Source organism: Paramormyrops kingsleyae, chromosome 20, assembly GCF_048594095.1.
Source record: "Paramormyrops kingsleyae isolate MSU_618 chromosome 20, PKINGS_0.4, whole genome shotgun sequence".
Lineage (NCBI taxonomy): Eukaryota > Metazoa > Chordata > Actinopteri > Osteoglossiformes > Mormyridae > Paramormyrops > Paramormyrops kingsleyae.
Window position 1 is genome coordinate 18,742,665 of NC_132816.1, and position 60,127 is coordinate 18,802,791.

At 45.2% G+C, this 60,127-nt stretch overlaps 2 protein-coding genes and 1 long non-coding RNA gene across 22 annotated transcripts in view; all 3 read left to right on the forward strand.

Annotated features, from left to right (window-relative positions):
* The first annotated feature begins 11,702 nt into the window (after positions 1–11,702).
* Positions 11,703–42,522, forward strand: jakmip3 (Janus kinase and microtubule interacting protein 3). 19 transcript variants are annotated; one of them, XM_072703915.1, is made up of 24 exons: positions 11,703–11,877; positions 16,813–17,298; positions 23,444–23,614; positions 23,676–23,705; positions 25,344–25,457; positions 27,958–28,104; positions 28,498–28,629; positions 29,417–29,476; positions 30,027–30,146; positions 30,603–30,731; positions 31,122–31,205; positions 33,930–33,992; positions 34,099–34,197; positions 34,414–34,512; positions 34,618–34,671; positions 34,847–34,912; positions 35,160–35,228; positions 35,323–35,400; positions 35,936–36,139; positions 36,856–36,921; positions 37,257–37,327; positions 37,703–38,679; positions 39,410–39,502; positions 41,602–42,522. In XM_072703915.1, the coding sequence occupies exons 1-21, from the start codon at positions 11,743–11,745 to the stop codon at positions 37,305–37,307; spliced, it is 2,457 nt and encodes an 818-aa protein (XP_072560016.1). In that variant the 5' UTR covers positions 11,703–11,742; the 3' UTR covers positions 37,308–37,327; positions 37,703–38,679; positions 39,410–39,502; positions 41,602–42,522. The 19 variants fall into 19 exon arrangements, with proteins under 19 accessions (XP_072560016.1, XP_023676086.1, XP_023676088.1 ...); XM_023820318.2 differs by lacking the exons at positions 23,444–23,614; positions 23,676–23,705 and adding an exon at positions 28,877–28,912 and having other exon boundaries at positions 25,338–25,457; positions 34,618–34,677; positions 37,288–37,331; positions 37,703–37,963; positions 38,583–38,679; XM_023820320.2 differs by lacking the exons at positions 23,444–23,614; positions 23,676–23,705 and adding an exon at positions 28,877–28,912 and having other exon boundaries at positions 25,338–25,457; positions 34,618–34,677; positions 37,288–37,331; ... (1 more) ...; positions 38,583–38,679; positions 39,413–39,502.
* Positions 42,523–43,606: 1,084 nt separating this feature from the next.
* dpysl4 (dihydropyrimidinase like 4) lies at positions 43,607–55,848 on the forward strand. 2 transcript variants are annotated; one of them, XM_023820210.2, is made up of 15 exons: positions 43,607–43,940; positions 46,600–46,625; positions 47,588–47,676; positions 48,364–48,548; positions 49,263–49,427; positions 50,122–50,183; positions 50,280–50,360; positions 51,522–51,590; positions 52,191–52,311; positions 52,611–52,767; positions 53,131–53,272; positions 53,385–53,555; positions 53,689–53,868; positions 54,190–54,361; positions 54,594–55,848. In XM_023820210.2, exons 1-15 carry the CDS (start codon positions 43,607–43,609, stop codon positions 54,683–54,685), a joined length of 2,046 nt encoding a protein of 681 aa, XP_023675978.2. In that variant the 3' UTR covers positions 54,686–55,848. The 2 variants fall into 2 exon arrangements, with proteins under 2 accessions (XP_023675978.2, XP_023675977.2); XM_023820209.2 differs by lacking the exons at positions 43,607–43,940; positions 46,600–46,625 and adding an exon at positions 44,850–45,012 and having other exon boundaries at positions 54,594–55,844.
* Positions 55,849–56,041: 193 nt separating this feature from the next.
* LOC111848530 (uncharacterized) overlaps positions 56,042–60,127 on the forward strand; it is a 9,895-nt gene continuing 5,809 nt past the window's right edge. The window contains exon 1 of the long non-coding RNA XR_002839332.2: positions 56,042–56,185. This is a non-coding gene — a long non-coding RNA (uncharacterized lncRNA). The remainder of the gene's footprint in view (positions 56,186–60,127) is intronic.

The window sequence follows — 60,127 nt, forward strand, 5'->3', positions numbered from 1 at the left end:
TTATGGGGAGTTTTGCCGAGCACCCGGATTACCGCGATACGTTTTTTTGACTTTGCATGTGATATACTTAGTTGGGTATTACGGGTTTAGTGTGATTACCCGGGTCATTTAATCTGTCACTTCAAGCCCGATTTTGTTCCATAATACCCAGCGCGCGTGCCTCAGTTTGGGATTAATTCAATAAAGCTGCATTTGAAGCTTGTGATTTGGAAACGTTCAGAAATCTTGATATTGAGACAAACACAATAATTAAAAATAATCTTTTCTGTATTAATGGAACACTGAATTCATTTTCATGGATTTTTTTTAAATAAGCTTTTATTATGGATTTTGTACATACAATGCGTTTTATTTCTGTTAGAAGAAACCTGGAAGGACAGCTTACCTTACAGTGACAGTATTTTGGTGTAAGAATGATTATTCATAATCAGTTTTTAGTTTATGGAACTATAACTCATGGTAGTATTGGATGGATGGATGGGTGCATTGATGGGTGGCTGCTGTTTTCAGTTTGTTTTCAAGTCCTCTTTATATAGGTAAGCAGTTTCATGTAGTACCACTATTGTTGCAATATATTTCCTCTTTGTGGCATTTATTTCAGTTCGCACACAAGTACGGATGAATTTAATAGCTGCTTCTCAGTGCGTTTCCTCTAAAAACTCACCTTAAGTTCGTCTTCATTACTTGGACGAAGTTGGGGGGGCGTTGCTAATTCTGCCCGTCTTGCTCCATAGTTTGGAGCCTAAAACGGCGAGTTCACATTTATAGACTAAAGGACCGTATTTGGGCAAAGCTGCATACCCTCTAACGCTATTGCGTTACACAGATAAGGGCTTTCGGTTCCGTAATTTAGAATCAGAACTAAAACTGGGAAGCATGAATGGTTAACCTTCTCTGCATTAAAGAGGTGGAGGCCAGCACTATTAGGCTATTCTTTTCAGGTGAATTCCTGTTTTTTCTTTGGAAAGCTGAATATGGGCAGAACCACAGTGATGCAAGAAGTTCCAGGCGTGAGAAACACTGTCACGTGTACAATCCATTTGTCTGTAAAAATGCCTATAGCACGTGATTGTGTGTCATGCAGGGTGTTCCCCTGCGTTTCAGTACGGGGTGGCATAGCCTATGGGAGGAAGATTCTGTGCTTCCTAGGATAGGCACTGCTACCCGGCACTGCAGGCTCATGGGAGTTTTTCTTACACAAAATGTTCTGAGGGCAAAATGAAAAATGGTTGGTTCAGAGGGATAACCAATCAGGGAGGTGGGTCCAAGCAACAAGAGGAAGCGGGACCAGTCAAACAGATGTCTTGGTCCTGCCTACTCTAGTTGCTTGGACCCACCTCCTCTGCAATCTGATTGGGTATCTCTCTGAACCAATAATTTTTTGTTCTGCCCTCAGAACATTTTTGTGTAAGCACAACTCCCAGGAACCCATTGAAGATATGTGTATGGAGACATTTACATTATTCACATGTTTTTTTTTCAGAATTTTTTGTTAATTTTATGCTAGGCATATTAACTCAAGTCAGCTTATGTTAACCAGTTCCAACTTCAGATATTTATAGTGTCTTATAGTCAGATGTTTTTTAAGTAATATTTAAGCATGTCGTGCATATTAAAAAAAAATAAAATAATGATCAGCGTATAAAATATCCCAATATAAAACAAATCATCTCTTTCGCACACACATGAATAACGTACTGTATAGCATTCTCGATTTTTCCTGCCTTTTGCTTTGCAAAATCATGGGGCCCCATAAATTGCATTATTGCTGAGTAATTTTATTGCCTGTGATTTTTGTGATATCCCAGTGCTCTGGAAAACACAGGAGAAGCTCTGCACTCTATTTTTCTGTTAGCAGAAAGGCGCTCTCTTTTAAAAGTACGGGGTCCGGACCGAAGGGAAGAGGGACCCGTGAATTTTTACAGTCTGACACATGGAAGGAAGTTAATGACCTAATTGGGCTTTGGCTGATGGTAAAATCTGGGGGCGTCTGCTCAGTTTTGGCCAAGCCTGTGTATAAATTACAGATGTCAAGCACACGCTGTAATGGAAGAAAGTACCGGCAATTATCATATTATATTGCAGTCCATTAACTGGCCAATTTGATTAGTCGTCTTTGATTTGTCAGTTCAGCAGCATGTGATTCCCGCCAATGGTATTATATCCAAAACATTTCTCGCCATTTTTAATCCATGTAATTTGCAAACTGCACAGTAAATGCTCAAAAACGAGAAGCGTTTGCTTCCCGCTATAGTTTGTCTTCCATTGATCCTCCCTGAGGAGACTGAGAGAGTCTGGTGTCAATCCCTCCTACATTAAAACCAACCATCAGCGTGCAAATATCATGTCAAATTGTGAATGTTAAGTGCGTAAGAAAACAAAAGAGGAAAGAGGAACACAGCAGTGTAGCAGACGCCGTTTCTGTTACCTTGCTGACATCCTTTCTTTGCACTTTCATTTCTTTAGAGACCCGTTAAAGTTTCCTGGAAAGGGCTTTGCCTGTAAAGATGGGCGGCGTGTCCGTGTACCAAACCACTGTCTGTACCTTAAATTTCATTTGGATGAAAGAGAAACCTGAAGTTTAAGTTATTTTTTCCACCTAGAAAATGATGATGGGCCTTTTTGGATCAGAGACATTGTTGCACTGCGACATAAGTTTATTGCTTTATGAGACATAAATAAAATTTGCAGCTTGAAGTGGGTTTTCAGTCTTCACACACTCAGAATCACATTTGCAGACATGGCATATTGTTCATACTGGCTTGCTTGTTTGGGCCACATTTCACCCATCTTTGCACGAGTGTCCTGTGTATGATTGCAAAATTCTGGGAATTTTCCCATTGATTCCCATACATTCCTGTTAATTCCCATTAACCCTCTTAATTCCCATAGAATGCTACCAATTTGGAATATTTCAAAAATTCCCCAGGTTAACTTCCTTTGTGATGTAAAGTTTCTGGATAGTTTCAGGGCATTTTCTGCCCTTTTGCAACCCTAATCAGTGGTATTTTGTATAAAATATATAAATTCTCACTTCAGTAGAATCATCAGTGCAGTACACCATGCAGTGCACTGTGCTTTTGCTTCAGTAGAACCATCACTACAGTAGACCATGCAGTATAGTGTGTTTTTCATTCAACTGAACCATCACTGCAGTATATTATGCAGTGCCGTGTGTTTGAGTCAGCAGAATCATCGCTGCAGTACACCATGCAGTGAGATGAGTTTTAGCTTCAGGAGACCCATCGCTAAAAAAATCACCATCATTTTTTTTTCAAATAAAACTGCATTGAACTGATAAAATATAAAAATTAGTTTTTGTGTCTCTTGTTCCAATTTTAACCCAAATCCTTTTAGCAAACTCTAAAAAGAACAAATATTAATCTTGTTTTATACACTGATTACATTTATCACTTCTTTGGTAGCTAAAAATGACTGAAATCAGCGCTGTGTTCCATTGTAGTGTAAGAGATTACAGTACAGTTAATTGTCTAGCTACATAATTTTATACAGGAATTTTTGCCTCTTTGAAACTTACGGTGTTTTATTCTTTTAAAACAGTCTGGATTTTTATTCGTGTCTGAAACTACCAGTGTTTTTCTTTCAAACTCCATCTACCCATCCAATATCCTCCTGAGACCCAAGGGAAACAAGTGTCCTTTTGTAGGTTATTTGTCTTTGGAGGAAATAAGACATCTTACAATTTAGATTTTTTCAAATTTATTCTTATTTTAATTTCACAGCGTGTCCTCTTTAGTGCACAACAAGAATAAATATGTTTCCCAACATCAGTGAAAAAATAAATGCAAAAATACAATGTCCACTACAATGGACATAAATGAATAGGTCGGGTCTCAGGAGGTTACAAAGGATAGGTATTTGCATATTCTAATCTGATTTCATGTTTGTGAGAACAATTGAGACTAATTACCGCTGTTATTCTCCCGAATAAAGTTTATTTTTCCTAGTTGTGTGGTGCCCAAAAGCTGCCTGTTTGTTTACAGACTCATTGTCCCACCACATCCCAGTGCAGCACTGGGAATATATTACAGGGAGGCATTGCCTCATAAAAGTGTCAGTCCTGGCACCCCCAGCGGATTAAACTGCCAAACACAGCTACTGGCCGTTAGCATGAAAAGTTAATTCTGCTCATTAACATTCCAGTTCCGTTCTTGCCTTTCTGTCAGTCAGTTTTTGTAAAGTGTCTGTAAACACTCTTTGACTTGGATGTTGGTGATAGAGCTGATGCATTAAACTTTAAGTGGAACATGATTTGTGTGAATTCTCCGAATACGCTGTCAGGTTTGAACAGAATCACTTTATGTTGGTGTATTTTTTTCCATGAAGGTTATTTAGTTGTATTGCTAGGTAAAACCGTACTTCCTAAAGTAAGGATTTGAACACCATGGCTACCTGGTTACCTGGGCTGACCCTGCCTGAAAGTAATGTGGTGGATCAGTCCGACCCCTCTTTTGGGATGGACTGTCCTGAAATACCATTCTGTCGCAGGGACCTGTAATGGTTAAACTGCAGCTGGACAAGAAAATGTTACCCAGAGGTTTTTAAGTGCTGTGTGGCTACAGAAAAGAATGATACAGAAGTATGAGAATGAAACTAAAGGTATAAAATAAGCTAGTCAAAGCGGAACGAAACATAACTGAACTAATAAAATGTCTGTATAATGTTTCAAATCAAAATTTCTCCTTTTCCACGTAATCCCAAAGGATTTGAATTGGCTTTCCGAAAAAGAAAAAAAAAATCTCTGTAACTTTTTATATGATTTGAGCTCAGCAGTTGTTTTTTTGTTATTTATTTGTTTGTAATGAAGTGTATCACCTAGATGGTGCATTTAGTTGTAATTTTATACCTGCTATTTGTGATGTCAGTATTTAAAAGGTCCCTCTGTCCTCTGAGTTCGGCACAAAAGCCTTGTGTGGGAATTGCATCATATGTTAACAACAATGTAACTATTCTTATTTGTTTGTTTTGTTCCATAACCCATTTTAAGCTATTCAGTATAAAATGTCTCCTGTTATATAATTTGCTGCTGTGTCTGTTTTTATTGAATGATTCCAGCATGCTCAGCTGTATATGTAACTACTTTAGATGGTCATTTTACTGAAATTGACACTAATTTAGTAAAAAGCAGTTTTTTAAACTCTTTTTCTCAACCAGCTGAACATTAACACTTGAATGTGAAAATGGTTGCTGACTTATAGCACTTGGATTCAGCAGGTGCTGCCAGAAACAGGGCTGACGAACTGTTAATCCCACAGACCTGGGGGTGGATACTGTCCACTGACAGTTTTAATTGTGTTGTTTCTGTATTCCCTGACCTTTACGGCAGTCTCTCCACATTGAGCCTTTCGGTGTTGCTTAGAATTTCTTGCTTGCTATCTGGAGATAATCTTGTTAGATGCTGGGGATGGACGGGGAAGCGTGAGTTTGACCGACGCCTCACCTTTTGGCCGCGGCCCAGAGAGTCTCATTCATAATTCAGCCACTGTCCGGCCGTGTTTGTATGACAGTGACACCACAGTACTGCTGTATAGGATTTCACTACACACGGAGCAAGCAAAACTCGCGATGGAAATCCCCTCGGAATTGAGGCCTGTTATGTGCGAAATGCCGTTTCTGTAATCTGCCGCCAAGGACAGCAAGGGGACAGTTTCCTCTGAATTTCTGTCCTTGTTCTGACAACCACAGCTGGCTCGTTATGTAGAATATATGATATCTACAGTACATATCCACTGACGCATACCAGTCAAGAAGACAATGTCATCTTTATTTTTCATTCTTTGTTATACTATGAAATATTTATTCTTAATTATAATAATGTTCCAAAAATGTACTAAACTTACTTCACATTTGCTGTATATGCACATAATATATCCTGGTATATTCTCAAAGGATTCAAAATGTTTACTTTTATTTGTACTAGTGCAAGAATGAAGGACAGTGAAATGCTTACTTGTGTGTTTCCTGCAGACAGACACCGGACATAGGACAACCGCTTAGTGACAGGAAACAGGACGAACGCTTTGTAACAGGAAACAGGACGAACGCTTAGTGACAGGAAACAGGACGAACGCTTAGTGACAGGAAACAGGACAAACGCTTAGTAACAGGAAACAGGACAAACGCTTAGTAACAAGAAACAGGACGAACGCTTTGTAACACGAAACAGGACGAACGCTTAGTGACAGGAAACAGTGACGAACGCTTAGTGACAGGAAACAGAACGAACGCTTTGTAACAGGAAACAGGACGAACGCTTAGTAACACGAAACAGGACGAACGCTTAGTGACAGGAAACAGTGACGAACGCTTAGTGACAGGAAACAGGACGAACGCTTAGTGACAGGAAACAGGACAAACGCTTAGTAATACGAAACAGGACGAACGCTTAGTGACAGGAAACAGGACGAACGCTTAGTGACACGAAACAGGACGAACGCTTAGTGACAGGAAACAGGACGAACACTTAGTGACAGGAAACAGGACGAACGCTTAGTGACAGGAAACAGGACGAACGCTTAGTGACAGGAAACAGGACGAACGCTTAGTGACAGGAAACAGGACAAACGCTTAGTGACAGGAAACAGGACGAACGCTTAGTGACAGGAAACAGGACGAACACTTAGTGACAGGAAACAGGACGAACGCTTAGTGACAGGAAACAGGACGAACGCTTAGTGACAGGAAACAGGACGAACGCTTAGTAACATGAAACAGGACGAACGCTTAGTGACAGGAAACAGGACGAACGCTTAGTGACAGGAAACAGGACGAACGCTTAGTGACAGGAAACAGGACGAACGCTTAGTAACAGGAAACAGGACGAACGCTTAGTGACAGGAAACAGGACGAACGCTTAGTGACACGAAACAGGACGAACGCTTAGTGACAGGAAACAGGACGAACGCTTAGTAACAGGAAACAGGACGAACGCTTAGTAACAGGAAACAGGACGAACGCTTAGTGACAGGAAACAGGACGAACGCTTAGTAACAGGAAACAGGACGAACGCTTAGTGACACGAAACAGGACAAACGCTTAGTGACAGGAAACAGGACGAACGCTTAGTAACAGGAAACAGGACGAACGCTTAGTAACAGGAAACAGGACGAACGCTTAGTGACAGGAAACAGGACGAACGCTTAGTGACAGGAAACAGGACGAACGCTTAGTAACAGGAAACAGGACGAACGCTTAGTAACAGGAAACAGGACGAACGCTTAGTGACACGAAACAGGACGAACGCTTAGTGACAGGAAACAGGACGAACGCTTAGTGACACGAAACAGGACGAACGCTTAGTGACAGGAAACAGGACGAACGCTTAGTGACAGGAAACAGGACGAACGCTTAGTGACAGGAAACAGGACGAACGCTTAGTGACACGAAACAGGACGAACGCTTAGTGACAGGAAACAGGACGAACGCTTAGTAACAGGAAACAGGACGAACGCTTAGTAACAGGAAACAGGACGAACGCTTAGTAACAAGAAACAGGACGAACGCTTAGTAACAGGAAACAGGACGAACGCTTAGTAACAGGAAACAGGACGAACGCTTAGTGACACGAAACAGGACGAACGCTTAGTGACAGGAAACAGGACGAACGCTTAGTGACACGAAACAGGACGAACGCTTAGTGACAGGAAACAGGACGAACACTTAGTGACAGGAAACAGGACGAACGCTTAGTGACAGGAAACAGGACGAACGCTTAGTGACAGGAAACAGGACGAACGCTTAGTGACAGGAAACAGGACGAACGCTTAGTGACACGAAACAGGACGAACGCTTAGTGACAGGAAACAGGACGAACGCTTAGTGACAGGAAACAGGACGAACGCTTAGTAACAGGAAACAGGACGAACGCTTAGTGACACGAAACAGGACAAACGCTTAGTGACAGGAAACAGGACGAACGCTTAGTAACAGGAAACAGGACGAACGCTTAGTGACAGGAAACAGGACGAACGCTTAGTGACAGGAAACAGGACGAACGCTTAGTAACAGGAAACAGGACGAACGCTTAGTAACAGGAAACAGGACGAACGCTTAGTGACACGAAACAGGACGAACGCTTAGTGACAGGAAACAGGACGAACGCTTAGTGACACGAAACAGGACGAACGCTTAGTGACAGGAAACAGGACGAACACTTAGTGACAGGAAACAGGACGAACGCTTAGTGACAGGAAACAGGACGAACGCTTAGTGACAGGAAACAGGACGAACGCTTAGTGACAGGAAACAGGACGAACGCTTAGTGACAGGAAACAGGACGAACGCTTAGTGACACGAAACAGGACGAACGCTTAGTAACACGAAACAGGACGAACGCTTAGTGACAGGAAACAGGACGAACGCTTAGTAACACGAAACAGGACGAACGCTTAGAAAGAGGACGAACGCTTAGTGACAGGAAACAGGACGAACGCTTAGTGACACGAAACAGGACGAACGCTTAGTGACAGGAAACAGGACGAACGCTTAGTGACAGGAAACAGGACGAACGCTTAGTGACAGGAAACAGGACGAACGCTTAGTGACAGGAAACAGGACGAACGCTTAGTAACAGGAAACAGGACGAACGCTTAGTGACACGAAACAGGACGAACGCTTAGTGACAGGAAACAGGACGAACGCTTAGTGACACGAAACAGGACGAACGCTTAGTGACAGGAAACAGGACGAACGCTTAGTGACAGGAAACAGGACGAACGCTTAGTGACAGGAAACAGGACGAACGCTTAGTGACAGGAAACAGGACGAACGCTTAGTGACAGGAAACAGGACGAACGCTTAGTGACACGAAACAGGACGAACGCTTAGTGACAGGAAACAGGACGAACGCTTAGTAACACGAAACAGGACGAACGCTTAGTGACAGGAAACAGGACGAACGCTTAGTAACACGAAACAGGACGAACGCTTAGAAAGAGGACGAACGCTTAGTGACAGGAAACAGGACGAACGCTTAGTGACAGGAAACAGGACGAACGCTTAGTGACACGAAACAGGACGAACGCTTAGTGACAGGAAACAGGACGAACGCTTAGTGACAGGAAACAGGACGAACGCTTAGTGACAGGAAACAGGACGAACGCTTAGTGACAGGAAACAGGACGAACGCTTAGTGACAGGAAACAGGACGAACGCTTAGTGACAGGAAACAGGACGAACGCTTAGTGACAGGAAACAGGACAAACGCTTAGTGACAGGAAACAGGACAAACGCTTAGAAAGAGGACGAACGCTTAGTGACAGGAAACAGGACGAACGCTTAGTGACAGGAAACAGGACGAACGCTTAGTGACAGGAAACAGGACGAACGCTTAGTGACAGGAAACAGGACGAACGCTTAGTGACAGGAAACAGGACGAACGCTTAGTGACAGGAAACAGGACGAACGCTTAGTGACACGAAACAGGACGAACGCTTAGTGACAGGAAACAGGACGAACGCTTAGTGACAGGAAACAGGACGAACGCTTAGTGACAGGAAACAGGACGAACGCTTAGTGACAGGAAACAGGACGAACGCTTAGTGACAGGAAACAGGACGAACGCTTAGTGACAGGAAACAGGACGAACGCTTAGTGACAGGAAACAGGACGAACGCTTAGTGACAGGAAACAGGACGAACGCTTAGTGACAGGAAACAGGACGAACGCTTAGTGACAGGAAACAGGACGAACGCTTAGTGACAGGAAACAGGACGAACGCTTAGTGACAGGAAACAGGACGAACGCTTAGTGACAGGAAACAGGACGAACGCTTAGTGACAGGAAACAGGACGAACGCTTAGTGACACGAAACAGGACGAACGCTTAGTGACAGGAAACAGGACGAACGCTTAGTAACACGAAACAGGACGAACGCTTAGAAAGAGGACGAACGCTTAGTGACAGGAAACAGGACGAACGCTTAGTGACACGAAACAGGACGAACGCTTAGTGACAGGAAACAGGACGAACGCTTAGTGACAGGAAACAGGACGAACGCTTAGTGACAGGAAACAGGACGAACGCTTAGTGACAGGAAACAGGACGAACGCTTAGTAACAGGAAACAGGACGAACGCTTAGTGACACGAAACAGGACGAACGCTTAGTGACAGGAAACAGGACGAACGCTTAGTGACACGAAACAGGACGAACGCTTAGTGACAGGAAACAGGACGAACGCTTAGTGACAGGAAACAGGACGAACGCTTAGTGACAGGAAACAGGACGAACGCTTAGTGACAGGAAACAGGACGAACGCTTAGTGACAGGAAACAGGACGAACGCTTAGTGACACGAAACAGGACGAACGCTTAGTGACAGGAAACAGGACGAACGCTTAGTAACACGAAACAGGACGAACGCTTAGTGACAGGAAACAGGACGAACGCTTAGTAACACGAAACAGGACGAACGCTTAGAAAGAGGACGAACGCTTAGTGACAGGAAACAGGACGAACGCTTAGTGACAGGAAACAGGACGAACGCTTAGTGACACGAAACAGGACGAACGCTTAGTGACAGGAAACAGGACGAACGCTTAGTGACAGGAAACAGGACGAACGCTTAGTGACAGGAAACAGGACGAACGCTTAGTGACAGGAAACAGGACGAACGCTTAGTGACAGGAAACAGGACGAACGCTTAGTGACAGGAAACAGGACGAACGCTTAGTGACAGGAAACAGGACAAACGCTTAGTGACAGGAAACAGGACAAACGCTTAGAAAGAGGACGAACGCTTAGTGACAGGAAACAGGACGAACGCTTAGTGACAGGAAACAGGACGAACGCTTAGTGACAGGAAACAGGACGAACGCTTAGTGACAGGAAACAGGACGAACGCTTAGTGACAGGAAACAGGACGAACGCTTAGTGACACGAAACAGGACGAACGCTTAGTGACAGGAAACAGGACGAACGCTTAGTGACAGGAAACAGGACGAACGCTTAGTGACAGGAAACAGGACGAACGCTTAGTGACAGGAAACAGGACGAACGCTTAGTGACAGGAAACAGGACGAACGCTTAGTGACAGGAAACAGGACGAACGCTTAGTGACAGGAAACAGGACGAACGCTTAGTGACAGGAAACAGGACGAACGCTTAGTGACAGGAAACAGGACGAACGCTTAGTGACAGGAAACAGGACGAACGCTTAGAAAGAGGACGAACGCTTAGGAACAGGAAACAGGATGAATGCTTTAGTAACAGGACAAAGGCCAAACGCTTATATGTAAATGTAGATATGGGGCCTGTTTCAGTAAGCAAGATTTTTTGCTTGGCCACATAACTTGTCAGATTTAAGGAAGAATAACTATGGTATACTGTATCTACAGTATACTGTACATGCATGACAACAAAAAACAGTACTAAATAGCACAAAGCCAAAAATACTAGGGGTCATACACTGCATTCTATAGTGTGTATGTGTCAGGTTATTTATTGAGAGCTGGCTCATCCTAACTGAGCAAATCAGTCATAGTTATAATCTACTTTTATTTGCCCATAGTCCTGCCAAATAAGCTGTAGCCCGCCCCCTTTGATTTCATTGCCCAATCACTCTGTCTTCTTCCAGGTGGGTGGGAAGATGTAGCTGAAGACCTGAGGAGGTGGAACGGGATCCTGACACCTCGGAGCCTCTGGTTCTCCCCGTGGAGGAGGGAGAGGGTGGGGGCGGGGGGGCGTGGCGGGGGGGGCCCGACCTGCAGAGCACCGCCTCCACCATGTCCAAGAAAGGGCCCAGCGGGAGAGCCAAGGGGGAGCGGCTCGATGCCTTCGCCGCGCTGCAGGCGGCCAATGAGGAGCTGAGGGCCAAGCTTACAGACATCCAGATCGAACTGCAGCAGGAGAAGAGCAAGGTAGCCCCCCCCATCCTCCGGGTACACTTGTTCTGCCTCAGGTCCCCCTCCCTGAGATTTTCAATAAGCTGTTCCATGTGAGCAGGTACACTTCCTTTCAGTCATTCTGGATAAAATAAAATCTGTAATTTATTTGTCCCATAAAACAAAAGTATTTCTTTGCACCTCAGCACAGCTACAATTGTAAGCTGCAGAACTGAGCAATGATCAGTCATTTAGACACATCCAGGAACATGTTTAAATTGAATAAATCTGGTCTTTTATTCGTAGCATGCAGATAGTTCTGAATATGACTGAATGGTCAAATTAACCACTGGGAATAGAAAATGCACAGTTTTCCTGTGAAAGTCAAATACCAGGTATTTACATATGCATTTTAATATACTAAGAACCTTTATGATAAGGATTATGTAATGTATTACCTTTAAACTTATGTGTTGTCAGTGAGAACATGGATTCTCCCGAGCTTCATGGTCACATGTTCACTGTCCGCCAATCAGCAAAGACTGGATGAATGATGTAGTCATGGCTGAGCTGTAAGTTAACCTAGTTCGAATTCAGCTCGTGGCTGGGCGATATCATATCGAAATTATATCACGCATGCGCAACAATCACCAGGGCTTCAGATGACAGACGAAGCATTTGGACGCCAGCTTTTCGGTGCTATACGGACATTTGTTTACGCCCATAATTTGGTAAGAAAATTAGTAGTATGGCTTAAATATTAATGAGATGCGTTTTGTGATACCCAAAAGTTAGTAATCTGTATAAACTTTATTTCTTAAATTCGATTAGGGGAGCACACCACATAATACTATGGTTTGGTATACTACGGTTTGGTATACCTCAGTGCAATATGCACTGAAGTCGCGGTGAAGAAGAGCAGCCACATCATCTTTTAAAAGAGGAGATCTTGTGGATAAACAAGGTAAAAAGACGTCGGCGGTGTGACGGTACTTTTTGCAGTTCAACGTCTGACACATTTATTAAACATAAGGATATGCTGTATTTATACTGATAATGACTTTTGGGTGACATACAAAGCCTCATTAATATTTTAGCCATACTACTAAACTGCTTAACAAATTGTGGCCGTAAATAAATGTCCGTATTTCACCGAAAAGCTGGCACATGGCCAAATGTTGCACTTGTCATCTGAAGCCCTGGTGATTATTGCACATGCGCGATGTAATATCGATGTGAGATCGCCCAGCCCTAAGCTTGCCCTTTGACAGTTTGGAGTGATTAGACTTGTTCAGTCTGTAGCATTCCTTTTGCTGAGCCATGTGACACCCTCTAAGCCAGTTAAGCCAGCAGGCTTTCTGGGGGCGGGGCTTTGCTTGAACTTTTTGCTACCTGAAATGGGCCAGTGACCGGAGCGTTTACTTCCTGATCACTGCTTTTCCACTGCCGCCAGGAGCTGAGCCGAACTGGCAGTTCTCCATCGTAAAATATGTGAGGTAGCTGGCTCAGCAGTTTCACTTAGGCAGGTATTTATTTACAAATAGCCGCAGACAGACACCAAAATATGCATGCTCATCAGAAATGAAAGGGGAGATCATTAGGTTCACTTGTGAAATATCATTGTACAGATATGATCACAATAGTAATATAAGCGTCACAATAGTATTTCCAACATTCGGCATCTGAGTCACGTGACCGATTTCTGACAGTGTTTTATTGGCCAAGAAGGACATGACGTTGATGATGCTGATGTTGACGACTTGGGTCAGTGAAAAGCTGGAACAAACCAACACACCTGTCTCACAGGGGAGTTTATTGCCGCTTGAGCGACATGAGTAACTGTGGGGGGTGGGTGATGACCTGTGCTGGGGGGGGGGGACAGTGGGGTGTCGACTGCTTTCTTTGGGAAGCCCCCAGTGTCTGGGGATGTATGCAGAAGTGCCCAGTTAACCAGTGCTTTTCCTCTATGAAAGTGAACATTTTGAATCCTATGATGTATGTACAGCAAATAGGAACACATGTGGGGGTTGGGGTATGTGGTCCGCTACCAATGTGTAGTCCCCCCTCCCAGGATGATCGTAACAGCTGCTTGAGGAAGGAACAGCCTCAGCGTGGCTGGTCTGGACAGTCGTCCCCCCCCCCCAGGGGCCCGTTGTGCGTTCTGCTCATGCTGCAAGCTGATTCTTCGGACCGACCCAGATCGATTTTAGCAGATGGACCTGAGATGACCGGCAATGGCTTTTCCTGAGTACTGACCACACCCCTCACCTTATGCAACACAGCCGAGTCGAATCTGCTGCTCCCCCCCCCCCCCCCCCCCCCAACAACTCTACAATCCACAGTGCAGGAAACCATGACAGAAATACCGTTCTCAGCATTATCTATGGTGCTGGTATGGTACTGCGGTAAAGTTGTCTCCATCTGCCTGTACGTGTGAGAAATCCCACCAGGAGGATTCTAACGGACAACTTCCACACCTTGACTTTCGCTGAGCTGAGGAAACACCCTCATTCGGACGTCGGTGGCCGTCAGGGTGTGTCTTGTTGCACTGCAGGGAAGGGAGAGACACGAGCAAGATGTTAAATGTTACCTGACATCTCCCACGTAACATCACCCCCCATGTCTGTGACGGAACAAATAGCAGGTGATGATCTGAATGCCCCTGGACCGGAAGATACCGAGCTGAGCACCCGGACCTTTTGTGGCTCCATTGGCAAGCAATCGATGGCGTTACTGTGGATACGGAGCAAGGAGTTCTTGGAAATGCCCTGTGTTGCGCTCTGTTGAATACTGATTTTCACAGGCGAGCAAACAAACCAAAATGTATCACATCAACATGGCAGGAGCTAAAGGATTCGGATTCACAGTAAGTGACACTTTCCTCACTGTTGAGGAAACGGCAAAGATCAAGCTGTAGACTTCGATCTTGAGCTTCAGGTTTGGGAAAACATGGCGAGGAATAGAAACGATTTTCTTGCCTGAAGTCTCCAAGCTCTCCCATGAGAACTTTTTTTTTTCCCCCCTCCTAAAGAAGCACCTTCTTGTTGTGCCTCTGAACATAAGCAGTATCTTCAGATTTTTATCACAAAGGCTTGTCTCTTTTTCGAGAATCTGCAATCCCGTCCCAAGAAATTTTCCAGACCTGTTCATATGCTCTTCTAACATGGTACAATCCATCAGAAATATATTTGCATACTTTGAGGTTTTGCTTTGCTTATGATATCTAGGGATGAGAAAAAATCATCCCTCTCGTCCTGAACCTCATTTGAAATGGAAAGGTCATGTGACTTTAGGGAAAACAAGGCGAATGGAGGTTCTGAGCGAGACTTCGATTCATTTCCCCCGAGGTTAGCGATTAGTCTGGTTGCTGGGCCGACGTTGGCAGGGTGAGCAGTACCATGTCGTTCATTTTCCTCCCGACAGTGGAGAACAGCGGCGCATTGTGAGCCCCGTTGTTAAGCACGTTGTCCGTGGAGACGCCCGCTGTTTGTTGGGCCATAATGGACAATGCACAGGCACGTATGACACAAGTCAACAGCTCACTGCTATTGAGAACAGAACAGAGAGGAGTCACTCAGAGAATTTTAGCCGTCTGCTCATGATTCTTCACATCTGTCTGAAAAATGAATTACCTCAGTACAGCTGTAGGGTGGCATGTAGCTCAGTGGGTGTCTTGAAGCTTGTGGGTTCAAATCTCAAGACCAGCTGTTTGAGCTGCTAGGCCCTTAAGTCCTTAACTCCTCCTGCACTATGGGCACTAATTGATCCTGCTTTCTGATCCCAAATTTTTGTATGTTGCTTTGGACAAAAGTTAAATTAATAAATTTAAGCTTAAAATCTGTTTCCATTAGAAATGACTAGTTGTACCCTTGGCTGAACATGTAATTTTTAGGTTAGTTATGCACAGTATTAGTGTAGGCATTGCATAAACTGTTTTGGGTTAAACAGCATGTCTTTGCCCGGGCCAGTCGTGCCACGTGGCACGGAGTCCGGTCTACGCTGTGACAGACACGGGGAGGAGTGTCGGCCCCCAGCCGGCCTACTGGAAAGGCTCTCCCGGAGAATGTGTCACTTGTGCGTGTTGTTCCTATTTACCCACCCCCACACACACCCAGTCCCATACAATGTATACATTCTTCAGGTCTCTGTCCTCCTGTGAACAGACAGCTGTCATGGCCTCAGAAAGCAGCAGAGTACGGGAGGGGACGCGCGGCGTATAGCGGGCGCACGCTCAGCTCAAACACCGTGTCATGGTCATCAGTCACGGGTCGTGCCCCTAACCCTAAGTTACGCCTCGGAGTGCTTCGCGGTGCCGCTGTAAATCCCACCTCTGTGAAGCTCATAACGTACCGTTTTTGATGGGTCCGGATGATTCAGTTCTGTGGTCATTTTTGAGGCCTTACTTTTGTACTATTCAGCAACTCTGCCGTTAAGTGGCCGCTGTTTGATGGCGTAGGTTGTCCATGTTTTACTATATGCTGTCATGATTTTGAATAACGTATCGGTTCTTGTCACCGATGTACCTGCAGCTTGGGCTTGATGATACTCTGCCTCTTCGATAATGCTGTTACTCGCCTCATGTGTCTCTGAAGAGTCACCTGACAAAGTGCTGATTGTGAGGACGTAGCTGACATGGATTGCTAATGCCTGACCTGTGATTGTCATTTAACTTCTTCTGGGGTCACATCCTTTTTCTGGTGTTTCCAGTATCTTATCCATGCACTGTACACAGTATATTTGATGATTACCACAACGCTGACCTGGAGAGATGGAGGGATGGATGGATGGATGGGTATTTGATCACTGGAGAAAATATCAGACCTGGAAACACCAGACTAGTAAATGCATCACCATCAAGTAACCCCGCCCCCTTATAAAGTAGCCCCACCCCCTCATAAAGTAACCCCGCCCCCTCAGAAGGTAACCCCGCCTCTCCATCAAGTAACCCCACCTCCCCTCATCCCCCTTCAGGTCAGCAAATTAGAGCGGGAGAAGACCCAGGAGGTGCGGCACGAGCAGCACAAAGCGACAGTGGTGGTGACGGAGCTGCGGGCCAAACTGCACGAGGAGAAGATGAAGGAGCTGCACGGCCTGCGGGAGGCGCTGCTGCGGCAGCACGAGTCCGAGCTGGTGCGCATCATCCGGGTCAAGGATGGTGAGATCCAGCGGCTGCAGACGCTGGTGAACACGCTGCGCGACGGCCCCGCCGAGAAGCTGCGCAGCGCCCTGCTGGTGGAGGCCCGTGAGGAGGCCCGGCGCGCCTTCGAGGGCGAGCGCGGCCGCATGCAGAAGGAGATCTACGAGCTGAAGGCCGTCAAGCGGCACACGGAGGAGGCTCTGATGGCCGCCGTGCAGGCCGACAAGGACAAGGCTGCCGAGATCCGTAGTGTTTACCACCTGCACCAGGAGGAGATCGGCCGCGTCAAGAGGGAGTGCGAGCGTGAGATCCGCCGACTGGTACGTGCCCATCTTCACCTCCTGCCGCGTCTCCTTTGGCGTGTTTTAATCCCGATGAAATGATAAAAACGTGGTACGAAGGAGGGCGCTCAGCGCATTTTAAGACAATTCAGCCAATCCAGGCTTGACAGTCCTGTACCCAGGCAACTGTTGTCACGCCAACTGATTGTACTGAGACCGCCATTGGTGCGGCACGGATTTCAGGGCCGGCCGAGGGAGGGAGGTGGCCCTTAGCGGTATTCTGATGGGCAGCGACGTGTGTGTTACGAACAGAACCAACACAGCGGTCAGCATCAATTATTGATGCCTTTATGGCCTGAAATAGCACACGGCTTTGTGGCGGGTGTTTGGTCGCAGTCCGTTAAAAGGATTTACAGCGCAGTTTGTCACATGTAAATATTTTACAAGAGGCGCCCAGTTAGAAATTAATGTACTGTAAAAATGTTTATATGAAAATCATATTGTGGGAGAGATTATTAAATGATATGTTGGTAATGGCTGCATAGAAAGGAAATCATTGACCATACAAATCGCCGCTATTCGGGTTTATGATGATATTTAAAAGATATGGAGGTGAAACGACGCAGAAGTTTATGTTGTGGTCAGTTTTATTGGTAATCTGGTGGAAGATATTCCCGTTCCCTGTCTGACTGTGGGAAAGGAATGTAGTGTCTGTGTGGCGGCCTGTTAGCATTTAGCATCGGCTGGGACTGTAAAATGTAGCGGCCAGTGATTTAGATTCTCATTTAGACTCAGGGTGAGCGATAGGGTATTAGAAAAGTTCAAAATGTACCTCCTGAGGAACGAGCCGCCCAGGAACCCGGCCGAAATAGTGAGATATTGGAGGACCCTGTAGCATCGCAGCGGCTAACGGATGGATAAAGCCGGAGACGAGTTAGCATGCATGTAAAGGGCAGCCTGAATGCGTGGGAAGATGCCATCATGTGGACGGGCTGTGAGTAATGGGATGGGATTTCAGAGTCGGGGTTTTTTCAGAGGAACGAGCTCTGTGTGACCTGTAGTATCACTGGCACATCACTGGTGGAGAATAGCGGTGCTTTTAAATGAGACCCCCCCCCCCCAGATCGCTCTCGGTTGCCGAGAGACCAAAGACGGAACGGACAGAAAGGGTCACATTTTTAAGGTCGACACAGTATTTTCAAATTTGTGCTGAAGTGGGCTGGAAGGCCTGGTTTTCATCCTGCCTCCTGGTTTATTTAGAAAATCCAGGAGCACAGACCTGCTATGGTGGGGGTGGTGAGGGGGGGGGGGTGAAAAAAAGAGAGCAGCCCAAATCCCCCCCCCCCCCAGGATCCCAGCACAGATCACAGAGTGCTCTAGTCCTGTCTTCGATGACTTGCCTCCAGATCAATAATCATCACACTTGTATGACCACAGCTGTAAGCTTCCCAATTGTAATTGAGTACTTTAGAAATCATGACACGGGATATTCTCAGTGCCATAAAGCAATGTTTTAATTATACAGTCACTAAGCAAGAATACAACAGATAATGTAAAAAATACAACAGAATTGCGTAGGAAGGTTTTACTTCCAGACACAAAAGTCAAGGGAATTAAAACATCACAGATTCCTTAAATGGGTTTGGAGAACATTTTCTGCCATTTCAGTCCTTCTGAACATGTCGGTGAAGACCACCACAGTTTTTTAAAGTGATAGGGAGCGGCAGGGTGGTGCTGTAGGTACCCTCAGAGGTGGGGGTTTGAATCCAGCCCTTGCTGTCTGTCTGTCTGTCTGTCTGTCTATTCTCCCAATACTCTCACTGAAGAAGCACGTGGCCTCAGTCAGTGTTTCCCAACCCAGTTCTCGGGGACCCACAGACAGTCCACATTTTTGCTCCCTCCCAACACCCTGCCAGACAGTCCACATTTTTGCTCCCTCCCAACACCCTGCTAGACAGTCCACATTTTTGCTCCCTCCCAACACCCTGCCAGACAGTCCACATTTTTGCTCCCTCCCAACACCCTGCCAGACAGTCCACATTTTTGCTCCCTCCCAACACCCTGCCAGACAGTCCACATTTTTGCTCCCTCCCAACACCCTGTCAGACAGTCCACATTTTTGCTCCCTCCCAACACCCTGCCAGACAGTCCACATTTTTGCTCCCTCCCAACACCCTGCCAGACAGTCCACATTTTTGCTCCCTCCCAACACCCTACCAGACAGTTCACATTTTGCTCTTGGTTGGGTACCTGGGAGGGTTCTTTCAACTGCATTATGCTTTGGAATGAATGTGTTTTTTCTCGTGAGAATCGTGCAAATTGTTGGCTTCCCTATCTGTGCCGCTTCTAGCATTAAACCAATAAAGAGCAGCTTCAGTTTTAATAGAGCTGTCATCTCCTTCATAAAATGACTCACGCACTCGCCACAATGCCTTTATTTGTGCTCTGTATGTGGGTTTTCCACATCAAAAACATTCTGCACCCTTTAGGTTTGTAGCGTGACATAGAACGAACAAGATGGCAGCTTCGCTTTCTCGCCAGCATGTTTGATTTCGCTTTGTCCGGACATCGTCTGAAGTAAACAGCCAGCTTAAGACTTTGCAGGATGGATGGTTGGGTCTCTGTCTAATTGATTTTAACTGCTGTGTGAGATGGAATACACAGGCATTCCATTCCATACCTGCATCAACGAGCAGGTGGGGCTTCCTGGGGGCTTCCAGAGTCAAACGTAGGTGCAACTGGGACCTCACCATTCACCCGTATCCTGGTTATACTGGTCCTGTCTATCCTGCCAGAATCCTGAACTAAACCTGCCTCCTCTGTCCCAGCCCAGGTAGCATGCGGATGTGGGCCACTTCTGGCAAGTGTGTGGCACTGCTGTCCCGGTTCCGGCTCCGGCAAACGGATGTATGCCAAAAGTGGCCAACTTTGTGATTAGACAAATGTGGCCCAAATGTCAGAAAACAGATATGAGCCACATGTTGAATACTTTATTAAAAAATAGTTATATGGCTTGCGGCTCTGGCCCACTTCTGGCAAAGGTATGGCAAATGTGCGACCCGCTCAATCACCGTCATTCCATGCGGTATGTGGGCCACATCCGGGCCAGAAAGATTTTGCTATCTGGGAGGAGGAAAACGCATCCTATAATCCATCTGTAACGTCCTGGGGGGTTTCTGACGGCCTTGCTTTCTGAAGCTGGTGTTCTGCCCCTTTGAAGGCCAGAGAGGAACATTTTCCCCCAGACGAAAGACGTAGGAAATGTCAGGCTTGATCTCCAGGAGCAAACATGCCCTGGGAGTCTTGACAGCAGGCCCATTGCATTATGGGCAAACTGGCACATGCACAACCACGACATCAGTTCTTAGCAGTGGTTTCGATGGTACAATATACCTGCAGCAGGTACACCAGGGATAAAACCATGACAAGCTTTTAATCACTAATTAAAAAAAAATGTCTCCTCCGATGTTACTTTTTATACTGTTTGGGCAGGTGAAGCGAAGGTAATCGCATGCTTGGAGTATTAAGGAAACTCGTTGGTGTTTGCTTGTAACAAGGCAGAAGGAGAAAAAAATTGAGCAAATTGGAGGATCATTTAGTGAACACACACGGATATCAGGGACATACGTTAAACAACTGAATTACCGAGTAGCTCTTGTGTTTTTTTTCCTTCTTCTTTTTAGAGGCGCACTGGGCGGTGTCAGGATCTGTAGGTTGTGGATCAGGCTCCCTTCTGAGTTTGAATCCCATGGCCGGTAGTGTAATCATATACATCTTTAATCATAACTGCACTAGGGGGCCTGGATTTTAGATAGCCCTGCTCTCTGTCAACAAAAAGATAATTATTAAATAATAGAATGTTCAGCAAACTCAAATTTAGACCCTAAGCATGGCAGTAGTGATTAATGTGGCATGAATGAGCATTAATGAAAATGGCTCCTAATCCATTCCCCCTGGCTGCCACCTGCGTTAATTGATCCCTGATCCCTTCCATGTTTGGCTCTTTCCCACCTTCTCCCAGGCTTCCTTTGATGTAATGAGTTTTCTCGCTTTATTTTTCTCTTTGGTACCAAGGCAATCCAGAAAAAAGTAATTTTTCTGACCATTAAATCTTACTAAGTATTTAGTTTAAGCACTCGCTTGCCACAAGACACATCTAAAATTAGTGAGAATTTAAATTTCATGTCTGTTTAGTTCTGTACCTGATATAATTATGCAGAACTGTACAATTCATATTTCTTATTTAATTCAGTTTCATTCATTCGGTATTTTTTTTTTACATCCTTAGATAACCCTGTGTTTAAAAATAAGCAGCAGATTACTCCATAACTGAAAGGGTCAAGAGAGCGAGGTTTCTGAGGGGGAAAAAATCAGTGGTTTTGAGGAGAAAAGCACAGTAACTGTGCAGCATATGCACATGCGTCATCGCTCACACCCGAGAAGGTACTCACCGGGAAGCTGTCTGTGGAGAGGCGTGTCATTCCAGCCAGAGCTACAGGGTATGCTACGGATTCTTCACTGGGGGGTCCTGCTGCCCTACAATCCCCACAGGCACTAAGCATCTTAAGTCACAGACATATTTAGAAGAAAGGTGGTTATTTTTACCACTGGACAGTAGGCGGGGCACACGATCCCTATAAAATAATTTGCCCAACCTACATATAGCAAAATGTGAGTAATGTTTGTACACAGACAAATGATCAGTGGTGTATATCAGTTAGTCTCACACACCAATCCAGGCTTGAATTGGCTTGAACTTTCTCAGGGTTACACTGTCATTGCCCATTTTCTGATATACTAACCTGAGGAATTAAGGATGTGATTTGTGTTGGGTAAGGCACTGGCGCTGAGTCTTATTTGTGATTTGCTTTGTAACAACGTAAAATCGTTTAGAAGCTTTAATCAGAATGGCACCCAAACATCATAAATATTACGGGAAGATCCCTTTCTGTAAATTGTACATAATTTATCGACCTACACTGCTCGTTTGCAAAAAGGCCAGCCCATTGATTTATTTTTCTCGAGATCACATGCAACGAATCTTAAATTTGGATCAAAGTCCATTTGGCGTCTCCGAATGGGTACTGGGTCATCACTGTCTGCCGAATGGAAGGCAGGTGAAGCGAAAATGCACATATGACAAGAAGCACCAGGTCACGGTGTTTCGTTCCATTCCTTAGCCGTGTTTAGCGGCACACAAAGGTGCAGGGTGGGAGGAGAGCCGAGCCGACATGCTCCACACACGCACAGTGGCTGTAGCTTAGTGTGTCTCCTGGCCAGTGTGGCACCAAGCATCAGATTCACCAAAGAGCATTATCTACCCCAAGAAGAGATCCAGAGCTCTGAGTCACACCAATGAGATGCTTCCTCTCCCTACAGTGAGGGTTGCAGGATTACTATGTGGTTCACAGGATGGGAAATTAAATGGGCGACGAGGACATGCAAATCTGCTGTGCGATTGGCCGATTTGTCATGCCAACCAATAACGATGATTGAGCTTCTAACTCTAGGTTAATAAAGAGTATGGTAGTTATGCGAGTATTTTGTTCTTAAAACTACAGAGTAAAAGTTGTGAAGGAATGTTCAGTTTCTTCCCTGGATTTTTTAATCCGTTTACTCGAGCGATGTGGCAGCTTCGGAACAGGAAAAAGGCAAGATTTGAATACTGAGCGATTTGTTCTTGTGGTTACATAACACTGCACTAAACTGTACTCTTTCTTTAATACTATACAGTAGTTTATCATTGTGCTCTTCCAAATTCTGCGGCTGGCAGTTACACCATGCAAATATAATTCAAATTATGTGGAGTACCCTTACGTCCTTTTTGATTATGTATTTTTCTGTATGCCTCCTGCTTGTTGACGTCTCGGTGTGACTGAGCAGAACAGGAGCAGCTGCGGAAAATTAGATATCAATAAATATAAATGAAACCACAGTGGCAAATGGATTTAAAGAGACACAAATTTCTCTCGCCCCGTTCAGCACTGATTTATTAATTAGGAACTATTAGGAACTTTCTGCTCTACCCCCCGCCCCCCCCCCCCCCCCCACACACACACACACACACACACACACACCAAGCTGCTTCCGTGCGGGCGGGGCCAGCATTTCCATGGTGACGGCAGCAGGGGGGCCCCCGCGCTGTGCCTGTCTGTGTGACTGTGTTCTGTTCTGCCCTTTGTAGATGGATGAGATTAAAGTAAAAGATAGAGCACTCGGCATGCTGGGTAAGGAGCTGAGCGTCCAGACTGGGCATGAGCTCCAGAAAGAGGCTGTAGGGGAGCAGCTTCTCCAGTACAGGGAGGCTGAGCAGCAGCCAGCCAGCCCCAAACGGGAGGCCCCTTATGCAGGAGATGCCGCCGATCAGTCGGATGCCTCATAAGCACTTTTACCTGCTTTGTGTCGTCCTGGCGCAGTTGCTGCCTGTTGACGGGAAGCAGCAGCAGGTGCACCCCCGCTTTCCATCTGCGATCCGAGATGAGCCTCTTATCCTGAGCCCCCATGCGCAGCGTCGTCCTTCGCCGCTGTCGTCTTTGTTGTTGTTTTATGTTGTTGCCGTCGCGTTAGCGTCACGCTAAGGCAGCGCGTCTCCTGTGACATGTGCCTTGTGTTCCGCCGTCGGAGTGTTGCTGTCGCCGAATCTCCGCTCGCCGGACCTTGTGCACTTGGCTCGAGACGCCACCCCCACCGCGCACCATCTTTAGGCCGGATGTAGCTCAGATACAGCCAGTGTGCGCTGGCCGGCTCGAAACTCGGTACACGCCGACAGTCTGACTGATCTGCAGAGTGGTTATTTTGTATTTCGTCATTATTCAGAGAGGCCAGTCCTGTAAATGCCCTCCTTTTCAACAACGCCCCCATTGTAACCACGCCCCTCATTTTAACCACGCCCCCCCGTTTTGCCACGCCCCCTCGTTTTGACCACGTCCACTCGTTTTAACCACGCCCACTTCCCCTTCCTGTTCTGCAGCCCACTTTCTGTTGGGTGAACTCCCTCCCCACCGTCACCCCAAACTTGAGCAATTGCAGAAACAATGTGTTACTTTTGCCAGATTGCCCACCATCTGTCCAGAATGAAAATTAAAGGGCGTACTCCATCCTGCCTCCTTCACAGAATTAGAATATTTGGTTCACAGCATTTATTTTTTTTCCCCAAGCATTAATCTCAGGCACACAGAGATTCCCCCAGACATTGTCTCTCTCTCCCTGAATCTTCAGCACACTAATATATACTCATATAATCCTTCTCCCAGCATGGAAAATGTTGCGTTCCAGCTCACAGATTGCAAGCAATACGTCTCTTACCTGTAAAATACTTTTTCCAGCACAGTTTTTGTTGCGTGTTGAGACTCCGTCCTTTTTTTAGTCACTTTGTTTTTGTTCTGCCTGTGTAGCCGGCTGACCATGTGCTGTCCGGCAGAACTTGGAGGCTCATCAGTTTGTTTCCTAATGTAGATACACTTCAGATGCTCTAAGGATCATCTAAGATTCATTTACGACCATTGGGGTCTCCTGCACCAGCCGAATAAGGAATTTGTGGATGACTTGCTTTTGCTTTTTTATTTTCTAATTGTGAAATTTTTTTAAACCATTAGCATAATGCGGAGAGTGTATAATTTTAATGAGTGGAGACAGAGGAAATCCTTTATATATTTTTGTCACTCCAGTTGCATTATATGCTTGTGCTTAAACGCTAAAGGCAAACCTACATATGTCAGGTATGAAATATTTTGTTATTTGTGTGTAAGGCGGCCTGGATTTCTCTCCCTCCTGCACCCCCGCCCCCCCCCCCCCCACTCAGACACTCACAGATCCTCAGTCCACTTTCCATTCTTTGCACATTGTTCCTACCTCCCAATAGCATCTAATGATCTCATCACAACAGGCTCCATCTTACAGTCGTGTCACACCAGTGGTCCTTTCTGAACGCTACTGGGCCCATTAAAAGCCCTGGGGGAGGAGGGGTCCAGTATCTCCGGGCTTCATTGAGGCCATTGGTGTGATTATATAGTTCCCGCCCCCCAGTAATGGGAAAAAGTGCTGAGGTTGCAGTTATCTGCAGTTGGTCTTCATTTTAGGAACAGCAGTTGGACGAAAAGGACGCTCGCCGTTTCCAGCTCAAAATCGCCGAACTGAGCGCCATCATACGCAAGCTGGAGGACCGCAATGCGCTGTTGTCTGAGGAGCGCAACGAGCTGGTGAGTGAAACGCGGCCTTCGCCAAGTCCCCACGACTACCTTCACGCTTCATAGTTAGTGAGTGACCCTCACCTTTCACAAAGTCCCCATCACTGCATTCCTCCTTCACGGTTAATGAGTGAACATTCTTTCACAAGGTCCTCATTACTGCCTTTATCCTTTACAGTTAGTGAGTGACCCTCACCTTTCACAAAGTCCCCATCACTGCATTCCTCCTTCACGGTTAATGAGTGAACATTCTTTCACAAGGTCCTCATTACTGCCTTTATCCTTTACAGTTAGTGAGTGACCCTCATCTTTCACAAAGTCCCCATCACTGCATTCCTCCTTCACGGTTAATGAGTGAACATTCTTTCACAAGGTCCTCATTACTGCCTTTATCCTTTACAGTTAGTGAGTGACCCTCACCTTTCACTAAGTCCCCATCACTGCATTCCTCCTTCACGGTTAATGAGTGAACATTCTTTCACAAGGTCCTCATTACTGCCTTTATCCTTCACAGTTAGTGAGTGACCCTCACCTTTCACTAAGTCCCCATCACTGCATTCCTCCTTCACGATTAATGAGTGAACATTCTTTCACAAGGTCCTCATTACTGCCTTTATCCTTTACAGTTAGTGAGTGACCCTCATCTTTCACAAAGTCCCCATCACTGCATTTATCCTTCATGGTTAATGAGTGAACATTCTTTCACAAGGTCCTCATTACTGCCTTTATCCTTTACAGTTAGTGAGTGACCCTCACCTTTCACTAAGTCCCCATCACTGCATTCCTCCTTCACGGTTAATGAGTGAACATTCTTTCACAAGGTCCTCATTACTGCCTTTATCCTTCATAGTTAGTGAGTGACCCTCACCTTTCACTAAGTCCCCATCACTGCATTCCTCCTGCATTCCACTGCATTCCTCCATCTTTCACAGTCCCCATTGCAAAGTTTGTCTTTCACAGCTAGTGAGTGAACCATGCCCTTCACAATGGTCCACTCATTGCCTATGTAACTTAACAGTTATTGAAGATTCTCATCACTGCCTTTACAGTTAGTGACTCAAAATTATTTCTTTGTCAAATGTGGATGTCAGAAAGTGCACGGAAACTTTGAAAAGTTGTATCCTTGTGCCCAAAACATTAAGTGTTTTATTTAAAAATATATCATGCCTATTTTCAGGTGATTGTGTGGTTTAAAAGACTTTTTAAGTGTCATTCTGTGATACCTCCAGAATAATTGCTGTTATTTATAAGCAACTTTCTTGTTACAGAAAAGTGACATAATGCCATAAAACGATCTGCATCCATCTACATTTCTTACCGCCCACTTTCTGTAACTGGAAAAAATTGCCAGCTGCGGTACTCGCATGATACCACACAATGTTTTAAAATACTTCTGACAGTTTCTGTTAGCGTAATCCGATAGTAAGTGTCAAGAAAAGTATCACTGCAGGGAAGACAGGGATGTCTCTCTGTACCTTTTCCAAAAAAAATGTCAACTTAGATAGATAGATAGATGGATGCTTGTGATTGAGTAACTAATAAGGGATAATGATAGATATATTTCGTACTGAATGTTGTATTGCATTTGGTTTACATTACATATGTGTATTACATACAAAATCTTCATTACGATGAGGGCTGCTGCTGGTATGACGAATCCAGATCCTTTATTAGCATGCTATATAAAAATAGAAGTGTGTTAATGAGCTTGCGCTGCCCTGTGGTGGTATTCTCCTGGTGCTTTTCCTGCCCCTGTGAATGCACGAGGGGGGGAGGGGTTAGGGGGGGGAGGGGCTGCAATCGAAGTATGAATTATTTACTGCAAACATACTGCACAAGCTTTACTGTGATTTTTAAAAAAGAGCCGATTATGAGTAAAGGCGATGTAGGGTTTGGGCAGCAGTGAAGTGGCCCCTCGTGCCTGGTGACATTAACACTTAGGGAAGCTGAGGAGATGCACTGTGCACTGGGGTGTGGGGGCGCCAAGCCCCTGGCTGGGGGACACGAGGAGCTCGGTGTGGAGGAGCTCGGGGCTTGTCTCAGAAGACGGAGACCAGCTTTATCTTGGACAGTGAGTGATGGATCAGCTGTGAAGGAAGCAGGATGACAACATGGGTGTTTTATCACTGCAGCTTACAGGTTCCCTTCAGAGGAAAATGCAACACACTGGTCTCTTTTTTTTGGGGGGTGTATACAGGGGCAGAGCCATAGGAGCAATGGCCCCAGCCGAAAGCTGATTGGTCCCAGGAGGAACCCCCTCCCCTGTCACTAACTGATTCGAAATATATCATTGGCTAATGATTAAGTTGGCCCCTCTGTATGAATTATGTCCCCCTCATCCTAAAAAACCCCCAGAATCGCCCCTTCTCTTTTTCCTAACTTTTTGGTCCCTCGTAGGATATTGCAGCCTTGTGTTTCCGTTTAGAGGATTTAGCTCTTTGTGATTGGAGCTGAAGGCGTTCTTTGTGTGTGCGCACGCACTAACTGCGCTCCCGCGCGTGTGTCTGCGCAGCTCAAGCGTCTGCGGGAGGCCGAGGCCCAGTACAAGCCCCTGCTGGACAAGAACAGACGGCTGAGCAGGAAGAACGAGGAACTGGCCCACGCCTTCAGACGCATGGAGAACAAGCTGAGATTCGTCACGCAGGAGAACATCGAGATGGTGCGCGGGCCGTCTCCGCCCATTCATGCTCATGATTCATAAACGGCCTGGATATCCAGAGTTGGGATATCCCAGATTCCTTCATTTGACTCACTTGGTTGGCTAAATTCCGTGTCCGGTAGCTATCAGCATTTAGGTGATTGTCTAAATCCAGAATTAAGGTACTCTGTCCAACACTGAATAACATGGTAATGTCTTGTTATGGTCATTGAGAATTTTTTAGTTCCCAAGGGATGCCTAAAGGATATTAATACATATTAAGTTAACAAATATACTGTACTGCTTAGGAAACGGTTTCAAATCAGGGTTCTCTAAGCAGCAACACAAAATATGCTGCTATATTCAGCTGTTTTAATGAGTAAAATTATGTAATTCCTCCACACTGACTCGCAGAGGGAAAAGGTCGGGACGATTCGGCGACCCAGCTCTCTGAACGACCTCGACCAAAGTCAGGAAGAGCGGGAGATCGAGTTCCTACGGCTGCAGGTTGCTGAGCAGCAGAACATCATCGACGACCTGTCCAAAGTAGAAACCCCTTCTTCCTTCTGCACATAGTGAACCATTTGTCTCTGTAGCCCTTAGTGTTTCAGACCTGGAGACTTACTGTATTTGCTCTCATATTCCAGAAGCATGTTGATCTATTTCACGCTACACTATGATGCTAGAAAACGCATGTTTAAATTGCATTTCAGCTGCATGACAGTTTATAGTCTTACCTTATTTGATGTCTTGCACTTCAAAGTGTTTCTTGAGCATTTTTGACATTTTTTAGGCATTTGAAACGGCTGGATACGTGAAAAGCGTGATAGTAAGTTTTCTGTTAATAATAATTATTATTCCTCTTATTATAATTCCTTATTTTCAAAGGTAAATACATGAAACATCACATAACACTATAACAAACACCATGACACTATACGCCAAAACTACTTTGCAACATAAATGTATAGTGTACTGGCCATTCATTGTCATTAATATGGAAATGTATGCTAGTCCTGGTCAGCTGACTTTGAATTATAATTTTCATATGATTGGCTGCAATTTATCATGTTTTACACCTGTGTCACCTCAGGGTGGAGCAACTGAGTATGTTGTGGATGCTTTGTCCCTTTACCCTAAAGGGTGTGGTGATTGTTTCTGTCTACTTATGCATCTCCCTTATACTCCCAAATCTATATTTCCTGGGGTTGTTGCGCCCATTATGATGGTTTACTTGGGGGTGTGGTGCTGTGGTGGGTGCTGTGGTGGGTGCTGTGGTGGGTGTTGTGGGTGCTGCCTTTTAAGGACTGAAGGTCCCACCCCTCTCTTCCAGGAACGAGACATGTTGCTGAGGTATCGCCGACAGAGGAAGAAGTTCATTAAGCCCTGTAAGGTAGGGACCAGATTTGACAGCATGCAGTTTTACTGCTGCTCTGCTGAGTTGCGTTTGTGAGAGAGTCCAGATGGGAGGCATTAAAACAGAAACCACCCGACAAGTGGTCTGTGACGGCGGGAGCAGTCAAAACAGGTGTGCAGCAGACCACGAAACGTCGGGGGAGCGAAGTGTGCGATCGATAGGGGACCTGGAGCTGAGCCAGGCAGCACTCCTCCTGTTCCGCATGGTGGCCGTAGATTGTTAAAACAATCGGAAACTGACAGCTGGAATGCTCGCTTTCACAGAACCGGTACACCTGCCAAGTGAGGCTCGGACCGGTTACCGGCGCTGTAATGATGGTCCTGCTTTAACGCTGCTAGGATCAGGGAACTCAAAACAATAGTACAGCAAACAGCAGTAGATGCAGACAATGGTACGGGTATTTAAAAGCACAGAAAATGATAAATAGATACAAAAAAGGTAAAAACAAACAGAAGCTTGCTGGATGGCAGCTATGCTCGTGGGCTCCATCTTGGACACCTGTATGACTTCTGGTGATTTTGCCTAGAAGCCAGTGGTGGAGACGTTTTTCGGCTACGATGAAGAAGCTTCCGTGGATTCGGACGGCTCCTCGATCTCCTACCACACAGACCGGACGCCATGCACCCCGGATGACGATCTGGAGGAGGTGAGAGCATCAGGCTCCGTTCTGCTACATGTACGTCTGTCTAGTAAGTTCCGGGATCCGAAACAATCTGCCCGGATTGTTTCCTCGGAGTTAGAAGAATGTTGAAAATACGTACGGACGTAGTGTAGTCATCTCCTAAATGCTGACGTCATGCAGAGACCTCGTTTTAAACGTACAGACACTGTGTAGAGGTCCCAGAACACGTTCTTATTATTCTCTACATTCTTACCATCCTGCACATGGGCAGTCAATCAAAATCCATCTAACCTCGTTGACCCAGAGCAGGCAGGTAGCAGAGGTCATCTCGGCTGAGTGAATCTCGATTCTACAACATGGTGACGTCGTAGCGGCGACGTGCTACTTGGCGTCACAGAGAGCTGACGGCGACAGTGTTGTGTGAAGGGGAGGAAGTATCTCACGATGGGGAAGAAATCGCTCTGCTGCTCGTGTTTCCAGGGCATGATGAAGGAGGAGACGGACCTGCGCTTCCGGCAGCTCACCATGGAGTACCAGGCCCTCCAGCGGGCTTACGCTCTGCTTCAGGAGCAGGTCGGAGGGACGTTCGACGCCGAGAGGGAAGTCAAGGTAAGCAGAGGCTGCCAGGGTAACATGCCGAGCTGCCCACAGACTCATTTCTCATTAGCATGCTAATGCTAAGCAGGTTAAGCATTCGTTTTTTGTTGTGTGTCGTTCACTCTTAATTTACGGTCGTTTAATCCTTGGTCGTATACACTTATCAACTGACCCCTGACCAGTTTCACAGTATAGAATTTGCATTTGAGGGTTTTAAGTAAGAGATTCACAGAAGGTCGCCAAATATTGATAATCTGTGGCTTGATTTCAGTGCAAATGTTTACTGCCCTCAAAAAAGTGCAGAGTTACCTAGTCATCCCAGCAGACGATGTTCGGTTTAATTGGTTGGTAATTCAGCAAGATGGATGTTCTGCTCGTCTGTCTGTTCATCTTGCTCCTCAGACCAGAGAACAGATGCAAGCTGAGCTCATGCGATACCAGACGAGAATCGAAGACCTGGAGCTCGCTATGGCACACCAAGGCCAGGCAAGTAGCCCAAGCACTCTGCCCCCTGCTGGACGTCACGGGAATCAATTGCGCCAGAAACCGCTGCATTCTGTGTTCCATTGTTGCCAATGCAGTGCATCTGCTGGTCACCCTAGGCAGTTTCTACTCCCTGCAGTGTCTTTGGTGCATAGAAACTGTCATATTTGCAGGGGGGGTAAGAGATGCATCAGTAAAAAAACGTTGCTTAGTCTATCAATACATCTGGATAAGTGCTTTGGGTTCACTGCAGGCGGAAGGATGCTAATAAAATTAATCGAATTGAATTTTATATGCTTCTCCAAGACCTCAACAGCTGAGGGTCAGATTGAAGTTACTTACTGTTAGATTTTTATATGCCATACTGTCTGGCTTCAGACTTTCCGTTGGTTCTCTTACTTGTGTCAGTGGTTTTCCACCGTTACTGAAGAGACACGCTTTCGTCACAGGGATGTCCGTTTAATTAGATGAAAGCATTAATGGAGCCGTTCGGCCTTACCTGCCTCACCAAATGAGAAGAGGGAAGTCATGCTCGTTTCCATATTTTTAAAGGCAGTGTTGACATTTCAAAGCATTCCAAGCATTACCTCGGAATTTTATGTCAGCTGACATAAAATGGATTTCGTCCCTGCCTTTAATGTGGTCTGTTGTGAAATTGAATTGCATCTGGCATGCGTTCCATGATTGCATAAAAAGGCTGTCAGGACATCGCTCACTCGTTTGGGCCGCCCTGCAATGAGGGGATGGGGGGACTGGCGTCGCGCCCGGGTCCACGTTCGCCCCTCTCCTCACCTTTCCTGAACTAAAGCACTTAGCTGCTCCCTTTTTGGGCCACATTGTCTTAGCGGTGAAAAGCCCTGAGTGCCGTGTGCTGAGTCAGAGTGCTGGAGTCAGATAATGCCAGAGGCCTGGCTGGGCTGCGCTTATGCAGAAAGGCCAGACCGAAGACTGAAGGACAGGGAGGCAGTGTAAGACAGGGGCTCTGGGGCAGGCGACTGGAACTGCGGGGCAGGCGACCGGGACTGCGGGGCAGGCGACCGGGACTGCGGGGCAGGTGACCGGGACTGCGGGGCAGGTGACAGGGGCTGCAGGCGACCGGGGCTGCGGGGCAGGCGACCGGGGCTGCAGGCGACCGGGGCTGCGGGGCAGGCGACCGGGACTGCGGGGCAGGTGACCGGGACTGCGGGGCAGGTGACAGGGGCTGCAGGCGACCGGGGCTGCGGGGCAGGCAACAGGGACTGCGGGGCAGGCGACAGGGACTGCGGGGCAGGCGACAGGGACTGCGGGGCAGGCGACCGGGGCTGCGGGGCAGGCGACAGGGACTGCGGGGCAGGCGACAGGGACTGCGGGGCAGGCGACCGGGGCTGCGGGGCAGGCGACAGGGACTGCGGGGCAGGCGACCGGGGCTGCGGGGCAGGCGACAGGGACTGCGGGGCAGGCGACCGGGGCTGCGGGGCAGGCCCATGAGCAGGGGGCAGCAGAGTGCCTGAGGACAACTGCACAGGGATGATATCTATCTTCATCCATCCCCATGAACATCCAAACCTTCCCCGCCCCATACCCATGTTCATCAACACACCATCATTATAGTGTAAAATTAAACACGTCCACATTTGCCATTAAATATTTGAAGTATTAGATGACTCACTTGACACTGGCACCAGTTATGCTGCACAAATAACAGCTAAAGGAATTATAATTAATATAGCAGATACAAGAATATGCATATATGAGCAGTTTCATTACCGCGCATTTTACCATCATTCCCACGGGAATACCGTAAAGATCATCTCCATTCATGCTGCTGTCACGGGAATATTTTTCCCCATTCCCGCGGAATTCCGCTTTCCCTATTCCCATGCCGGCCTCTAGAGGGCACCCCGTCCTGGGTTATTCCCTGCATTGCACCCAGATACACGCTGGACCCCTGCGCCTAAGCAAGTGGATATGAAAGATGAATTGGTTATTATTAAAATTATTATTATGACAAAAGCACACTTACTGGCATAGTCTAAATTTTCATGGGCACAGTACAGCCACTAAAGGAGGCAGAGTCAAGTCCCTCATGGAGAGGCAGAGTAGGTGACTCTCCCTGTCTCACCTACTCTTCCCTCCTGTTGTTTTTCTGTATAAATGTCTTTTTGGTTCTTTTCAGTAAACTCTGACTCACACCGTGCCGGCTGTGCCTCTGACTCGCTGGCCAGGTTTTTTATTATTATTATTGTGCTGAATAGCACCATTCACATTGTCACCTTCAGTGATTGTTTACCCAAAAAGTGCGAACACGGCTGCCGTCCCCTTCGGCGCTCTGCTCGCCGCGTGGTTCCTGTGGCGGGATCGGCCCGGCGCGCGGTCGCTGCCCAAGAACCCCATCTGGGCCTCTGCAGCCAGTGTCCGCTGGGGAAATAGGGGAACAAGCTCCCCCAGGAAGAGAGACCCTGCGTGTGTTTTCCTCAAGGTCTGGGAGAGTAACTGCCACCGTGCTGGAGCCTATACCTAGAGGCAGGCAATAAATACAGAGGCACAAAGCCAGGGGTTCCATTTTTAAGACCTTCCGGATTTGAGATGTGGCGAAAGGGACTTATAAGCTCCAGGAGCAGTACTGGGGAGGGTGAAGATGTCGTCTGTGTCAGAGCCTGTATCGGAGATGGATTGCTGTACCGGCGGACCGGCGGTGCCTTTTCCACCGCGCAGTGACTAATCATGTTGTCGCTTGTGCATTCAAAGGACGTGAAGTGGATAGAGGAGAAGCAGGCGTTATACCGGAGAAACCAGGAGCTTTTGGATAAGGTGGGTCAGTCAGGATGAAGATCCTCTCCCGCTTTGGTGAAATATACTTGCGGTGTATTTCCCGTATTTCTTGTGCGTGTCGAAATCTGCTACCGGTTCCTCACAGATCAAGCAGATGCAGACGGAGGAATCGCGTCTGAAGCACGACATCCAGGACGCGAAAGACCAAAACGAACTCCTAGAATTCCGCATCCTGGAGCTGGAGGTGAGGTGGGAAGGCAGCATGATCGTCATGGCAACTGCGCTTGGCTCTTTTATCGACCGGAGCGATAACGATTTCCACAGCTTCGGTATTCCTGCTACGAGAAAATGGCGATTTGCTTGACCTTGATGGGGATTGGTTGGTGTCTCCTAATTAAATAAGCAAATGAGTAGCACAAGTGTAACGAACGACGTTGTGTCACGGGAACACCCCCTGTAGGATCGTGAGAGGAGGTCCCCGGCCATCAACTTCCACACCATCCACTTTGCGGAGGGCGTGAGCCCTCTGCAGGTCTACTGCCAGGCGGAGGGCGTCACCGTGAGTTTCCGCACTGTCGCGGCTCCTGTCCCCAAAACGTTGCGCCTTTTCCGTGTAAATGCCCCATCTTGATCGTGAGTCTCCCCCTTCCCCCTGCCCCGTCAGGACATCGCCATCGCAGAGCTCATGAAAAAGCTGGACATTCTTGGGGATAACGCCGTAAGTGTATGTTGTTTTTCCTACGTACGCGTACGTACATGTGTGTGTTCCGTGTTTTTGCCGTTCAGGGGGCCCGTGCGGCCGTCTGCGACTGCGTGCCCAATTTCCATTTTTTTCCCCACCTTGCATGTCAATGCCATTCACGTATGTTTTGTGTTCTGTCCTCGTGCCACAGAACCTGACCAATGACGAGCAAGTGGTCGTTATCCACGCTAGGACTGTATTAACCTTGGCTGAAAAGGTATCCCTCATAGATGACCAGCTTTTTGTTTTATTTTGTTTGAGAAGACTCTGGGTGAATTATTAAGTTAAATAAACGTAATGTTTTTATGGATTTCTGGTGGTCAGGTTGGCTCCCATTTATCAGTATCCGAAATTATAAGATCTAACCCAGTCTAAAACAGTTTCTCCAGTGTGCCTTTGGTGATACTGCGACTGTTGTCCCTAATTACATCTGTAACGCTCTTGACCACAATTTGTGTTTACAGTGGCTTGAGCAGATAGAGGTCACCAAATCGTCTCTGCAGCAGAAAATGCTGGACATCGAGAACGAGAAGGTAACCACGTCAGCAGAGCCACGCAGTCTGATGTCGCGCTCAGTTTTCCTGTAGTTAGAAGGGGACCTTCACCGTGTTCTGTTCTCGCCTGAAGGTTCACTTCAGCAAGCAGAAGGGATATCTGGATGAAGAGCTGGACTTCAGGAAGCAGTCGATGGATCAGGCGCACAAAGTGAGGCCATTTTCCCAGCATTTTTCCTACTTTTGTGCTGTTGATTTTAATTATTCACAAAATGCTTTTTTTTTCATGATGCTTTATGCATTCTTTTGAAGAAAGTCTTTGCCTTTTGCTTGTGTGAATCTGGAAAGGTTATTTTGGACTAAGCAGATAAAAAGAGGTTTAACAATACCACGCACATAATGGTCATTTACAGAATAACTCGTATAAAGGTCTTCTGATGGATATACGGTTGCTTTTGGATACAGGAATGTATAGGACTTTGTCTTCCACTGTGCCATCTGGTGATGGAATTCTGTAACTGCAGGCATGAGTGAGAGAAGCGTGATCATAGCCTTGGCTCTGCCACCTTGTGGACACTTGGTGGTAATGCATACATCCTTCCATATCCACCATAGAAAGTACTTAACTGCTGCTAGAAAGCTACTCAGGGTGAGCGGATAGACTGTTGTTTTGTTTTGCACCGCCACCTAGTGGTTGCTTTTATAAAAGCATGCACATCTCCCATTTACCTTACCCACCCTAACAGAGAATCCTCGAGCTGGAGGCCATGCTGTTTGACGCTCTGCAGCAGGAAGCAGGAGCCAAGGTTTCAGAGTTGCTGTCGGAAGAGGAGCAGGAGACGCTACGGAGGTCTGTGGAGCAGTGGAAGAGGCAGGTGATGAGCGAACTCAGGGAGAGAGACGCCCAGATTCTGCGAGAGAGGATGGAGCTGCTCCACCATGCCCAGCAGGTAGGGGGCAGCATTCCGAATGCCACCAGAAAGTCTGGGTTCAAGATTCAGCAGATGTTAGTCATGCTCATGGGGATTTTATTTACACAAAAATGTTGAGGACAGATCAAAAACTGATTGGCTCAGAGATATGACCAACCAGATTGTAGAGCAGGTGATCCAAGCAACTAGAGATGGTGGAACCAACTAATCAGGTGTTTTGGTTCCACCTCCTCTAGTTGCTTAAACCCAGTCTACAATCGGGTTGGTTATCTCTCTGAACCAATCATTTTTCTGATCTGCCCTCAACATATTTGTGTAAGAGGAAATTCCCTCGAGCTACAGTCACACCACAGTAGCGAGGAAGAACAATGCTGTTGGTTTGGCACTGAAAGTGAAATAATTTATCTTCATGCATGTCTACTGTGGATTATGGGATTCAAATAGATTCAAGCTCAAAGATGAGGGCGGGCGGACCATCTAGCCCCACCCACTTTAGTCACATGACTCCGCTTCCTCAGAGGAATGGCAGCCCCCCCTTCCCCTTTGCACACTGTGTGTTTTAACCAGTACATTGAACTACTCTTTCCCATCAAGTGTTGCACAGGTATATATAAGCTGGTCAGTGGCTTTGCTGAAATTCACTTTTTTTTTAAACAGGCAATACTCAGGCTTCCCCTTCTGTTCACCTCTGTGGCAGGTGTGTAATCACACTTTTTAAAATGTATTTTCTACAGAGAATAAAAGAACTAGAAGAGTGGATAGAAGCACAGAAACGACAGATAAAAGAACTGGAGGAAAAGGTACCAGATTGTGCTAATACAGGATATAAAAATAATGAAGTATTCATTACGATGTATCATTTTTCAAAGATTGCGTGAAGTCAAACTGTACCTTATGTTTAGAATAAACAAACTTGTTTGGATGCAAGATGTAGGAAACATTACAACACAACCAAAGATTTATTTTTTGTCTGAATGCCCTGAAATGCTATGTGTGTCACCACATTTTTTCTAAACGTAAAAAGTGCGTAATGTGTGACACTCCTCAGCTACCTTTTTTTGCACATTTTACGTAGGCCGATGTGGCGTAATAACTCTCTTCTCTGTCTTCTTTCCATTTTCAACCCCATCTTTAGTTTTTATTTTTATTTTTGTTTTTTTCTTTAGCCTTCATTCTTTGGTCGTAGTTTTCCAGCAAATCGAGGAGGTGGGTAGGTTTGTTTAAGCTCCTTCCATTATGAAAATAATCATGTTAAAGTCTTTAAGGAAATCATGATGGATGGGTGGATTTGTAACATATTAATAATATAATTTAATGTGCTCTGTAACACTTAAGGGAGTACAAGTAACTTAGTAACTCAGTTACTACTCAAGTAAAAATCATGAAATATAGTAACTGCATGAAATAATGATTTATTAATGATGACTATATAGGAAATCATTATGTAACTAACACTTAGTTTCTGGTTAATTAATACTTTGAAAGTGTACTACTGCATGATTTTGGCCCTTTCAAGTAAAGTGTTACCATGTGTTCTATTGTAGAGAACATATTTAACTTACACATTTTTATTTCATACAGGTGCTTAAATACCTGTGTACGACGGTACTTTGTTCTTCGGTTACCAGGTCTGCAAATATTTTTTCGGCGTCTTACGAAATACGACGGGATTTGACCCAAGATTCCCCCTTACTATGTACATGCTCGTTTGTGAAGATTTTCTGTGTTTGTGGAAAAGCGGCCAAAATACGTGACATTGCCCTCAAGCGCGTTTCTAAATCCACGGAAATACTCCAAAGCTTTGTCCTGGACCCCAGAGGATTTCAAACACTTTTTTGCGATGTATCCTTTCGAAACCCGGAGAGACGATCGCCCCTTGGAGGCAGATTAGAAATCATCCTGCATGGGAATTAAAGGACTTTTTAAACGACGCTTTATTGTCCCTGCTAAGCAGGCGGTATAACGGGTTGCTTCCATGTGGAAGCATGAAGGAGGAGAGAGACGGACCTGGCCAGCTCCCTGTGTTCCGTGATTCCCGGTGGCCAGATACGGTGGATTAGGGTCCTCAATATTAGTGTTTGAAACTAAATATATGCCAAACAATGGAATCATCAATGTCTTTTTTTTCCCTTTGTGTTTAATTCAGATTTAAATAAATTTATCGAAACGGTAAACGACCTATGAACGGACAGTTTTGAATTGAAGAAATCTCAAGCAAAAATAAAGCCGCTGAGGCTTTTATTTGGCCCGAAACATTTACCTCATTCACGTGGTGCTTTTGAGACAATTACTATTAAAGTGCTGTTGTGAGGAAGCCTGAAATAAGCAGTCGTTAAAGGACCGAAGCCTGTCCCGTGGTCCAGGCAGCAGGTACACAGGCGAACAGAACAACTGGAGACGCGAGGAAATAAAAAGTCGTTTGAATGCGTGAATGAATGCGATGTGATCCTTGATTATACAGTCAAATGAGCGATGCTCCGTATCTGGAAAATAAAGAAGCAAACTGTAAGCTTTCACGTTACAGTGACCTTGATTCATACAACGAAACCGATTCAAAGGTAAGGATGCAGCGTTGCGTACTGTACTTTGCGTACAGGTGTTTTAGTTGAGATGCTGATTGACATTTTGTTTAAAAAAATAAGTATAAACCAAATTTTTTTCATCTATTTTGATGGCGTGTGTTTTAATGGTCCAACAAGAAAAACTTTTTTAATAAACCAAATCCATCGACTTTCTAACCGCTCATACGGGTCAGGGTCTCGCTGGGGGGGTGGGGGGTGTGAACCCTATCCCAAGCAATACTTGGCCAAGGTACAACCTGGACAGGTCAAATACACATAGACAGTACACACACACACACAATCTCACACTATGGGCAAATTAGAGACCGCAGTTAGCATAATTGCATGCATTTTAACTCTAGAGTTCCCAGAGAAATCGGGGAGAACACGCATACATACAACGGTGGTGAAACCCATGCAAAGGCACCCACTGAGCGGCCGTGGCGCTCCATTTGCAATATCGAAACTTTATATTTTCTATTATTTTGAATAAACCCAGCAATTCTGTCCTGGATAAGTGGACAGAAGCTTCATTTACGTGATTATAGATTATGGCTAAAATTATAACGAAAGTCACTTCCATAAGGAATGCTGAAAATACCTGAAAGTTAAACGGATTATCAGTGTTCTGCAGTAATTTGATAAGTCAAAACATTTTAATGCTTTTTGCTTTCCACAAACCAGATTCGGGCGTATTAAATTTGATTTTGCCCCTCCGCTGTTTCAGCAGGGTTTGAGGTCAATACGAGAGTCTTCACTTGGCACTGGATCACCCGAGAATGTACGAACAGATTTTCTCCGGAGGATTTTCCTCCAACAAGTAAGTAGCCTACAGAGACAATTCAGCTGATCCAGTTTCCAGCCCCTAGTGTTCCAGTTTGTTTCTTACTGGAATACGAAAAAAGAGACGCCGCCCCCGGCTTGCTGTTCTTCGAGGGGGGTGATCTGTGCTACACGCTAATCAGGCTGAATGATATTTGCATTTTGCATGCAAACGTTTGCTCAGCCGCATCTGTCGCATTTATCCAGCCGATCAATGGCGGGTAGCATGTGTCACAGAATCGCGTCTGCTACGCTCTTACAGTATCAGCTAGGCCACTAATGTTTCAGAAACACTGGCATAGTCCAACTTTTCTGGAACAAGCTTGAGAACAGGGAAAATATTTCTAAAATCCACAAATTAAATTTGCCTAAAATCACTATTACAACTGAATTTTGCGTGGAGAAATCGACGACATGCAATATTGGCTATAATGTACTGTTTATTGCTGTTTGTTGGTTACCGTATATATATGAATGTTGTACATGGATGATTAAAGTGCACGGTATTTATTTTTGAATAGCCCCTCTCAAAGCCTTAAAAGGCTCAGCCAAAATCACGCCAGCAGCGAGGCAGAAAACGCCTCCGTTAAAATGTAGGTCTCTGCCAGGCAGTGCTTGAAGTGGGAAAAAATAAGTGCAGGAACTCTAATTTTCTCGGGCCACTGTCGCTGCGTCGGATCAGTTTCAGTAAGTACCGGAACGCAGAAAAAAGTGGCGGAACCCAAAAGACGAAAATACAGAAGTTCCGGAACTGCGTTCCGCTGCGTTCCGGCCCACTTCAAGTACTGCTGTCAGGGGACATTCCAGACCCCTCTCTGAGACCCCAGATAGTACGACCTACAGCCACTCGCGCCGTTCATTCTTGTGGTCCGATCAGCAACGTAACAAAGCACTCAAATCAGCTCTGGGTCACAAAGGGCAGCCTGCCTAAATCTTAATTTGGTTTTCTTAGTACATTAGAAAATGTATTTCTTAGTACATTTTTCGTGATTTTTAAATAAAGAGGGTAAAACAGTGAAATACAGAATATCTTCAGAGCTTTCTACCTTTCACACTGCACAGGGGGGCACGCGATGGACATCCTTGTTCCCGCTGTTAATCCACCAGCCCGTATATAATCCTATTAAACCGGTAGACTTCACTCTGCTGCTCCCGCTACAAAGATTCTCAATAGTTTCATCTCAACGGATGTAAGAGTGAGAGAGTAACAGTCAGGGGCAACACACATAGATAATACGAATTCTTTGTCATTTCAATTTATTCCCTCTCCTTTTGGCAATAGTATTTGGTGCAGGTACATTACTGAGTGTTTGTTTTTCACAGAATATACCAAGGGTGGTCTTCGTAATTTTCCAGTTAATGGCCTTTAAACACCTCTTGGCCTGATTCAGCAATTCCCAAGACTCTGGTAATCTGAGCCATATGGCGCCGGTGACTCTCCTGCCTTTTGGGTGCCCTCAGAGTGGCCAGATGGACCGTGACTGACTTCTAATTGATCGTGGGAAGTAGATAATTGACATCAGCTGGTGATTCCGTCAGAGGCACCAGAGGACTGTCAGGTGTGGTGGGCGGACATGTGACACGCAGATACCCAGAAGACCATCATTTCGTTACATAAGAAGCTGCATCCTGCTTACATATTGGTGATACGTCCATAACCTTCTGGACCATGTAGATATGATTCCACAGGAGATTAGCTTGTGAGCCTCTTCATACAACATGTATGTCCTCCTAACTTAAGGAAAATGGTGCTTCAGCATTAATGCAAAATAAGTCTGCTTCATCTCTGAGAAGACATCAACACTTGCTTCAGTCACGCAGTAACTGTCAAAGGTGTACTCTACTGGTAGGCTGTATCACATAGTTTTAAATTTAAGGCTCTTATACTACAAGTAATATGTCAGGTACCTGTGGATCTTGCATAACCCAAATATGTGGGTGTATGGATGCATTTTAAAATGTAACAAGCTGGGCCCACAATGTTAGAGCGTGGTGCAAATAATTATGTAACTACTATGTAATAGTGACATTTTATGGCTGATGTTGACACCTTGGAGCAATATGTGGTTTTTATGGTGTTTTCACATCTTCTTTCAGGGAGATGGTCTTAGTAGCAGGAAACAAGGATGTTCTCTTGCCAGCTGTTTGCACTGCCAGGATTCTCCTGCCAACTAGAAACTGCTGCCAATCAGGGCCGGCGTTTGCCACCAGGCAGTTACTGCTCTGACATCAGGCGCGGCCATCTCCTATAAATCAAGGGATTCGGATCTGGATCCTAGTACTGGTGTCAGTCCAGGGCGTCATCGGCTCTGACAGGAAGAGGCTCTTCAGAGGGAAACCGTTCTCCGAGCTTCAACCACAGACGTCTCCTGGCCTCAACCTCCAACCTCTAACATCTGCTCTGTGATACAAGGGCGAGGACAAGCCATTGAACATCTACAGGCGTTTGACTGCTGACTCCAAGGTGGACCCAATTCACTGTTCTGCATCAATTACCTGGTACCTCGCTGCATCCAGTCCTCGTTGTAATTGGCGTGCATCATACCTCTTGTTAGTCCTGGGTGCGGGAGACCCAACTGAGAGGTGAACGTGTAACTATGTGGTTGTTTCTGTCCAGAGATTCCGGCGTTTGAGGTTCACCTGTGTGAACCAAGCTGACCACTCATTACCTTCTGTTACTTGTTCAGTAGCTTCTGTGCTTTTACCGTAAAGCATTATGGTCGTGTCGTAACTACATCGCTCCTTCCCATTTCCACGGTACACGGCAGAGTTCATTCACAATACCGTCAGAAAGTTTAAAAGCTGAGTGATTGACTGTTCTATGCAGGCACTTCTATAACTGCCTTAATTTAAATTATTTTTATGAGGAATTTACGACCTTATGGCCTTCTTGGAGAAAAATTATGAATGGTGTGGTTTTTGTTTTTTTTGCACGATGTGTTAACTTGGACTGAAAGCAGATGTATTTCTCTGTATAGATGAAATGAGGGCAAATTAAAGTTATCACATGTGGGTTAATAGTCTTGTCATAATTGTGTGTCTGGGTGGTGATTTGATGAAATGTAAATTAGAAAATGTGTTCGGCAATATATAGTCAGTCTGTCTTTGAAATTCACATTTCCTTCCATGTTTGTTTATAAAAACAATCTAAAGAATCGTTCCCTTCATATAGATACTGGAAGAATATTTGGTTCTTAGGTTACATTTAGGTAAATGTGTATGATTTTCCCGTGAAGAACCAAGGAACACAGTATCTAAAGATATTGATTTGTGTTCTGAGGATCGCAGTGAGTCTGGGAGGAGCCCAGCTCTAGTAACCTAGTGTGCAGTTTGTGGCAGTCAGGTGTAGCCAGAAATGCTCAAGTGATTCACGTTCAGCTGTATCAATGTATAAAGCCATTCTGATGGATTGATTTTCAAATGCAGCTGTTCAAGGGGCGTAACTTTGGATTGAACATTGGGGGTGTTAAGTATGATTTTGTATGATTTTTTTTTTTTTTTGGGGGGGGGGGATTCTGATTATTTTACATCCGAGCAGCTGTCTTTCTGTATTTATTAGGTATGTTATTTTGTCTATAAGTCTTGAAAATAGTTTTATATAGCAAATTAGTTTTCTATTGCTAATTTATCAAATTCTGCACTGGTAATTAATCAAACAATCCCGGTAATTTCTGGATAATAGCTCTAACGTACCTTTGATAAACTCTTTGTGTTGTACAATAGTGGGTTCATTCCTTACGAACACTGATCCTCTGTTTCACCCCCTCACCACAATAATGGGCACTAATTAAATGCATAAATGAGCAACAAGTTAGGTTCATGCAGTTTTTCACGCAACCGTTTGTTCGTCGTTTCGGAGGCACGGCGCCCGTTAGTCGCTCGCACCGCGACGTCTTTCAGTACCCCGCCCCTGTGGAGAGCTCCCGCGCGGCCGTCCCCTTGCAGAGAATGACGTCGCATACCTCAAGTGCTTTAAAGGCACGTCGGTGCCTTGCTTGGGACTGACCTGTTTCTTCTGATCTTTTATTCTAATGTTAAAGTGCTGTTTAATTACGATTTTTTAAAATAAATAATTATACATATTTTCAAAAAGCTCTTAAGAATGGCAGAAAGGAAACTTCTTACTGAAAGAGCGCTATTTTCCAAACTGGGCACATATAGTTCAAAGCCTAGAGTTAAACTGGGAGGAATGTTCTGCAAAGTGGAAGACGCATTTGAAAACAAAACTTTAAATTTTGAGTCATCTAGTCCCAGATGTGAAAGAAAATGCACCAAACAGGGTTCAGAAGAGACACACATGTCTTCGGCGGATCCGGACGTTCAGAATCGGAGCGCAGGCAGCTACTCGCCTGGGAGAGAGCCCAACAGCCGAACCGAACCCGTTTCCATTACCGGGGGACCGACCATAATCTTTTCCTCATATGAGGATCAGGTACGTTCACACTAGAAAAAACTCAAAAGTCTGCATGGCAAAAATGTGAGTATGTTTTTGTGTGTGTGTGTGTGTACGTATATATATATTTATTTTTACAAAGAAAATACTATATTACACAGGGATGAAATAATATCAGTACTATTCTAGTAGGGGCTGGAAGCTGGACTGATATCTAGTTTTGGTTATTGTGTTCGTGTATGTAATATTTATTTGTACAATTTATGTGTATAATATTCCTGTATCAGACCTATTATTATTATTTTATTGTTATTGTTGTTATTATTATTATTATTATTATTATTATTGGAAAAATAATTATTCCAAAGTATTTATAACAATACAGCTCCAGGCCTTGACTATAGAGGTGCCTACCTACCACACTAATGAATCCATTACACAATTAAAGATGATATAAAATTTCAGTTAATAAGCAGAGTTTAAAGTAAGTTAACGCAGCATTCTTGGTTAAACGTCGACATTGCACTTCCCTCCTTCCCCAATATAGACCTATTCTACTGTCTCTATATATTATAGTTATATAATACTCTTGTTTATATGCTATAAACGGTTTGAATTGTTTCCATAGACACAATAAGAACAACATCTTAGAGCAGGCCTAACTAACAAGTGCATTGTAATCTACAAAGCAAACAAAACACTGTAAATCGCTAGGATTGTTATGGTAAATGATTTAACATTGACGCGAGTTTTCATTACACATGCTCCTTCTGGAATTGTTTGGGAACTGTGAAGGGTATTTTGATTTACAAGGTCAAAAAAGACCCCCGAACGGCTCCTCTGGCCTCCATCAGCCTGCAGGATGGGTGCAGAATACTAATCAGGCAGATGGTAAGCGAGGGGGGATAGTAAGGGCAGGCGGGGGGGGCTCTACATCTTTCCGTCTGGCGAGACAACAGAAATACGGGATAGTGTCCCTGCTGCACCGAGGCTGCACAGATCCGCTGGGCGTCGTGCCTGCGCTGGGAGCCTCGTCTCTCACTCCTCTCTGTCTCGGAGATCTCCAGCCGGCCGGCATGTCTTACCAAGGCAAGAAGAGCATCCCCCGCATATCGGTAAGGAGCCATTGCCGCCAACATGACAGCCGTCATTTAGGATCCGCTTAGGGTTTTGGGTGGCCGTGATGCACGACGGAGGAATCGGAAAAATCAGCTCTGGTCACGTCGTAATAGTGTGGACATTAATCCTGACATGGCCGAAACACCGTGATCACTGCAAGCGTCCATTTCACTATCAATGTTTAATTGAAGCGCTGGCTAATATATACTGAAGTGCCTAAAATCGGCAGCTTTCTATAATGAATTTAAAAATACATCGGCAGTGCCTCGGGACGTAAAGCTGTCAGTCATCTGGGCGGTACATTTTCTTGTTGGGTTTGCACGTATCTCCACCTAAATTCATATGTAATCAGTAGGCCTATTGTCTTGCCTCGCGTTTTTGTTTTAAAGATTGAACTCGGTCTCCAAACTGATACGCCTTGTTTTTATACGGAAATCACGGGTTATGAGTGCAAGTTACTGTGTATTAGACTGAATTCCTATTTCTTAAATTGACATCTATTATCATGACTATTATTATCAAAATTATCAATAATAATAATAATAGGCCTAAGAATAATAATATCCCTCATTTGTATGACCAGATAGCAGACTATAGTAACAATGCAAATATGGTAAATACTGCAATGGACAATTTTAAGATTTCTCGGCATCACTTAACATCCTTTAATCATTTATGCGGACTAGTTCACTGAGTAGTAAACTCACCATGTCACCATATTTGCCCGCTTTGTCAGTCGTGACCCATATTCATTCCATATTCAGTTGTTATATACGATGTAGGTTAGTTATAGTAATGTACACCGAATGTAGTAATACGTATGAACATTTATTTGGCGTTATATATCAGGTTAATTTAGTATTAGCACATAGAACAGCAGTTTCCGAGTTGTCCAAGTGTCTCTCCGTCCTTGTCGTGGCTCGTGTCCTGTCTGTTGCTCCACAGACCCCCTGGGCCGGTGTCGGGATGGCCGGTTCAAATTGTCACTTTGCATCAGGTTATTGTTGCTGTACAAGCGGTTTCTCGGCGTGCTGTGTTTTCAGGATCCACTGGAAAAATCCAGAACGGCTAGGATGCAGATAAAATCATTGACATGAATTCTTATTAATATAAACGTATAGTCACTTTGATATGCTGAGCCACTAGACTCAATCTGAAATGAGCCTTATACATATAATATGGGACTGCACATGAATATTTTATAATAAGATGTGTCTTAAATTGGGATAATTTCAATAAATTCACAGCATCAAAGAAGTTTTAATTTGGTTTAATAAAACTGCGCAAAGGGGTAATTTGTCCTGTTGTTTTCAAATGCTTGCTATTCTCAGAAAAATCCCTGTGCTATACTTGCTTTCATTTTGATTACGTATAAATTATCTGACGTCATATGGGCTCTGGGAAGGTTTGTCCCATTAGGCTACCCGTACAATGGACTACAGGGAGGGAACATCTACCAGCGCACTAGAACAAAAAAGCTTCTTTCAGACAAAACTGACTCAGGAATCCATCAGGTGGGTGGTGATAAAAAAAGAAAGAAAGAAACGGAGCCTCGTAACTCCACATGGCAGCGTGGCTGCCAGACAGGGCACACAGCAGGGAACACGCCGCCTCCCCCTTTACCCCCTAGTCGTGAGGACACCCCTCCCCCACCTCATAGACCCACTGCCCCGGGCTCCGAGCCACCAGGGCGTCCTGGGTGGCGGGAGGGGCGTGGGCGTAGTTTGATGAATAAGCAGCGATGGCTGAAACCGACTCCCGCAGGTTTCGATGTGTGCCGGTCCACTAAACGATTATATTACGGAAGCAAAACACAAACTGTAGAACATCCTACACAGCCTGACTTTGCCAAGTTTTAACAGGATATGTTTATTTACAAGGTGGGTTCTGCTAACCGGTTTATTGAGGAACTAGGTTTCTACATCAGCTATATGAACTCTAACGTTTTCTTTTTTGTGGTAAGGTATACACAATGTATAAATTAAATAAGCAATGTGAGATATTGAAGTTTCCTGTTTTTTTTGTTACCAAAGCAGTGAGAAATTGAGAGTTGAGCTCTACAGTTCCCCAAATTCAAAACCAAAAAGGGGAGATGACCTTGTATAGTTGAGGTACAATTAAGCTCTGAGTGGAACCTTACATCACCTATAATCATCCTCGAATTGGTAAATATGGGTGTTCAGCAAGAATTCACGTCGGATCCACATTATGTGAAATGAATTACGACACTTAGCTTGAAAAATTCCGAGGTTACACACTTAATTTGGTTGAGGAATTCGAGGAAGAACCTCCCCGCAGAGACTTGGCTTTGGTTATAGTTATTATCAGCACTTGTTAAAACACATTTGCATGTTTGTATTGACATTCATGACTTTGACTGCTGCTCTGTGAGCTAATGAATAATATGTATGCCAAGCAAGGCTTCACCGTACCTCATTAAAATTCTGGTATAATTATAGAAGGTAATATTCATTTATCTACTGCCGTCTTCACATCTTCTATATTTACATCAGAGGTGAAAGATTCATGCAGAAGGAAGTTAAAAATACGAACGTGTCCTTTTTTTTCCAGAGCGATCGTCTCGTCATCAAAGGCGGGAAGATTGTCAACGATGACCAGTCTTTTTACGCCGACATCTATGTGGAGGACGGAGTCATCAAGTAAGTGCTGGGTTCTGTCGTTCTGCTTCTGGTAAAACTTCTGATAGTTTGGCAAGAAAGCCTTCTAAGCTGAAATGGCCCCGATGAGCTCTAAATGTAGGAATATACATTCACATATGTACAAATGCAATGTGAATGGAGTCCGCAGCTAGGTTTTGAATGGTATAAATACTAGCAGTTTAAATGGAAATCCCTCGACCATGACCAGGGTACACAGTGGGATGGATACACAGATGGATGGATGGAAGCCACAATAACTGCATTAATAAGCACTTATAATTGATGTAATTGTAAGAAAGACCACCAAGGGGACAGTGAAGAACATGAGGTGCTGGAAAAAATGATGCCTCATGAACCAGTTGCTGTATTTTTTGACCCCACTAGATGGTGCTCTTGGTTTGTTTGGGGCATGCTTTGTGCCCTTTTTCGAACAGAGAGCACCATCTAGTGGGGTCTAAAAATACAGCGAATGGTTCAGGAATCGTCATTGTGTCCATCACTACATTCATTTATGCCTTTTAAATTCGGAAGATAAGTGGACTAAGCTTATCACAGATCTGTTCCTCGATGTCTTTGTAAAAATTAGTCCTTGAACAAAACCTGTTCAGCTAAATGAATGTTGTTTAGCAAATCTTGTTGGATTGCTAGTTAATTTGGATCAAACTCAAGTTAGAATGCACTATTCAGGCAGATCGGGGAGAACCTGATCGTCCCCGGTGGAGTGAAGACGATCGATGCCTATGGCCACATCATCATCCCAGGTGGAATAGACGTGAACACCAGCCTCCATGCTCCACAGCTGGGCATGAACCCAGCCGATGACTTCTACCAGGGAACCCAGGCCGCACTTATGGGCGGCACCACCATGATCAGTACGTGGGACCCTCTGCCATCACGGGAAGGGCGTGGGGGGAGAGCAGGAGGGGGCCCAATGTACCATCGGGACCAGGGGAGGTTGTTTGGGCGAATCGGTCAACTCTGAGCGAAAGTCCCTTGTGGGAGAATCATGTCATCTCTAGTTACGTCAAGTGACTCCAGCCCCTGCTGGCCTGTCTGAAGCTTTTCCTTCAACTCGCCCACTCTTGGCTGGTAAACAACACACATTTTTTGTGGACTGTTTAACTAACTTGCCATTTTGTGACCCAAAATGGTTAGTTATTTTTGTTGCATTTATTTTCCTACGTTTTTATTTTTTAAAATTTATCGATACCGCTTTACAATAAGACTACCCTTATAAAGGGTGTATGAACGGTGTATAATCTGGTTATTAATTAGGTTGTAGCACTTTGTAATTTATTAATGGACAATTATAAACGAGTGATAACATGGTTTTCTTTTTGTTATATATTAGGCTTGCATGGGTGACTTTTTTAGTGAAGTAGCTTCCAGTTGATGGTGTCATTTGTCATTTTTTCAGTAGCAGGATGCTTCACCAGGCAATTTACTTGTCAGAAAGATTTCAGTTAATGTATATTTAAGGATGGCGGTTCAGGATGGCAGCCCAGTTCACCCAATAAGGTGCCACAGTGGTTGGATCGAAAGAATATTGTGGATTTCCCGGCTTCTCCATTTGTCCTCCTTTGCAGTCGACCACGTGGTCCCCGAGCCGGGTTCGAGCCTGCTGGCGGCGTACGAGCAGTGGCGCGACATCGCCGACAGGCGATCCTGCTGCGATTACTCTCTGCACATAGACATCACGCGCTGGCATGAGGGGCTGGTCGAGGAGCTGGAGACCTTGGTCAAGGACAAGGGTACGAGCCATGACAGGAGCCTCAGGCTGACGGCCTTCAGGCCGGCTGTCTGTCTCCCATAGCAGGCCTGTGTCCCATAGCAGGCCGGGGCAAACGTCAGCGCGTCCATGAAGTGGCGCCGATTCCACTGGATTTCTGACACTTTTATTCTAAGCAGCTTACAGGGTTTTTATGCATTTATGGGGCTGCCTGTTCCCATGTTCATAACCACTGTACTGCTTACCTGCCTTCTGCCACACGTCCCATATATATATATATGTGTGTGTGTGTGTGTCTGTGTGTGTGTGAGCGAGCGAGTATATCTTACCTTATGGGGATAAAAATGTCCCCACAAAATGATATATAACTGTTGGGGACCAGTTTGCTCAATTTAATAAAAATCTGTGACTGCAATGAAAAAACTAAAAATGCAAAAACTCTTGTATTTTGTTAGGTTACTTGGTATGGTTAGGGCAGGGTGGGGGTTAAGGTTGTCATAGTCAGCGTGAGCATTTTTCCCATAGAAATGAATGAACGTCCCCATAAAGATATGTTTACCCGACATGCGTGTGTGTGTGTGGCTGTGTTTGTTTATTTAATGTCAGTATTCCACCTTCATTCTCCTGTGTTTTTGACCCTATTCCGATTTTGTGCCCCAGTTACATTGCCTGTAAAAATCTTGAGATGAGTGATTTGTGCTTCGCTTTTCTTGCAGGTATCAATTCCTTTTTGGTTTTTATGTCCTATAAAGACAAATTCCAGAGCTCTGATACACAGGTGAGGCTGACCCAAACCGTGATTTATAACTGGTAATCTGCTAAGCTGTCCCACTGGCATGTGTGTGAGGTTTGACTTTGTATTCTCCATAAACAGATGTATGAAATCTTAAGTATCCTCAGAGACCTGGGAGCCATCGCTCAGGTGCACGCTGAAAACGGGGACATCGTGGACGAGGTGGGCCTGGCCAATCTTATAAGCCAAACAATGCAAATCCGCTTATATTCACGGAAAGGTCTTTAAGATTGGATGGTGCTATGCGTAGAGAGATTGGTGTCGACGAAGGGCCTGTTTATCAAGATCTGCTCGTGGATCAGGACAGCAGAAATGCAATTAGCCCCAAGAAGGAGTGTCACAGGATAATGTGATGGGAGAAACGAAACTCTGAAAGTTAGGAAGGCTTATCATGAGCTGTCAGTCTCCCACTGCCAGTCACATCCAATGGGATGAAAGCAGACAATGATTGACAGCACATGGTCATCTTGCAATTTGTGAGCTTCAAAGCTTTTTTCTCCAGCATTATTTCCCATCAAGCACTTGGTGAGATCTATCAGATGCGGCGGCTGCTCTCTGTTCCCAGAATCGAGATCTTTATCCCTCCCTCTTCATCTCTATTTCTGAGTTTCTGGCTATGAATTAAAAATAGTAAGAGCTAAACTTTTATTGCCAGTCACAATCATATTCATTTATAAAGTGCCCAGGTAACTGGAAGCAGACAGTGGGACATACTCAGGAGGGTAAATTTGCAGTGTCTGGTCATAGTTTGGTCGTTGCCCTGCATCATAGTTGCCCTGCATCATAGTTGCCCTGCGTCATAGTTGCCCTGCGTCATAGTTGCCCTGCGTCATAGTTGCCCTGCGTCATAGTTGCCCTGCGTCATAGTTGCCCTGCATTTACTCCCAAGCAGAGTTGAAACCTGCAGGTCAAACAAATCATTTTCATTACATGTTATTAGCAACATACACAAATGCCAGTGAGGACGCATAATCTGAATACAAAAATCAACTTTCTTTACACATTTGTAGTGCTGTGGTGAAAGTACTATTTTGTGTTTTCATAAACATACTCACTCAACTCGTGAAACGGCAAGTGTTGCAATCCAGACGAAAAATACTCACTGCTGTACAGTATTTTCTCCTTTTATTTTCATGCCTCAGTTTGCGCTTCTTTAGTTTCATCTGTTTTCTGGTGGTTGTAGTTTGCTGTTAAGCTTCTCATGAAATGAGAGCAACTTTTATTAGCATACTGTCAGTACCATAACAGCCCACTAGGGGGCGGCAGCGCACTGGTTGGGAACTGCTGCTTTAGAGTGACTGACGTGTCTCCCTCGGCATCCAGGAGCAGAGGAGGCTGCTGGGCCTTGGGATCACAGGCCCTGAGGGACACTTGCTGAGCCACCCTGAGGAGGTGAGCCTGGGGGGGCACACATGGTACAGGGGGGCGGCTGCTGATGGGACTTAAAGGGACAGAACCAGCCCGAGGTCCTCCATGCTCAGCTGCATGTTGGCCTTCTGACCATCACTTCAAGGATGTGTTTGTCCATCTTCTGCTGTTATTTAAATAGCGAGAACCTTTTGGCCTTAACGTCTTAGTAAAGACTGTAAGCGTAAGTAGAGGCAGGACTAGCTAGAGACAAACACAGGCATTTGGGCGGCACCAGTTCCAATTTTACTGACCACCCTCATCAGGCATGGGGCTTGTCTCAGTGCTTTTGGTCCCATCCAGTGTAAAATCACACTGCATCGGACAGTGAAGAAAACATACAGCACAGCAAGTAAATCATGAGCAGGAAAATGGACATAGCAAGTGCAATTACAGTATCGGGGAAAAGATACAGACAAACAGGACAGGAATATGAGGGACAGTAAGCGGTTTCCACACTGGTATCGATTCTGATGGGCCTACAGTGGGTCCAGTGGTCGGTCTTTGGAAGGGGTGGTTCCCGAGATGGGAGGGGTCGATGTCAAGCCGGCCGACATTACGCTGATGACACGATGGCGTCGGCAGGTGGCGACGGAGGCCGTGTACCGCGCCATCACCATCAGCAAGCAGGCAAACTGCCCCCTCTACGTCACCAAGGTGATGAGCAAGTCAGCCGCCGATGTCATCGCGCAGGCCAGGAGGAAGGGTAAGGTGACACGGGCCCTCGCAGGACGCAGGACGCAGCACCTCCATGCATGTTTCCATGCAGCACTGGCTGCATTCTTGCGGGTAACATTATCGCATTATTTCCTGCAAGAAAGGTTTGACGTTTGTAAGAGTTTTCATAGGAAATATCCAAACGTGGGTTCAGTAAGCACCTCTCAATTATTACGCCATTTTAATGTTTAAATGTTTCCTGTAAAACGTCCTCTACTGAAACTGGAGCCTGACCAGCCCTTTGGCTCCACCTCTGCTGACCACGCCCCCGTGGCCGCGTGCTTCCAGGCATGGTGGTGTACGGCGAGCCAATCGCAGCCAGTCTGGGCGCCGACGGCTCACACTATTGGAGCAAGAACTGGGCCAAGGCCGCCGCCTTTGTGATGTCACCACCAATCAGCTCTGACCCCAGCACAGCAGACTACCTCAACTCTCTGCTTTCCTGGTGGGTACCATAGCAACAGTAATACTCACACTTAATAGATTACAATTATTTTTATTATTTATTAGAAGTAGTTGTAGTTGTATTTGTATTATCATCTTTACCATGTATTAGTAATTCTCTAAAGCAGCTTGAGTGTCTGGCTCTGCCTTACAGCAGTGGAGTATATTCTAACACCACTTTGGTTTGTCCTGTCGCTGCCGATAATGAGTTTGTCTGTTTACATTCATTTCCTGTATTTATTTCTGTTTGTTTTATTCTAGTCACTTTCTCTCCGCATGACCATGAGAAACAAACTGCCGAAGCACAAATGTCTTTGCACTGCGGCGTGTTTTCTGATCTTCTTTCTGCCTGTTTAACCGCCAGCGGTGACCTGCAAGTTACCGGCAGTGCCCACAGCACGTTCACGACGGCCCAGAAGGCCGTCGGGAAGGACGACTTCACCTTGATTCCGGAAGGTACAAACGGGATTGAGGAGCGGATGTCGGTCGTCTGGGAGAAGGCCGTGGTGAGGAGCGTGGGCTTTGTGGGACGGCAAACTCGCACGCGGACGCGGCTCGTAAACGACATATGAATGGTCCCCCTTTGACCCAAGGACTTAACCAAGGACTCTTCTGCAGGTAGCGGGAAAGATGGATGAGAATGAGTTTGTGGCGGTGACCAGCACCACCGCCGCCAAGATCTTCAACCTGTACCCCCGTAAAGGTCGGATCGCCGTGGGTTCCGATGCCGACATCGTCATCTGGAACCCAAAGGAGACCAGGATATTTTCTGCAAAATCGCACAAGCTGGTAAGGATCCGTATACTGACAAGTAAATTAGCAAATGTGTATTCATTTGGATTTTAAAGTCTGCTACACGTTGACATATATGTCGAACAATACGCTAGCATTTGCGCAGAGGTGTGTATGGCTCCCCCTGCAGGTGGTCGAGTGTAACATCTTTGAGGGCATGGAGTGCCAGGGGGCCCCGGCCGTGGTGATCAGTCAGGGGAAGGTGGTGCTGGAAGGAGGAAACCTCAACGTCACCGAGGGATCCGGTCGCTTCATTCCCAGGAAGTCGTTCCCAGACTTTGTCTACAAGCGGATCAAGGCCAGGAATCGGGTGAGCTGGCGGGGGGGAGGGCTGAGCTGGGGGGGGGAGGGGTGAGCTGGGGGATCGCATGGTCTCCGCAGAGGACTGACATCTTTGGTTTGCACATACACAGAAGATCTGGCAAAATATGATGGTTTTAATCAAGGCTCTTCAACTCTCTCTCGATTCCCAATCCAGGCCTTGTTTTCCGTTCTCCCAAGCAGTTAGTTTAATAATTATTGATTCTCATTGGCCAGAAGCTTCACACCTGACTCAGGCAGACGTGAGTCGTGGGAACTTGTTGCTTTTTGCTCCATATTATTGGCCCGATCCTCTTTGTCTTCCTGAAAGATGTCCGATGCCCGTGGCGTCCCGAGGGGTCTTTACGATGGACCCGTGCACGACGTCATCGGAGCGACGATGTCCGTGCCGGCCACACCGACCCCTCGGGGGTCCACATGTCCCGGGAAGGCCCAGATCGTACCTGCCCGGAACCTGCACCAGTCTGGCTTCACGCTCTCCGGTAAGGCCTGGGTTTGCATCATCTGGCCCAATCAAAGGAACAATCTGGGGGGAGGGGCCCTTCTGTTCATGTTACCAGGAAGCGGCACGTTCCGGTACACACCTGTTATTTAAGCGCTATTCCCACCGACCCCCAAGTCACCATCCCTGTGACTTCTGAAAAGAAAAAAACAAAGAAAACACAAAGTTAAACCGATCAGAGCCACACATCATCCCACATTTTTCTCTTACAGGAACTCAGATGGACGACCACATTCCAAGGCGCACGGCCCAAAGGATTGTGGCTCCCCCTGGTGGCAGATCAAATATTACATCGCTATCTTGATCTTCACTCCCTCCCTCCATAGCACCTATAAGAAAACTGCTCTTGCTTCCTCTAACACCTAGTGGTACCATCCTGTACTGTATCAGCATTAAATAGGAATAACTCACTGACATTCATTTTGTGTCAGACTTCCCAGTAGCAAAAAAAACAGCCAGTGCATATATTTCATCTCATTCATAATATCTATACTCAACTGTGCGTAACTAGCCAACAATGTAGCAACAGGCATTTGTCACCCCCCCAATATCCAAAGCATGTATCTAGGACAGGGCCCCCATAAGTTAAAAAAAAAAGAAAGGTTTTACTCAGCTCCAATGTAGCATTTAAGCGGTGTAGCTATTATTTAGTTATACATGTGATTAGCGTCTGTAAACCATGGACAGGTCTGTGTTTTCTGGTTGTAGGTTTGCCTGCTGTTCTCACATACAGATCAGAGATCAACAGACTCTCATCCGAGAGCCTCCCGTGCTGAAGTAGATATAGAGTCGAAGTCTGTATAGATTGATTCAGAAAGACAGTATCATTGCATATGCTGGTGAAGGTCTCACTGTTGCAGCAGGATGACGGAGATGCGTAATGGTTTAGGGCACAGTTTTGGAGTCACCGTTTTCTGCCAGAGTTTCATGAAATCCTGACAAGATGAGAAGAAGAGATGCTGATTATCGGCCATTTGCAAAGACACTCACATCTTTATTTGATTTAATACATTTCTCATAAAAAATAATAATAATAATATAAATTCTGGTGCTCTTAAACCTTACACTATACGCGGGCAATGTGAGACTGGAATGGCATTTATGGCAGTTTTAAGCTCCCGTTTTAAACTTGTTTTTAATTTTTAATGTTCGACGGTTGTAATATCGTACTTATGTCCTTGTAAATTTTTCTCTTTGTACTTTTACACGATCTAACACTTTTTAAAACCAAAATATTTGAACGATGCATTGTGTTGTCGTTGGTTTCTAAATTATTGTCTGTATTCGTTAGTAGATGGAAAGATGTTGGTTTTCTACCTTGTTGGTGTCCTGTCTGTCAGAAAATGTCATGAATATGCATGATTACAAGTTTGGGCATGAATAAAGATTGTGAGAAAAAATCCATTTAGCTAATTTTTGGTTATATGGAGAAATAGCATGGAAAAATGGCGTATAAAATCATAGACGTGTAAAAAATGAAGAATTATTGTGGTACAGGTAAATTTAAGTTTGTTAACAGATGTATAGTCAACATTGACAATCTTTTGTATCTTTCAAGCGGTAAAGTCGAATGCGTTCAAATGCAGCGTCGTCGACTTTGCAACACGTTGGTTAAGAAATGCAGAACTAGCGTTGGCATTTTCCCAGCGGCCCTCTCACATTACGCGTGTGTTCTGTGAAACTGCGCCTCCCCGTGATCTTTCAGGGAATTGCATCGTTCTGTGTGCTTCCTTGCCTTTGTACTCGTATTGAACGGGGGGTCACTACGCCATGCTGTGCCGGGCCTGACCAGGCCTATGCAATTGTAAGTCATCTCTCTGTTGTTAATTCATTTAAATACTGTCAGATGTTCCTTGTATGAGGTGAGGCTGCGTAGAACCCCTTTGCACGTGAGTCTTGAGAGTATAGATGTTTGTTGCTTACAAATCTGCTTCTCTGCAAATCAGTACATTTGTTGCTAGTGTCAGTCAGTCAGTCGCATAACTGTTACTTTTATCCAAAAGTAGCTACAATTTTGTATCATTAATCAAACTGGATATTTCGATTGAGAAATTCAGGTTTAAAATATTTTAATTACATTGCAACGATTGCAAATTGAGTTTAAAAACAGATTACATGTCTTTCCGTTCTCCCAATTCTGCCTGTTTCTCCATTCGGTTGCAGTACTGAGGTGTGGTTACGCTTCCAGCCGTTCGTCTCAAACACAGATCATGTTTCCTGTACTTGAAGCCATTTCTTATCGACGTAAATCGATACATAGAAGCTAGAAAACTTAAACATTGCTGTCTGCTGCTGTATTTCTGTATTTTCTTTCCTTAATTAGCGTGCTTATTGGTACATCACACTGCGCCCATCAAGTTTTCTGCGCGTTCCAATGCGTTTTGGTTGCCTATCACTACAAAGATTACTTTTCCAAAATAATGTTATATATCCCAGGGCGATATCTTTAGCTTAGTTTATGGAATATAATCGAGGTGCAGAAAATGTCGTTACCGATATCATTTTTTTTTCATTCATTCATTCATTCATTCATTAATTCATGCAGTACTGGAGGAGGCGGTGGATCCCCCCCCCCCCCCTCCAGGCCATCACAGCAGGGGACGCCTCCGGCCGGCGAATTTCACACAGTTCCCATTTTTGCTAACAGGCGATTGCGCAAAATTCGCTACAATTTACCGAGACCCTCCTCCCCGGGTCGGCACATTTTACCGAGACCCCCCTCCGCATCGTGACTCAATGCAGAATGGTTTTCATTCCTCCCTGTCTCACACCATTGTCCCTGTCGCCGTCCTGTGGGAAACGCGCCTCTTCCTCCCTTCCGGGAATATTTCCAGCCAGTGACACAAAACATTAATAAGCCTCCAGCAAATGCGGCTCATTTTCCGTAAACCCAAGGAAAATGGCCCTGGTCGTTACCGCAACTAAAGTTTTATTGAATTATTTAGAAATGTTTTATCTGGAATGCTGCCAGTCCGCGCAGAAATGGATCTGCTCTCACGTCTCCTTATTCTGTCTTTACACCATCGTACATCTGCGTATATAATTTATAGATATATTCCTCGTGGTCATCCCTGCATCTCTCTTGAACGATCAGCAACAACCACTCGCTGCTCCCCACCCCGGCCCTGTTGATTAACTACCCCTACCACATGGGGGCGCACTCTCCGGCAACCCCACGCCGCGAGCCCCAGTGCCAGCGCCATGTCGGCTGCTCCCAGGACGCATTTCCCCGAAGCAACCGTCAGCTGGGACTTTCCAGCGGCCCGTCCGGTAATTTAATGCCGCAAATATGTACAAGAACAAAAAGCACCGTCAGCGTTTGTCTGTACTGAATCTGTTTAAACTCCTTGCCTTACACGTCTAACTCCCTGAAAAGTACACAGAAAGTTAATTTGACTTTTCGTATTTGCTGTCCAGCATTAGATTAGATATCTTTTTACACAAGAATGGTTGGCAGTGAGTGTCAAAAGCAACAGAAAAGAAATAAAAACAAAAGAAATAGTGCTGATTCTCTGGAATGTTCTGCCCCAACAGCTTTTGGTGAGCAGTAGAGTAAGAAAGCTAATGAATTTAGGGGGTTGCCTTCCCCCACAGTCCTAAGTGAATTAACTGAAACCAGTAAGATAATTGTGGCGTGTGAAATAGTGAGCAGCATATGTTCATTATTTACTCCTAGCTTAATACTATTTGTCAAGTTTTGTGTCTCTGCGCCAAGATTATAGATTTGTATAGGCAAATATTATCACGTGGCATAGCCATTATTTTATAAGTGTTATGACCTCCGTAATTCATGTAAATTAATACTTGTTGAAACAGAAACTATGGATGCACGCCTTGGGTGACTATGGACGATTCCGTTTTTGCTCAACAGGTGGCAGTACTGATCCACCCCAAACGAATGTAATCGCTAACGATTCCTCAGTATTCTCGTTTTTGTTTTTTTGTTCCATTTTTCTTTTGCTTCTATAATGTTGGATTATATCCAGTGCACTACTAAAGTATTTTTTGTATTTTTATATTAAATAAGGATTGAGGTATGTAAGAAGTCTGAAAATGTTGGAAATGTACACTATGCAGTATAATTTCTTAATAGATCGATTTTTGGGGAGAATTGGTTCTAAAATGACATTGTCATGTTAGTATTCAAAACTCTATATCTATAATTATATAAATTCTAGTATGCTGTGTGCTGAATAGATGAGTATATTTGCATTGACTAATGAGTTGTGTCACAGGTATGTATGGTGAGAATTTAGCATAATTTAGTTCGCATTGACGGCAGTATTGGTACCTAAAATGCTCAATAAACAGGCAGTGTTAACAATAGGGGGATTTTCTAATTATGCTGGGCCTGGAAATACCTAATCGGAGGTCAAATCAGAGCCGTAGGTGTAGATGCGTCTGTGTTACTTCCATGTGGTGAGCGTTCATATATTGTTTAAGGCTTAGTGGCGGCTTAAGGGATCATGCACATCCCACCCTGCCTCCCCCCCACAACCAGGGCCAAGACATCATAAACTGTGGCTATAGGGGTGTGAGGAATGCTGACATGAGTGCAGAAGGATTATAAGGTGTTTAATCTTTTATGTTGGAACCGGTTTGGTTGGATTGTTGAGCAGCTCGGCGACGGTTAAGATGGACTAAGCTGTGGCCTGATTAGGAAGTGTCCCACCAGCCGACCATGCAGTCCCAGTGCTTCCAGGTGACAGAGCAGGAACGTAAGGGTGCAGTTGATCATGCTGGCTGAGCGTCCAGGTGCAGAGGTCTCAGTGTGAAGGGTGTGGAATGACACACATTCAAATCATGCGGCAGGACTGTGATTTTGTGCAGTTTGTGCCGACCTCCTGGCCACAGCTGCCATCGCGGCTCGATGCTCTGCAGTCGGTCCCCCAGAATAGCCCCCAGATGGGGACATCGAGCTCCCATCTCTGGCCATCACCTGCGATGACAATGAGACAGACAAAATACAACTACAGGTGATATAGTAGTTGGACGAGGAGGACGGGCGTCTTAATATGTTAAGGGGCAGAACACTACGATACTGTAAAGGGTTAGGGGCTGAGGAGCTTGTGTGCTCCTGCAAATTAACAGGGTACACTACCAGTCAAAAGTTTTTGCACTCAGTAATATTTTCTACATTTGCATGTTACTTATGTAAAAATACACTCAAAATTCTATTCTAACAAATTTACAGTATGTTCACCATTTGAGTGCCATTTACTGGCAAGAAAATGTCAAATCTTTTATTCATCAAACTGACCTCCTCTAGCAGTTATAACAGTAGAGCAAATTCGAGGCATTCTTTCTACAAGGGACATTAAATACTGCTCTGTCTCATGGGATGAAACAGGTAACTAGTGCATTTAAAGTTAAAGAACAGCCTAGAGTTTGACTCTCCCATCACCACAGAACCAGTTAATAGGACGTCAGACATGCACTGTTACACACTCTTTCCATGTTTAAAGGAAACTTGTATCATTTGACTTATATTTTCATTTATAGTTGTTCACTCAACTTTCCAAAGCTTAACAAGAATGAAAAATATGCGATTTCTGAAATAAATGGAGTGGCAAAGCCTGTGGTGTGTAAAAGGTTTTGACTGGTAACGTGCATCATCTGAAGCAGGCTGTTACTGGGCCAAAAGGACAACTGCTACCACAGTGGCAAGACAAACACATAGACATGGTGCACTTTGTCCAAACCGGACATGATGTGCGTGGAGTTTGCCGGTACTGAATGAATGGAG

What these genes read in the sequence shown, in the direction of transcription:
- jakmip3 (XM_072703915.1), top strand. Translation starts at nt 11,743, where the DNA reads ATGTCCAAGAAAGGGCCCAGCGGGAGAGCCAAGGGGGAGCGGCTCGAT. An exon ending in TGCAGCAGGAGAAGAGCAAG is followed by an intron (nt 11,878 to 16,812) that starts GTAGCCCCCCCC and finishes ATCCCCCTTCAG; the next exon opens with GTCAGCAAATTAGAGCGGGA. An exon ending in TCATCGACGACCTGTCCAAA is followed by an intron (nt 28,630 to 29,416) that starts GTAGAAACCCCT and finishes CCTCTCTTCCAG; the next exon opens with GAACGAGACATGTTGCTGAG.
- dpysl4 (XM_023820210.2), top strand. Translation starts at nt 43,607, where the DNA reads ATGGCAGAAAGGAAACTTCTTACTGAAAGAGCGCTATTTTCCAAACTG. An exon ending in GTGGAGGACGGAGTCATCAA is followed by an intron (nt 47,677 to 48,363) that starts GTAAGTGCTGGG and finishes TGCACTATTCAG; the next exon opens with GCAGATCGGGGAGAACCTGA. An exon ending in TCGTCTGGGAGAAGGCCGTG is followed by an intron (nt 53,273 to 53,384) that starts GTGAGGAGCGTG and finishes ACTCTTCTGCAG; the next exon opens with GTAGCGGGAAAGATGGATGA.